Raw genomic sequence first — 60,948 nt, 5'->3', positions numbered from 1 at the left:
AATATATTCAGTTCCTAGGGAAAAGGCTTCTCTCCCTTCCCACTAGCCCCTGGCAACATAGAGCTAGACCAATGAGCTGGAACCCCTCCCAAAGGCTTTCCAGTCTCTGCCTTGGGGAGAGGACAGGATAATTAGACTCGCAGGTACTAAAGTGACGTAAAGTGAATGGTAGATGGTGACTATGTAACTGACCACCCAACCCTCCAATGCATACTCTGTTTTAGGTACCCTGCTGTGACTTGGGTGTTCTCCCTTATGACAGCCTCAAAGCATTCATTAGCTCTCAGCAACCACTCATGAAAATTGCCCTCTGTCATTGTCTGTTAAAACCACCTGTAACTCTGGTCTATGGTGACTCAGCCATTAAAACCACCTGTAACTCTGGTCTATGGTGACTCAGCAAAAGGCTTTTGAATTTCTTCCCCACTCCATGAGCTGGGCCTGAATATGACTTACTTTAAACTTTGTTCTATATATTTCCCAAGGATACCCTGGGTCTCATATGTCCTGGTTTGCTCAATGTGCTATTGCAGCCTGGGGGCACTGTGAGCAGTCAATACTGTTGTTCAAGTGTGAATTTGAGGTTCCTTTCAACTCTGAGGTTTTCTGATTCTGTGAATTCCTTTGCACTCTGCCCAAGGCTAGATATCCAGAGGATACTGTAAATGCAATCTACCAGCCTGGTAATTGCGACCTAGAAGTATCTGGCAACACCTTCCCTGTATACAGTCATCTCATAGTACCCTGACTCACACGACTAATGTTCCATCCAAACTAGATTATTCACCATCTCCTGTATAGGATCTGCACTTTCCCATGTTCATGCTTCTTCACAACTTTCCCTATCCCTAGAAAGCATTTTCCCTATAGAGTCCATGGTCATTTAAATCATACCCATGTGGTGAGGCCCAGCTCAAATATTTCGTGTCATATAATGTTCTTTCCAACCATACCTATGTATTATTTGGTTTCTATAATGAAGCATGTAGCATGTGTTATTTTGGATTATCATTGGTTTTGTATGTGTCACAGAGCCTAACAGAGCACATATACTATAGCAGATAGAGAGCTAACCTTGAAGACCATAAGACTTAGCTGTAGGTCTGCATCTGATATGTACAACCTTCATGGCCTTGGGCCAGTCTTTTAATCTCCTAGTTTTCTATACAATTGTATAAGACTCTCTAAACTCAGAAAACATGCTGGTGTGTAATAGCAAAGGTAATTTCATCCCTCAGATATTCTATCAATAAAATCATAGGTACAGTACTTATCTGTTAAAACCACATTGATTTACATGCAATCACTGCCTAATAAATGTTAAATTCAGTTCAACCAAGATTTCTTAATCGCCTACTGTGTTCAAAGCAGTGTCACGTGTTGGGCATACACAGGTGAAAGATGCCACTTTCCTTGAATCCAAGGGTTTCCAATCAACTATGTGGATTATGACGTGCCCACAAATAAGTAGGATACAAGGACAAGGGATAATATAATAGGGACAGAAGAAGAGACAAGTGATTTAAGGAATTTAACCTGTTGACACTGCCCTACACAATTGAAAAATGACTGAACGACAACCACTGTACTGCAACACACAAACTGAAAATAGGCTGCAGAAACCATGACAGGTACCTAAGAGCCAGACCTTCTTAAGGGTATTATTAGTCTGCCCTAATTTTTCTCATTCTTAAAGCTGAAATGTCCATGAAAACCAACAATGAAAGGAGGGGTCAATGATCAGGACAATAAGAGTTGGGGTGAGTATTGGGGAAGCACATTCTAATCTCAGAGGAGAGCACTGAGACCTTGGCCTTATTTCACTAATTTCTGGACCCACTGACTATGTTCCGTGACTCTATCAATTTCTTTAACCAGTTCTGCAAAGGTTCTCACCCTCTTCTAGGGCATCTACTTCTCCTTTATTTTCCTAAGTATCCATAGATTGATCTTCCTTGTGTTACTGCCAGCTATAAACCAATATTACCACTGATCCATCTCTGAACTCTGCTCATTGTCTAGGGCACCTGGGATATGTTAATAAAGCCCTCGAAGGTCCCTTAAGGGTTTGGATTCAGATAAGATTTTATATTTCAAGGATCCGAATGGGAAGAGTAATAGAAACAATCATTTACAGACAATGCCTCTTCCCTGAATCTTCCCCCCATGTTCCCCACTATGAGGTTAAGTGTACACAGATTCATATGATGGCTATTCTCTCTCCCTCCAGGGGAAAAATGTTAGAATCCCTTCTCAAGGCCAATGGACAATACAGACCAACTATCCTGAAATGTTTTGGAAAGATACACCTATATGATGAAACCAGAGTGGAGAGATCTCAGTTTCTTCATCTGTAAAATGAGGGTGGTGGACATGATGGCTCCAAATTTCATTCCAGTTCTAGATCTATGAGCCTATGGGCCCATGGAATGGGGTAAGGAGGATCCTGGAGACAGAGAACAAAAGGCCAGTCTTATAGAACAGATGGCCAATGAGAGAGTGTTTTAAGCAGAATGGGAGCATCAAGATTCCCAGCGGCCTTGATGGTGGGGTGGAGATAGATTAGGGGAGCAGGGAGTATTCAGAAAAGGGCAGGAGTATCTAGCCTATGGGCATATCTCTGGCTGTGGCTTTTAGGCAGGTCTGAGCAGAAGAGACTGCTTGAATATTTATGTATCTGTATCTTTGTAAGCCTATTTGATTTGAACTCTCATCTCAATTACCTTCTATATATGTTTAATAGTCATTGAACCACTGTGAGCTACAATTTTTTATCTCAAAGTTGGAATAAACAATTCTTCTATCTCTCAATGGCTTATTGCAAAGCTACAGCTGGCAAAGATCTTTCTTTCTTGCATACTCTCATAGCACTTAACCTGCTCCTCTCTCATACACTCCTGTCATTCCATTTAGTAATGCCAATATTTGTGTTTGTAGCAGTTAAACTTATTTTTTTTAGTTAACAAAAATTTGTTCTCTCTCACTCCCACCTCCCCCAAATGAAAAACAAAACAAACCATTCTAACAAATAAGCACAATAAAGCAACACAAGTTCCCATATTGACCATATCAAAAAATGTGTTTCTTTTTGCCATGGAGCCTATCACCTCTCTATAAGGAAGTGAGTAGCTTTCTTCATTGTCAATCCTATATAATCACGGTAATGTCTTCTAAGGTTTTATTTTCAATGCTTCTTCACCAATGGGATGAGAGAAGGGACAGGATTAGTCCCTGAATTCTCAAATGTTATGGTAGTTTAGAATTTGTTATGCCTGAGTGGCCCAACCTTGAAAGTCTTCAACTATGGATCCAGAGACATATGATGAATCTATTATTTGAAGAACATTCAAGACAGATTTTAAAAGTTTCATTTTACCAGGAGTTTGACTGCTAGACGATTAATATTCTCTGTCCCGGCATCTTTTTGATATTGAATATTGAAGTAGATAGGAACAATTACAGGGAGCACACACACTGTTTTAGAATTGTGGAACATTTAAATGTATTCACCTAATCCTTAGCCCAACCCCCAATCACATTAGACTTCAAGGTCCTTTAGGTCAGATGCTGAGATCTATTTACAACTGTATGATAGTCAGCAGGGACCACAGAGCCTAGAACACAATAGATTTTTTATAAATATTTATTCTCATAATGAAATAATAGTGTACAATTTATTTCTAGAGTTTTTCCAATGATGGCCACCAAAGTTAATATGAATTTACACTCCATCACAAAAGGCATATTTTCTAGGAAAGGGGACATGATAGTTGTGCTGTATCCTAACTTGGCCAGATCAGATCTGCAAACTGTGTTTAGTTCTGAACACTGCACTTTAGGAAGGCTATTAATGAGATGGAAGACATATAGAACACGACAAAGAACCTTAAGTTGACATCCTCTAAGGATTGCTTGAAAGAATTGAGAATATTTAACCTGGAGATTTGGATACTAGAGGTGTCTGTAAGTATCTAAAGGACTTGCATGTGTTCTGCTTGGCCCCATGAGGAATAATAAAGAGCAATGGATGTAATCTGAAGGGACTTCTCACTTCTCTGACATATCACATCCACCAAGATAATCTTAGAAATAGAGAATTTGACAGACTCCTTATATTCTAGTATAGTCATCTATTCTCCTTACAAGTTTGTAGGCTCACAAAGTTCAAAATATGAATATATTCATTTGCATATTTATTTACAAGTGAAGGAAAACAAAACCACTCAAATTAGAGTCCAAAGAAATTATCGTTACCCACTAATGAAAAACCATCTCTTAGAATACTAGTTTCAGTCACTTCCCAGAGGCACCTGGTTTCCTACTTATTGGTCCTCCCTTTGCTGTTTGCTCTGGCTCTCTTACTTTCAGTCCATCTCAGAAGTAACTGATAGCTTCTCCTTGTCATGGATGCCTTTTGCCGTGCATTAGTCTATTTGTATTACATAATCCTCTCTTAGTAGATGGCACCATCTTGCCTTGGTCTTCCTATATTCCATACTTTCAGCAGTTCCCCTCAGCTGCAAATATGCAGCTTCCAATTATAGGTTCCATTAGTGGTCCTGAATTGTCCTGCTTACATCTCATGCTTCTTGCCATTGCCTTTCCTAATTTCTCAGCCGCCAACAGAGGACACTCTCCTTCCCAGGGCACTTCCCAGTCTTCTCTAGGATCTTTGAAATTCTAGACAACAAGCCAAGGATCACAGAATCACAGAATTTCAGAAAAGAATTCAGAGGGCATTTAGTCTAACCTATATATGGAAAAGATTTCCCTCTACAATATACCTGACAGGTAGTCATCCAGCATTTTTTCTGAAGATCTCAAAGAGGTAGAGCATGAAAGAAGGATGGGGCTTTTTCCATCCGTCCCCAAATTGCGAAAGTAGGAGGAAAATGGAAGTGCAGAGAAATCCATTTTTTTTTGGAATGATGTGAGAAGAGAGATCTTAAGAATCAGAGCTTTTGATTGTATGAAACAGGCTCTCTCGGGATCTGATATACCAATTTGATGCCCTTTCCCACCACAGGAACAATAGGTCTTTAAACAGACATGGATAGATTGGTTTGATGAGGTATTTAGAGCAGATTCAGCTCAAGTATTTATTGTAATAAGTGACTTCTATGGTTTCATTCAAATCTGCAATTCTGAGATACTATAAAGTTCAACGTACTCATATAGTGTATGGACATATGGGTTGCATGCAGATGGATAAATATGAATGGCTGTTACTCTGTTAGAAGTAAATCCTTCCTTCACTCCAGCCTAAGTCCTGACCTATTCATTGAACGTCCTATTAGAAGTGTCCAGAAATAGCATGATTTCAGATATCACAGTAAGAACAAATGATGTTATGCTCTTTGCATGGAGATTAGAGCTAACTACTTGAAGGAAATGGACAGAAATAGGAGGCAGTCACTACTTTCAGGCCACTTTGGGGAAGGTGTGGTCTTATCTTCTGGAATCCTGAATTTTAAACGTGTGCACATGCATGGTCTCCACTCTTAAGCACACTTGGTCAAGTGAAGAACAAGGCCATCATATTCACACAATTCATGAATAGTCAGGGAGGTAAGATTTTTTCCTCGAGAATATCTCAGTCTAGTGAAGGATAACAAGTGTCCTCGGGAATATCCTGGACTTCGGTGGAGACATAGTCCTTCTCTCTAATATTAAATCGTTGTTGTGATTTCAAATCAATTCCAACTTAAACTTGAGTTATTTAATCTCACATTTTAGAACTTAATGTAGACTGTAGCTCTGTAATGTATTATGAATTCAATGAATCCTAGAAGAAGTCACCAAGCATTTCTTAGTGGCTAAATGTCTTTATTGCTTCTAAGAGCACAATGACCTTCTATTAGCAGAAAAAAATATTGATTTCAGTTGGGAGATACCAAAGAGGACTGATTAGGCCTTATATTTGCATAGAGAGAGCATACGAAGAATGCCACACTGAATCTGCTTGGTTTTGATGCTATAGATGATGGGGTTCATTAATGGAGGGAAGAGGAAGTGGACATAGCTCATTGCAATGAGAACTACACCTGGCACATGCTTTCCAAAACGGTGAATGAGAGACAAGCCAATCACTGTGACATAAAAGATCAGAACACAGTAAATGTGAGAGACACAGGTGTTAAGGGCTTTGGTCCTCTCCTCTCCTGAGGCAATACTCATGACTGTCTTTAGGATTAGTATATAAGACAAAAGGATGATCAGGGAATCTAGGAATATAGTAAATGAAATCAGAACTACTGGGTAGATGCGATTGAAGGTGATGTCTGCACAGGCTAGTTTGATGACATCCTGGTGGAGGCAGAAGGCATGGGAGAGAACATGAGAATGGCAGTAAGGGAACCAATGGAGGGGCACTATTGGGGGAACTATAACCACACAGCCTCTTAGTAGTACCCCCACCCCAATCTTGACCACTTTGGTGTTGGTGAGGATAGATGAGTATCTCAGGGGATTACAAATGGCAATGAATCGATCATAAGCCATGGCAAGCAAGACACCTGATTCCACTATGGCAAGTGAATGGATAAAGTAGGCTTGGGAGAAGCAGAGGCCATGGCCAATCTCCCTGTGATCTAACCACAGGACCCCCAGTACAGTGGGCAGTGTGGTCATAGTCACCCCAAGGTCAGTGGCTGCCAGCATGGCTAGGAAATAGTACATGGGCTCATGGAGACTGTGGTCATCCCTGATGAGGAAGAGGAGGATGCCATTGCCCAGAATCACAAAGGTGTACACAGCAAAGAAAGGGATGGAGATCCAGTGGTGGGCTTCCTCCAGGCCTGGAAATCCAGTCAGAAGGAAGGGGGCAGAGCTGATATTGAGCCACATAGTAGGAATCTTGCAGATCAAGAATAGGACTCCCTTACTGCTGTGGCCACAAGAATGCAGGTCTCTTCTTTGACTAATCTGCTTTTTTTCACCAATTTGTCATGTCAGCAACACACTTGGTCCTGTTTTTTTTTCACTGAAGGAAAATAACCATATTAGTATAGAACTTAAGGATAAGCAATGTGCTCCCTATTAGACAGACCCTGTCTTTAAGGTACTGGCAATATTTTTGCTTCTTATTTGTCTCATTCAGTTCCTACACACTTCTATTGCAAAGGTAAACAATCACAACTCAAAGGGGGTAGTAGTTAGGGATATAACTAACTCTGCAACAGCAGCCTGGGCTTCTTTTACCAGACTGCATTTGCCAGCCTTGTTCATAATCACAGTAACAGTAGGTGGAGTAAACATGCCAACTCAATGTCTATAAATCAATTTACATACATTGTGTCCTTTGTTATTTATACCTAGGTGTTATATATTAAAGTTTATATTTATTTATATAAAATCATCTTTAATTTTGTTGTTCCTCCAGAATTTAACAGTATCACTGTAGGGAACCAATGACACAAATTCATTAACTGCTCATCTTCTTATGTGATAGTGAACAAATGATGTAAATTATATTTTTATATAGCTGAAATGGACCATGTATAGATACTTTGCCCTAAATTTGGACCCTCAAAAGATTGTTTTTTTCTCCTTCTTAGTGGAGCAGTCTTTGTAATAATTCACCAAATCCAGGGGTCTCCCATATCTCATCCTCTGGGTCTTTGACATGACCTGCATAAGGGTGAGTGGCCAAATGAACAAGAAAGAGAGATAGGACTTCTCATGTGCCCAGTCATTACATGACTTAAACAAAATATTTTATCTTGTTAAATCAGTGTCAATGATGATAACATTATTATCTGAATTTCATATAGCAAATTAATATTTTCAATGAGACTTCTTTACACCTGTAAGATGGAGTAGCTAATAAGGTATCTGGAATAGTGGTAAGGCCTGTGATTTCATTGGTCTAGGGAACACCCAGGTGAGGAGACTCCATCTACTAATGTAGACCAGCATCCTCTCTCAAAATTATTGTCTTAGAGTAAAAAAAAATGCCTGTAGCATAGAGATGTTTAAGTACAAGGACCAGGGTCATATAGGCAGTCATATGTCAGAGCCCAGGTCTTCTTGCTGACTCTCTAGTCACTGTTCCACATAACATTTTCATAATTTAAGGAAATTGAGACTCTTTTGGGTTAAATGGTTTATTGATCATCCCATAGATACCAGATGTGGATCTGGAGTTCTTTATTTTAAAGCTAGTGTTTTTTCTTCCACATTCTAATGCTTTTCAAATAATTTTTCTTTGAGCCTACACTCTATATCTTCATGGACCTATAACTGCAGTTGAACCCTTGTTGTAGCCTATGAAATTGACAATTGTCTTTGACTTTTGTCTCTTTGCTGCACAGAAGGAAAAACCTTCCCTTAATTCCTTCTCTTTCTTAAGACACTGGATATTTTTTGATTCTTTTGATTTATGGACCCCTGTCTAGACTCTCATTCTTGCCTCAGTTACTCTGGCATTATTAATAAGCTCCCACTTATCTCTTCAAAGAACTTACCATAGAGTATTTTCCATTTCCATTTTCTGGGTTTAGACAAGAAAAAAAACAACAAAATTAGCCTGCAATGAAGTCTTTTTTTCTTGTACTTAGCCTTCATCTTTTGTTACTTACTTGTATTTCTTTCCTTCTCATAACTTTCTTTCTAGCCCTTTCCTCTTTTTCCTTCTTTTTTTGTTCACCTGATGTTTTGAAATTTGAATAGGCAGGTCACATTTCCATAGACAAATGATCATTTCAATGAATGCTTCTCTTAATGAAGGGGATATGTTATTCTCTTTTCGGTGTGGACCCTGCTGTTTATTCAAATTATGATAATGGACTATCTCATTGTATTAACAAGGCAATATTCACAATATAGATGACAATTTTCAAAATGCCCATGTGGTTCTGTATCACAAAATATAAGAGACTCTCCACATAGAGGTAGAAGTAAACAATTTATTCAGAAACCAAAGAAACAGATACCAAAACCAATAAGCCCAATCCTTCACAGCAGCAAAGAATTCAATACCCAATATCACAGCAGAGAACCACTCCATCCCATAACCTTCCGTTCCCGTGCTGGGGCCTTGCCACTGACAATCACCCTCATAGCATAGGCGGCATGTCTGCTCTGTCCCTCAGCTCTAACTTCTCTCTCTCTCTCTCTCAGCATTTCCTGTGACACACTTTCCTTTTCCTCTCAACGAGCTCCTCCAACCCCATGTGGTTTGAGCACCACATTAATGGGTAGAGAAAGATTTTTAAATTTAAATTGTCATTATACCCACCGAATCCACTGGAGATCTTTACTGAACATTCTTAGTAGGCTCAATGAGATGAAACTTCTTACCAGTCTGGGATGTTTCTAAGCCCTAAAAAAGATGATTGATAATAAATCAATCGCAAGGTGAAGAGAGTACTATTCTCTTCCTGAAAAAGACTTAGTAATGGAAAAAGAGATAAAGTCTTCCAGAGACACCAACCAATGGATCTCGAATCAATACATGCCTGTGTGACGTGGATGGACAATCCTATGAGATCCTGAAGGACAGAAATTTCGTCACCATTTTTCAACCCCTCTCATCCCCCACCTCACCCCTTCCACCTCACCAGTGAGAAGGCCCTGTACATAGTAAGGACTCAATAAAAACTAAAAGAACAAAGGACATTGATAATAGAATGAACCTCACTAGACTCTCCTTTTTTAATGCCTCCATTGCTTTTTCCCTGGCCACTTCCCTCATAACACATTATGTTAGAAGAGAATGGATTTGAAGTTAGAAGACATTTCAAATATTTGCCCTGAAGTTTCCTATCTCTAGAAAAGGTCAATTACATTATCTGGGATTTAAATTTCTCATGTGCAAAGTGAGTCAATAGAAGCAGAAGATTTCTCCAGTCCCTTTCAGCTCTGAATCTATATTCGTATTAGCCTACAATCCTTCATTCCCAACTCTTCTTCTTCTGTCCTGCTTCCCATACTAGTTTATTTCTTTACCATATATACTATCCATATAGTATTTGGTATTTTGATAGGATATGTATGTGCTTTGTATATGTTGAAAGACAGTGTGGTATAGTATATAGAGGGACAGTCTTGAAGCCAACAAGAGCCTGCTTCATGGCTTCCCTCTGTGTGACCCTGGATAAAATTCCTTAGCTTCTCAGAGTGCTCCACACAATGCTCTAAGAAGGAAATCTTCAGGGAATGTGATGACTTGCATTAGTAGAGAGAGTTCTCTCATCTGAGAGTTCCCTATACCAATGAAATTACAGGTCCAATCCCTATCCCTTTATACATGTTATTGAGAAGAATGTTCAACTCACCCAACATTTCTTAAGTGCCTCCCTTGTGTATAGGAGGGCGTTCAGTTGCCAAGGATGTGAATGTGAAAAACAATACATTCCATGCACCCAAGTGTCTTGCCATCAATTAGAGGAGAAATTACAGTTTCCTTTGCTGGACATTGATCCACATGAGATTCCTTAATTGTGGCTAACCCTGAGTCTCTCTCAGGCACCATCAGTCTACTAGGCCAACTATGATATATACACAAGGAAGTAGAATACACGAGCTAGTGTGTTAGCCGGGAGGGAAGTAAGGGAATAAGTGTGCATAAAATAGCACTGTGATAAGAACATTATAAATATTATCATCTCATTTGATCCCCACAAGAACCCTGGGAGGTAGGTGCTATTACTGTTCTCCTTTTACAGTTGAAGAAACTGAGGAAAACAGAAATTAAGTGACTTGCCCAGGGTCACACAGTGAATAAATGTCTGAGGTCACATCTGAACTGAGAACTTCCTGACTCTGGGCCCATGGATTCATCTCCTGTGCCAGGTAGCTGTCTGAGCAACTGATTAGCAGAATCACTGACAAATTGTCTAGGGAAATGTTCCTTGAATTTGATGAGACTAATGACACTTTCTGACAGACTGACCAATTGTAAGCTTCTTGACCCACAGGTTGGATAGCCTAACAGCCTTTTCAATGACCTACTGACTCATAAACTGAGAAACTGACTGGGTGATTAAGATTTTAACTAAATTCTAAAATGGTGATAACCTGAGGGAATGACTCAGTTTGTGGGGATTTCTCTGATGACCTTTTCTGCATTTCTCACATCCACAACAAAGGTGAGTGATCTTATGAGTACTTGTGTTGATCAGCATACCTGGAGGGAAAATCAGGAGATAGAAAATAGAAAAAAAATTATCTGTGTGCCTTGGGAAAGTCACTTAAACTCTGTGTCTATTTCCTCATTTGCAAAATTAGGGCAATGGCCAATGATCTTCAAATTCTCTTCCAGCTCTAAATCTCTTGTCCTATGCTCCTCTTAGGATATCTTATCTTAGGCTCCACTTAGGATACCTTTTCCCCATTGTATTTTGGGCTTTCAAAGTCATTTTCAAGAATGCCTTCTACTTGGGTCCTAGCGACCTCGAAGGTCATAGTCAATCTCTTCTTTCCTAACTGAAAAGTGGATCCACTTAGCCATTTATTCCTTCAACGAACATTTTTGATGAACCCTGTATGTCTTTGTGCTAGATGGTGTAGGAGCAGAGACCATATTGGATGGGAATTGGGAATATGGACCTGAGGAGCATAAAGGGAAAGATAATGGGATGGATAAGGAGGGAATTGATAGGCATTGAAATTCTCTTTGGGAGACTTACAACCTATTCCCTCTTTTAAATGTGTCATGACTGTGCCCCTCTGTTCTGCTTCCAGATCTAGGTACTTCCTTGACTCTATCCCCTAAGAAGGAAGAGGCAATCTTGCTCTAAGAAGACAGTTCCAGCCCCTGAGAAGTATTAGAAGTGAGTGAGAACCCCTAAGTCCATCCCAATGTAGCTAAATAACATGTCCCTGCTTTACCCCTTACCAGTCTTCACTGCTCAGAGCCCTGCCCCTCAGTCCCATGAGCTGTCCATACACTAAGTTCAGGCATCAGTTAAAATGAAATCATCAAGCAGACAGTTTTTAACATGCCACCTCAGTTATCTCCTTCTCTCCCCTAAGGGAGATTCCAGGGAATATCTAGTCCTCAGCCACTACCCTTTTCCCTTCATTTCATTGGCATTTCCATATGCTTTCCTCACCCAAGTCATAGTCCAGAGGTGCCTCTTCCATGAACCAAGTTTCCAGCTAAATACTTAATCTTCCGAGCCTGCAAAGAATCCTTGCCCTCGACACGTTATTTGTGGAGGACTGTAGTTCCCTAGAGACTCTTCATCTTTCAGTGTATTCAGTTCCTAGGAAAAAGGCTTCTCTCCTCCCCTGCCCTTGGCAAGCTAGAGCTAGACCAATGAGCTGGAACCACTCCCAAAGGTTTCCAGTGTCTGCCTTGGGAAAAGGGCAGGATAATTAGACTCTCAGGTGCTAAAGTGGTTTAAAGTGAGTAGTGCATGGAGACTGTGTAACTGACCACCCAACCCTCCAATGCATACTCTGTTTTAGGTACCCTGCTGTGACTTGGGTGTCCTCCCTTATGACAGCCTCAAAGCATTCGTTGGCTCTCAGCAGCAACTCATGAAAAGTGCCCTCAGTTGTCTGGCATTGTCTGTTAAAACCACCTATATCTCTGATCTGTTGTGACTCTTAACATAAGGCTTCTGAATTTCTTCCACACTCCATGAGCTAGGCCTGAATATCTTCAGCTTTGTTCCATATATTTCCCAAGTATGCCCTGGGTCTGATATGTGCTGGTTTGTTCAATGTATTATTGCAGCCTGGGGGCACTATGAACGGTCATCTGATCCTATCCCAGACCTATTAAAGACCAAATGTTATCAATTCCACATTTATCTGCAGTTGTTTCACATGTTTGGGGACACCAGAGCAGGACCTAGAAGAACCACCAGGCCCTCTCTGACTTTTAAAGATTGGCTGTCCTTCTCCCCTTAGTTCTGCTTTTTTAATGGGTGATGAGGCCTATCTCAGTTTGAGTTTGGTGTGGATTTCTCCAATAAGATTCTTGAATCACTATATTCTTACCTTCTTAGGGCAATTATTTCCTCACAAAATCCGGTCTAGATGCCTGAGGAGGTAGTGTAGTACAATGGTAAGAGGGCTGAACTTGAAGTCGTGGGACCTCCATTCTAATTCCAGCTCTGAACTCACTGTCTGTGTGGCCTTGAGAAAGCTACCTAACCTCCCTGGTCCGTGGCTGCCCCATCTGAAAAATGTGAGGGTTGCAGTAGATGACCTCTAGCCCCCTCTGGCTCTAAATCTTCATTGATATGTAACTTCTTAAGAAATATTTGTTGACTCAACTGTTAGTCCACAGAACCTAAATTGTCAATTCAAACCTCCAGCTTCTACTCCTGGGAGCTGGAGTCCCTGGGCTAGGTGAGGCACTGGGAGTTTGAGCTGAACCCTACCTCTAACACATCTACACAAACGTGCCTATTCTGTTCTATTTGGCAGCTAAAAATCATCCTGCAGTGAAATAGTCTCCTACTTCTTACTGGGTCTTTTATATATTTATTAGTGTCCTGACCAGGTTTATGTCCAAAGTGTGTGAGGCCTTGAATTTATAATAGTATCAAAGGAAAGGAACTGGGGGAAGCGAAAGAACGGGAAAGGCTAATTCCATGCTGAGGGTCATATTTTTCTTTCCTCTATTTACCTTCACAAAAATTCTCTCTCTTCCCCATTCTGCATCCTACAACATGACCCACAGGCATCTTTCCATTCAAGTGAGCATTTTATGGGTTCTCTCCTAGTCCATGTGGGCTATAGAGTCCTTGTCTTTATAAAATCATACAAACACAAACACGTGTGCACATATGAACAAAAAAGACTGGGGGCATCAAGGTGGCACAGTGAGTAGAGCACCAGCCCTGGAGTCAAGAGGACCTGAGTTCAAATCCGGCCTCAGATGCTTCACAGACCCACTTACTAGCTGTGTGACCTCGGGCAAGTCACTTAACCCCAATTGCCCTGCCTTCCTCCTGCCAAAAAAAAAGACCCACACAAAATGATGTTTTTTTCCCATGGAGACATCCCTTTATTTTCCAATTTTAAAAGGTAGGAATGCAAAGGATTATACATTATGAACAATTAGAGACCTCAAAGATCATTTAGTAGGAGCCCTTCATTTTAGAGAGAAGAAAAGTGAGGCTAAGGAAAGGGAAGTGACTAAGGGTCACACAGTCAGGCAAAGGCAGCCAGCATTGGACTAGACCTCTCAAGACCAGGGGAGGGGTCGATCAAGGGTTATAGTTAAGTCTTCTCTTGGCCTTGGGATGGGGCCTGGCTGAGTGCTTAGGATAGATGGCCAATGATCTTTGGTTTGGGGGCTATCCAATCATCTGACTGAGAGTGATGTAGTCCCCTGGATCTGTGTGGATACCATATCAGGCAGGAGCTGAACACTGGAGCAGCCAGAACTCTCTTCAGTTTCTGTACTGAGTTCTGCCTCCAAGGGCTGTGAGCATTACATGCTGTGAAGCTGGGCTGGCCCAGGGGGGCTTTGGAAGAGCTTGGTTCCAGAAGGATGCTCCCAACTGCAAGTGAGAGTCTGATTTCCTCTTCTCAGAGTTTGTATTATCTGGGCATAATCTATATCTTTCTGAACTGGGAAGTGCCAGCTGGAGTTCCTTGGGGAAATTTGGTACTTTTCTTGCTTGCGTAGATCAAGGGGCATTTCACCTGGGAGATACAAGGAGGAGAGAAGGTTATACTGTTTCACCACATGGTGGTAGATAGGGTCAAGCTCTGTCTGCATCTTACTTTCACAGGTTATAATCAGATCCTTTACTTCCATTTTGGCTGCTGGAAGGGTGGAAGCTCCTCTGTGTTGGTGGTGGCAGTAGTGGTGGTGCTAGCAGAGGGTGTCAGGCTCCTTCTCCACAAGGGCCGTTGCTCTCAGTGTCGGTAGCAAGGGCCTCCAGCTTGTTCAGAATCAAGGTATGCTAATGTCAATTACACATGAAAGTCACCTAGGTTAGGATTCCATTCCTCATTACCATATTCCTCCAGGAGGGCAGGGGTTGTTTCTTTGTTTGTTTTTTGATCTTTACTCTCTTTTGCCCCTGATTCCCCACCCAATTAAGTTGCTTTAAGCAGTAGGGGCTTAATCAATGTTTGCTAAAGGAGTGAGCATGTGGAATGGTCTGCCAGTGCTCCCTTAATTGGGATTGTCTAAGCTAAAGCTTGAAGACCTTCAGTGGGGGCTACGAGGATGCTTGTTCGGCTATGGGATGGCTTCTGCTGTCCTTTCCAGCTCCAGAGTCTTGGAACCCTGAGAATAAATGAATGGATGAAGGAAGGAAGATGATGGCAGTGATTGACAGAAGCACCCGAGAACTTCACAGGGTTCTTCGACAAAGGGGGGGGGGTGGGAGGAGGGAGAGGGAGAGAGAAAGGAGGGGAAAAGGGGAAGGGAAGAAAGAAGGATAGGGAGACATAGGGAGAGAGAGAGTGTGAGAGAGGGATAGAAAGCAAGAGGAAAACGGGGGGGGAGGAGTAAAATGATGTCTTTCTTGTACAGTTAATAAGCTGAATTAGATAGAAAAAAGAGGGTGATTGTTGGATTCATATGATTTATCCATGACCTGGGTCAAGTGAAATTCCTTTGGACCAAAGATATCTGAGAAATCTGATGATCCAGATTAAGAATTGATCTTTCCTTCCTTGGACTTAGTGCAATTTGTTTAGTAGCCCTTGGTAGCACTTTGAATTTCAATTTCTTTTAGTCATTAATTTAGATGTTCTGAGGCAAATTAGACTTTAAGTTCCATGGGTCAATACCTAAGCCTTAGCTAAACTTTGTGTATCTTCCAATCCTCAACACATGGCTCTTTACAAAAGTAGCATCTTAATAAATGTATTCAAATGAATTAAAGTGAATTTCATTAAGTAAATTTATGTAAGTTGAATTGATTTGGGCTAAGTAAATCCTTCTGCTGCTACCATTTTCTTTTTGGACAGAGTAAAGGATAAATCTCATACCCATTGTGTGAGGAGCTAGAGTCAGGTGAGTTACAGAAGGCATGTAGATAGGATGACTTCATTTTCTAGGGTGAGAGGAAATCCCCAGTAATCCAGACATTGGTTTTTTCACCATTGAAACCCAAAGATACAGCACCATCAAGTAACAGGAAAAATCAATAGGTACCTAGGCTTTGGGTACTGGTTGGTCCCTTCCTGCTTGTCCTCCATCAACAACTTAGAAACATCCCTGGCAATCTTCTCCACATCTACATAGCCCCCCCAAAATGATTCTGTTGATGCTGTTAACCACTAGGTGTAGAACACTGGGCCTGGAGTCAGATCTGAGTTCAAAAGCAGCCTCATTACCCCTTCCTCTGCATTCCACAAAAGTCTCCTATATGAATTACACATAATCATTAAATTGAAGGGCTATCTTTTCTTTAAAACTTTCGTAGACTGCTCCTTTCAAGATGTCTCTTCTGAGTACCCAAACAGCTGGCTTGAATTGAAATTAAAATTGTTACCAGAAATCCAGTGTATTACACAAATTATCATAATAATTAAAAATCTCTTTCTTACTTTATTCTTATTGCTACATCCCTTATGCCATGCATCTCCCTCTCTCCTACCCCTTTCTCTCTCCTTGTCCCTTCCCATCTTTGGAAGGAGGAGTCTTTAGTGGAATGCCCAGGGATCTGTACTGAGGTCTCTAACTGTTGATCATTCTTATCAATGACTATTTAAACAATTAAAGCAGCTAATCAGTGCAATAAAATTGAAGGGGATGGTGAAATTCAATGCATACAGAGTGTAAAAAGAAGCCCAGGGCAGAGCTTGAGGAGGATGAAGCCCTGATGCCATTAGAAAAGTGGAATTAAACAAAGACATTAAAATATCTATCCCTTTTGACCCAGAGACGCCACTAGCAGACTTGTACCCCAAGGAGACAATTAATAAGATATAAGCCAAAATATTTATAGCACTACTTTTTGTGATACAAAGAATCGAAACAAAATATTTGCTCATTGATTGGGAAATGGCTAAACAAATTGTAGTTTACAAGTATAGTGGAATGTTACTGTGCTCTAGGAAATGATGAATATAATGAATACTGAGAAGTATAGAAAGCCTGGTTGTTAAATATTTACCTATTTACCAGCATGCCCATGTACTACTCTAGAAATGTTTCTTGGGCTCAGCAGGAGTATGGTAGAAGGCTCTGGAAATGAAGTCATGACCAGATTAGAGGCCTAGTTCCTGTAAGCCAATGATAACAACTGACATTTATGTGACACTTGAAGGTTTTCAAAATACATTATATGCATTCTCATTCAAGCCTCATAAAACCCTTTCACTTAACCCACTAGTGTTTTCTTAGAACTGTGTTATAATTTACCAAATCAAATTAAATAGCTAATTAAATTAAAAATTCCCAATGGGATAGATATGTAGATCTCTGAAGTTGGAGTGATTATCTGTTAAATAGTGTATCAATGTATTCTTAATAGTAAGAGTCTGGGCCCACTTTAAGTAATTTCTCACTTTTCAGGCCTATCATCCTCACATAACTAATCTTAGAATTTCAGTCTTTGATGCACATGCCATCCATTCCCCTCAACTCATTGCAGCCCAGGATGTATTTGCCAATTCTCTGTACAAACATATAGATTCAACAAATTTTAGAGGATGAATAGGTTTATTTATAGAACAAAAGAAGCAAACAAATTCCCATCAGAGCCCATTGAGAGTTCCATTATTAACTGTTAAGCATAAATGTGTATGTGTTCTGTATCTATTAGTGAGTCTCAATCACTTTCTGAAATGCTCTTAGATAGGCTCTGGGAGGAGGTAAGGGTTTGGGGTGATAGTCGATGCTCCTTCGCGTTACTGCTCCTCTTGCAGGTTCCCCTGGTTCCACGTACGGGGTTGACATTTTTCCTCCAACTTTCACTTCTCTCCACTCAATCCTAGATATATGCCTGGTAGCTTCTCCCCGTGGCTGTCTTTGGCCATCCTGCAGGCCACATTTCTGGTAGCTCTCCTCCCTCTCAGAATCTGGTAGCCTTTGGGGGGTTTCTTTTGTCATGATACATTTTTTTGCACCTGCGGCCTATGCTTCCTGAGGTTCACCTCAGGTATTGGAAGAGGACTCATACTCCCCTGCTTCCCAATGTGGCTTCCTTTGGCACATCCTGTTCTATCTGCAGCTCATTTTCCCTATGGCTCCCATTCCTGCAGTTTTCATCAGTGTCCAGAAGGTGGCAGTCATTCCCCATTCCCCGGGGACCACTTTAACTCCTGTCTCATTGCCAGAGTGCATCACAGTTCAAACATATCACTGCCTTTGATGTCACTGCCTGTCCCGTAGCTCCAGGTCTCACCCACACAAAGTCTCCCAAGAGGATAAAGGAATGCCTAGGGGGGTGCAGCCAAGATGGTGGAGTAAAAGCAGGGACTTGCCTCAGCTCTCTCCCAAATCCTCCAAATACCTGTCTCAACAAATTATAGAGCATCAGAACCCCCAAAATAACAGAGGGAAACTAATTTCCAGCCCAAGACAACTTGGAAGGACAACAACAAAAGTCTGTTGCATCAGTGTGAGAGAAGTGTGCAGTCCAACATGGGCCACGTGGGCACAGAGTGGGTGGAGCAAGCCTCAGGGCACTGAATCACTGACAGTTGTAGTGGTTTCCAGACTTTTCAACCCACAAACACTAAAGACAACTTAGAAGATCAATGGAAAGATCTGTCGGACATGGGTGAGAAAGGAGCAAGATCTGGCCCCAGCCCCAGGGCTCAGCAGCCACAGCAGCTGCTTCTGGAGTACTAGGCCCACCGATGGTGGGAGAAATTGAGCGGCTTATCAGAGTGGGATTGCAAGGATCTCTTTACAGCACTGAGACAGGATTCTCTTGCTTTGCCCTCCTTGGATCTGGGTCGCAGTCCTGGGTGGTGGTCCTGGAGTGGGGAGGAGCGCTGGTATGGCAGAGCTTGTGGTGGCAGTTCCAAAGCAGAAAAGAGTGTTTGTGGTCACTCACAGAAAAAAGCACAGGCCAGGAGAGAAGTAAACACTTCTCGTTCGATCATACCACCTTAGAAGAACTGAAAATTTACAGGTCCCTAGAAGTATCTCTGAAAACAGTTGTACATAACCCCTGAAGCTTGGGACAGTACACCTGACACACTGGAAGCAGAGACCTACCTTTACAAAGAGCTCAATAGTCAAGTAATTGCCTGAAAAAATGAGCAAACAGCATAAAAACTCAGACTATAGAATCTTACTTTGGTGACAAAGAAGATCAAAATATCCAGCCAAAAGAAGACAACAAAGTCAAAGCTCCTACATACAAAGCCTTCAAGAAAAATATGAATTGGTTGCAGGCCAAGCAAGAGCTCAAAAAAGATTTTTAAAATCAAGGAACTCCTTAACTAAATCCCATAGACTAATATCTATTCTTTCTCCTATCCCCCTCCCCACTCAGGCTTGCAGTAAACTTCTTGCCCAAGTATGTACCTCTAACAATATTCATTGTTTCTCACTCTGCTGTGATTTCACTTGAATTAGATAGGTCAGGTTATACAAATTACTGCTTGGGACCTCCTTGGGGGTTCACAGGGATTGCTTTTTGCCTTCTAGTACTTAGCACAGTATCTGGCATGTAGTAGGTGCTTAATAAATGCTTGTTGACTGACTGTAGATCTCCAGAGTATCTTGGATAGATTTTGGGGACTCTGTGTTCTCACTGAAAATAAGGATGAATTTTTTTTACCCAATTTAGCATTTCCTTGAAAAAATAACAACATTATTCTGAAAAGAGATCCTTAGGTTTCATCAAACTACTAAAGGGGTCCTGACATTAAAAAAAAAGTTAAGAACTCCTGATCTTTGGAAAGGTGGGGGTGAGGGTATACACTTCTCTGTCTCTTCTGAATGCCAGCTATGCAAGTAAGGATACCTGGTCCTCCAAAACTTGTTTTAGTCTTAAAAATACTTTGGAATTTAATATCTCCCCCCACATATACACATTTTTCACATTACATTAATTAGCAAATCCAGGAAATGAGCCCCCTCAGATACAGAAAGAAACAGAGTGTCCAGAACTAGGAAAGAGAATTAACTGTTCATTGCTCTGGTCAGAGCCCATCTACAGGATTGTCCATTTTTAAGTATCACATTTCTAAATGGACATTTACAAGGTAGAGGATGTCTAGAAGGATGGTGAGAAGCCTGAAAAATCAGAGGATCACAAAGACACAGGATGTTAAAATTGGAAAAGATCTAAAGGAATGTTTAGTCCAACCTTTACATGAGCTATCACATTAACGAAGGGTTAAACCTGTCCTGTCTGGTCTTCAGAAGTAGACTTGGAGAAGAGGGCAAAGCCAGAATTTGGCATAATATATACTCCAAAAATCAAAGCTATCTGAAGGTGGAGTAGGCTGATTTCTTGTCCGCTTTCCCCCACTATCCTTGGAGATCTTCATATGGAGGCATTTTGACCAATAGGAAATTTTGAACAGAGTGATTCAGCTCAGTGACAAAATAAACTAGATGATTTCTGAAGTCTACTATGCACCTAGAATTCTATAGTTCTATAATTCCAGAGACATGGTGTGGATGTATGTGGGGGTGAGGGGAGAGTAGGGAAGGCCTCTGGGTAAATGGCTGTGAACTCTTAGAATTAAGGCCACTTCAGCTATCCACCTATTCTCCCCCAGATGTCCTATCATGCCTTTAGGGGTGTCTGCTAAGAATTGGAAACATTTTAACATAAGCTTTAAATCAACCAATAAAATCTCAATTCCCAAGAATCTATTAATGACTAAGGGCTCTGTGTGAGAAAGATGGAATGGTGATGGGAGTTTTCAAGAACTTTTATGTCAATCAGTTTCTAGATTTGCCTGAAAAGAACATTCGAAGAATGCCCTGCTGGATCTGCTTTGTTTTGATGCTGTAGATGATGGGGTTCATTAATGGGGGGGAAGAGAAAGTAGATATAGCTCATGGCAATGTGCACTACATGAGGTACATGCTTTCCAAAACGATGAATGAGGGACAGGCCAATTGCTGTAGCAAAGAATACTACGAAACAAGAGACATGGGAGACACAAGTATTGAGTGCTTTGGTTCATTCCTCTCCAGAGGCTATGCCTATGACAGTCTTTAGAATCAGTACGTAGGAGAAGAGGATAATCAGAGAGTCAAGGAATACCAAGAAAACCAAAATGACAGGGTAGATAACGATTAAATGTGATGTCTGCACAGGCCAGTTTGATAACATCCTGGTGGAGGCAGAAGGCATGGGAAAGGACATGAGAACGGCAATAAGGGAACCAATGAAGAGGAACTATTGGGGGAATGATGGACACACATCCCCTTAGCAATACCCCCACCCCAATTTGTACCACTCGAGAATTTGTAAGAATAGTGGTATATCTCAAAGGATTGCGAATAGCAATGAATCGGTCATAGGCCTTGGCAAGCAAGACACCTGACTCCACAATGGAGAGCGTGTGGATGATGTAGGCCTGTAAAAAGCAAACACCATGGTGAATTTCTCTATAGTCTAACCACAAACCCCCAGTACTGTAGGCATAGTGGTCAAAGTTACCCCAAGATCTGTGATTGACAACATAGCCAGGAAGTAGTACATGGGCTCATGGAGGCTTTGGTCATATCTGATGAGGAAAAGGAGGGTGCCATTACCAAGAATTACAGAAAAATACACAGCAAAGAAAGGGATGGAAATCCAATGCTGAGCTTCCTCCAGTCCTGGAAAGCCAGTCAGCAGGAAAGGGGCTGCACTGACATTGGGCCACATGTCGGGTATTCCAGAAGATGGAGGAGAGGACCCCCTTGTTGCTATGAATACATGAAGAGAGATCTCTTTTTCTTGTCCTTTTTCAAAGTGAGTTGTCATGTCAGCAATACTCTCTGGTCTGCTTTCTTGAAAAAATTACAACATTAAAATAGCCTAAATATGTTATCTGTCTTTTTGTTTGCTTGTTTTTCATCACTCTCAAATCCTATACAGTTGTAGGCACATAATAGATACTTATATCTTAGGACATGGGTAATTGGGAGGATGCCTCTCCTTGCTCTCTATAAACATGCTCAGAACTTTCTTATCTTTGCAACACCTTCACTTGATGCTGCTAGCCCTTTAAAATATCAAGCTCTAACTTTTTTTTGCTATTCCAGGGGAGTCACTTCTCTCCCAGTTTCCAGTCTTGCATTTCCAACTGCTTTTCAGACATCTTGAACTAGGTATATCATAAACCTCTGAAGTTCAACACATCCAAAACTGAATTCCTAATCTTCCTCCCCTAAACCCTTCCAATTATTGCAAAGAATACCACCATCCAACCAATCACCCAGGCCCAAAACCAAGGTGTCCTCTTTATTCCTCACTCTCTCCCACACTTCATGTCCAATCAGTTGACAAACCCTGTCTTTTTTACCTTCATAGTATCTTTCCCATATGTCCCCTTTCTTTCTTCTAACACTGCCATCACCCTGGTATAAGCCCTCATCATCTCTCACCTAGACTATTATAATCACCTGCTGATAGGTCTCCCTTGGAAGCACCTACATGGTGTAGTAGTGGATAGAGCATTGGGCTTGGAATCAGGAAAACCTGGCTTCAGAGCTGGCCTCAGACATTTACTAGCTATGTGACCCTGGGCAAGTCACTTAAACCCTATTTGCCTCAGTTTCTCATCTGGAAAATGAGAATATACATGAGAAGAAAACCACAAAACACTCCAGTATCTTTGCCACAAAAATCCCATGGTCTTAGTCCATGGAGTCACAAAGTCATACACAACTGAGTGACTGAGCAACAGAGCAACAAAAACAGAGGACCCTCTCACTCAAGTCTCTCCCCATTTAGCAAGTTCACCCATTCTTGACTCAGCAGCATCTGGTAATCCAGTACATTGAGTGCTGGACCTGGAGTCAGAAATATATGAATTCAAAGCCAGTCTTTGATACTAACCATTTGACCCTGGGCAAGTCACTTAACCTCTATTTGCCTCAGTTTCTTCAAATGAAAGAAATAGAAATAAAAATAGTAACTGCCTTTCAGGATTGATGTGAGGGTCAAATGATATAATATTTTTAAAAGTGCGTAGCACATTGCCTGGTACGTAAGAGGCATTATAAAAATGCTCATCTCCTTCCTTCCCTTTCAACTAGGATGTCAAATTGATCTTCCTAAAATGCAGGCCTGACCATGTCACTCCCTTCCCCCCAATTCAATAAACTCCAGGATCAAATATAAAATCCTGTTTGGCTTGCAAAACCCTCCATAGCTTATGCCCTTTCTATTTTTCTAGTCCTTATAACATTATATCATCACTCGCTCTTCACCCACAACATAGTCTATGATCCAGTGACACTAGCCTCCTTGTTCATCCTCACCTGAGACTCTCCAACTCCCAACTCCCTGCCTTTTCACTGACAGATCCAAAGGCCAAGACCTCTCTAGGCCTCCTCTTTCCATCTTCCTTCAAGTATCAGCTAAATTCCCACCTTTTGGAAGAAGCCTTTCTGAATCATCCTTAATGCTACTGCCTTCCCTCTTAGATTGCCCCTAATTTACCCTGTGTATATCTTATTTTTATAGGGTTGTCTGCATATTTTCCCACTCACTAGCTGGAGCCCCTTCAGAGTAGGGATTGGTTTTTACCTTTCTCTATCTCCCCAGCATTAGTAATAGTGATAGCACATAGCAGTTACTTGCTATTTGAATGATTAACTTCCTTAGCTCTCACTTCTCATCTCCTTAAATTTGGCTTGTGATCCCTGCGTTCAAAAACAACGTCAACCAACAATCATAGTCATAACCACTATAGCATCGACAACAGTAGTAATTCCTAGCAGTTATATAGTACTTCAAAGTTTGCAAAGCACTTTATCATTATTATTTCATTTAATCCTCACAATAATCCTGGAAGGTTGGTGCTATAATTATCTTCATTGAACAGATGAGGAAACTGAGGCAGGCCAAGCTTAAGTGAATTGCCCAGGGTCACAATAGTAAGTGTATGAGTTTGGATTTGAACTTCCTGACTTTAGGCCCAGTACTCTATACACTTTATCATCTAACTACCTAGCACCTAACTGACTATCAGGGAAGCAACTGACGAGTATCAAGGGAAGTCTTCTTTGAATTTGATGGGACCATTGACACTGTCTGACAAACTGACCAAGTGCAATCTTCTTGACCCATTTATATTTACTGTGTTCTTGTTGTAGAATGTAGAATGTAAGTTCCTTTAGAGCAGAGACTCCAGTTTTTGTTTTTGTATGCCCATCACTTTGCACAGTGCTACCTGGTAATACTAGACACTGGATAAATGTGTATTGAATTCAATTCTATAGCCAGCCAGTAATGTTTTAATCATACTATATTTACAAGCTGGCATTCATCTATAGAATTTAAATATCTCAAATATGCCTGGATATTCCATATTATGAATTCAACAGTCTTGTCACAGGTAGTCAATCAATCAAGATTACTAGACGGCTGTGTGGGCCAGTGATGTTTTCAATAGCCACTCACCTTGTGTGACTGTTTACAAAAGATGCAAATTGAAGCTGATTTGTGTTTGAGCTTGGACCAACCAGAAAAAAAGAAATTACTTAAATATAGGTCCTTTACCTAATACAGATAACAGAGTCAAGCTTGGGAAGTCATTCATTGGTGGTTCCCCACCCCCCTTCAATTTCAGTTTTTCTTCTGATTTTCAAAGTCTGAATTTTCTCATCCCTTATGCTTTCAGGCTATCTCCTCCCCTCCCCCAACACACACACACATGCACACACACACACACACACACACACACACACACACACACACATACACCTTGGCTATATAACCTGAATTTTGAACAGAATGAGGAATGGGGAGGTGAAGTTAAGCCTATGGTACCTGGCTGTGCCTGAATCAAACAAAATGTTTGATATTTGCCTACTGAGCTCAACAACAATAATATGAATGTTTAAGGCTCGCATTTATGTAGCAATTTAAAGTCTGAAGAGCACATTCAACTGTCTTGCAAGATGTGTGGTATAGCATTTATTATCTCCATTATGCACATCAAGAAACTGGAGCTTGGAGAATTTAGGCAATTGACCAGTGCTCACAGAGTTACAGAAACACAGAGCCTGAGTTTGGAAAAGGATCTCAGGGACCAACTAGTACTTGAACAACAATCCCTTCAATGACACACTCAACATATAATTACCACTCTTACTTTAAGACCTCCATTCATGGGAAATGACCACCTCCCAAGGCAGCCCATTCCACTGTGGAATACTTCCACTTGGCAAGAAGTGTTTTCTTGATTCAAGCCTAAAGTTACCTCTTTGCAACTTCAACCAACTTTTCAGAGTCCTTCCCTATGGAGAAAAGCAGTACAATTCCAATCCCCGTCATGACAGTTCTTTATATATATGAAAACAATGACCAGGTTTCCCCCTAATTCTTCTCTTCACTAGGCTAAATAACATGCAAAAGAGACCCTCCACTGCCTTAGATGCTCTCTGGATACTCTCCAATTTATCCATGTCTAGTTAAAATATGGTGCTCAAAACTGAACGTAACCCCCCCCCATATTTGGTCTGATCATGAAAGAACACAGCGATACCCTGATATTTCTAGTCATAGAGTCTATGCCTCTTTTGAAATACAGCCTAAGGACAAAATAGATCTTTTGGCTGACATCTTAGCAATAGTTGGAGTTGAAATTAGAATCCAGTTACCCTGAATCACTTTGAATACCATTTATTTTTCTGTTCCATTGAGTACTTGCCTAAGCTTGTACTTTTATCCTATATTCTGCATACATTCTTCCTCATTTTCTTGGACCTAGAAAGCTCACTTAGCCTAAGCTATTTCTAAACATTATCTTTGGTCTCAGCTATACAAAAAGAGCCTTCATTGCTCCAATATCTCTTAAGAGAGTGAGCTCTGCATGGTTTTGACTTGTGACTCCCAGTACAGATAAGAGTTGGGGCTGACTCAGGCAGAGAATGATGGGTGCTTCACAATGGGTGGAAGAGAACATCAATTATCATGGAAATCTTTCCTCTTTCTAGTTTTTTGCCTCTTTTGTTTCTTACTTGGATGTCTCCCTTTTTCTCATTCCCTTTTTGCTGATGATCTCATTCTTCCTCTGGATACCTGGTCTGACTTCCTTAGGCTGTGCAGGTTGCATTTTTCTGGACAGAAAGCTTTCTAGGATGAACATTTCCCTTTGTGCAAGACAAAAGCTATTTCCTTTTAATTTTGATCTTTCTAACTTGCCCAAGTCTCCTGGAAATATGGGTCATACTAGCAATAACAATTAATAATAATTTGGATGTTTATATAGAGCTTTAAAGATTGTAAAGTGAGTGCTTTACAAATATCTTATTTTGTCCTTACACCAACCCTAGGAGGTAGATGCCATTATTATCCCCATTTCATAAATGAAGAAATAATGTTTTACTAATGTATCCCACTATAAGAAAATTTACCTTCCCCTCAGCCCATAGAGGTCAGACATTAAAGTCATAAATTGCATAATTGTTCAGGTCCCCAGAGAAGAAGGACCCTCAGAACTGTCCAAGTGTTCTCTATACCCGTAATATTTCATTGGCAGAAAAATGAAGGGTTTGGTTTGCTCCAAGGTAAATATTTTTGCCATTCCTTAGGACAGAAGAAGGGGAAAAGCGAAAGAGTGATTCAGAGCCTCTATTCAAAGACCTCTGGATCAGGGGATGTCGACATGAATCAACAAAACTATGAGTTGAGAGGAAGGACTATCCTATATTTCTATTTGTAGTTCCAACCCCACAAAAGACAGGTGTCTATATATGGTACAGAAAGTACTCAATGACTATTGAAGGTGTTATAGATTTTTATATGAATAACTCAGAATCTTTCTCCACCATGCTTTCTCCTCACTCTGCTTTCTGGCCCAGTAGATTCACCTTTGTTCCCTTTCCAATCTCTTTCCTCTTTCGTTCTTTACCTCTTCTTTTCCAATTATATTTCAAATTCTCTGCCTTACACCTTTCCATTTTCCATTTCTTCTTTAGTATTCTGATTCTTTTTGTTCCCTCTTTCCAAATAAGGCAGCAGGAAGAATCAGAATACTGGAAAAAAAAACCCTCTTTCAAAGGTTGGTTACACTGTGGGTGTTTATCCATTTACTACACAAACTTGGGAATATCATGTGCTACTCAGGGCAATCTACCAGTCTGACATCATTTAATGCCCTCTACTAGCAGCACTACCATTCCTTTCCACTATTCTCATGCTATTCCATTTCACACATTCTATTCTCTATCCAAATTGGATTATTCGCCACCACCCTTACGTAGATCCTTTTTTTTTCTGCTTTCATGCTTTTATTCACAACTTCCTCTATGTCTACACAGTCCTTACATTACTAATATCCTACCCATCTTTTAAAGCACAGCAAAAAGCCAACTTCTCCAAGAAATCTTCCATGATCTGTCTATCTCATTCCCTTCCACTACACCTCCAATAGCTTATTTGTGGGTATATGTATGTATGTGTATATGTACATATATAATATACATATATACATATATAATTCTTATCATGAAGTCAGGAAGAGTTTAATTTAAATCCCACATCAGTTCTTATTAGTTATGTGATCCAATGATAGTCACTTAACCTTTATCAGCCTCAATTTTCCTCATCTGTAAAATCGGTATTATAATAATATGAGTTATTTTGATGACCAAATGATATAATATAAGGTGACCCAAAAGTCTTAATGTAGTTTTAAGTATGTTAGCTTTTAATATTATTAGCTTCAAATTGCACTAAAGCTTTTGGGATACCCAGTATATCTATATCTATGTATCTATACATATACATATATATGCACATATATACACACATACACATATACACAAATACATGTACATGTGTATATATACACATGTGGATGAATCAAAACACACAGAAAAAGAATGTGTTCGAATATTCTAGATAATGTAATATAATCTAGAATATATAATATATATCAGTACATATAATACATGTATATACAATGTACTAATATATGGATATTATTTATATTATTATAAATGTGAACATTGTTCTCTGTACATAGCAGCTACTTAATAAATGTTATGATGTTAAGTTCAAGGTAACCAATGTTTGTTAAGCATATAACATGAGCACAAACATACTGGTTGCTGGAGATAACAAGGTGAAAAACGTGTCCTGAACTCTAGGGATTTGCAATCTATTGGGCAGAATATGACATGTACACAGATAAAGATGATACAAAGGATGGGGCAGTGGGGCAAAAGAGCAAACAAAGAAATCTGGAAAAATATTCTTTGAATATGACTTGCCACCTAACCCTGCCTGACATGCCGAACAACTGCCTTCACCCACTGACTTAGTAGCCTAATGGTACACACATTAAGCTGTTGGCCTATTTATGAACTAAAAGACCAATTGAGTGATTTCTTAAGGCTTTGACCCACACTGTCTTCCTGAAACATTGACAGATCATCACCAAGGGAATGAGTCAGCTGTACCTACAGGCTTATCTGGTGTTCCCAGCTGCAACCCTGAGCACTGTCAGACCAACCAGGGATGAGACACGCTGAGAGGACTGGCCTGAAGAGGTAAGAGGAGGGATATGAGAGGAGGGCAATTAAATACTCATATCATCATTGGAAAGTCACTTACCCTGCCTGGGTCTCAGTTTCCTCTTCTGAATAAAGAGATTGGAGTAGACAATCTTTTCAGCTCTGAAATCCTACATGTCTATCCTGCATTCTAATGATCCCTCAAATGTTACTTTACCTTCATTCCTAGGGATCCCTAAGGTCACAGCCACACACCACTGCCTCATTAGATCCACCTGACAATCCATTCATTGAACTACCATTTATTGAAAACCTACCGTGTTCAAGGACCTAATGTCTCAATTGACATGAGATAATCTAAATTTCTAGGAGATGCAATGCAGTCAGCTGCTTGAGAAGAATAAAGAAAGTATATAAATGGGGTAAAGAACTGTAGTTGGCACTTCAGAGGATATGATTAAATAGAACACGTAGTCAAGAGAAGCAAAGGTAGAGAAGTCTGTATGTTTAAAATTGCCAAGACAGTAAAAGAAGGAAAGTGGGACCAAAACAGGGGTGAAGAATTGAGAGTATGGAATGTGTGGAAGAATTGAACCCTAAAAATAAAAACGGAAATTTTGAGAAAAATAAGTCACAGTGAGAGAGACTGGGAGGATTAGAGAGAATTTCAAAGATCAAAATTATTGTGGTAGCCAGTTGTAGCTAATGATGAGATCTGAGATATGACCCTCACTATAGTGGAATGAGTTCTGTGTCATAAGATCATAAAAGTCCTCTTGACTCCAAATCTTTCACTCTTATAACTACATCACACTATCTCTTTTCTGTCCTCCATTTAAAAACAAACAAACAAATCCTAAACAACTAGGAGTAGGATAAGAATAGTAGTAGTAGTAGTAAGAATAAGAATAAATAATAAGATTAACCCACCTGCTGTTTTCTCCACCTTCCTCAAAAACTAGTAGGGAGGTGCCTGGCAAGCTCTAAATCCTAAACAACCCTCCCCTTCTCTCAAGTATTTACAGTCACATTTTCCTAGTTCACTAGAGCTTGATTTAAGGTTAGAAAGTAACTGAAATCTGACCAATAGAGCTCCTAAAATGCTTAAACCTAGGAGTCCACAGAGTACATTCTTGCCAGAGTGTTTATGGAATCAACTGACTCCCTAGAGAGAGCCCTTTCTTCCTCTCTCATACATTTAGTTCCTGGGTAAACAGCCTTCTCTCTCCCTCCCAACCTAGGGGAACTTGAGCCAATGAGCCTGAGTCCCTCCCAAGAGTTTTCTAAGTCCAGGGCTTCCAAACCCCAGTCTGGAGAATAGAGAAGGCTGTGTCTGACCACCAGAGACCGCTAGTGGTCTCTAGACCACTCTGACTACTAGAGACCACTACCCTGCTGTGGAAGGGCATTTGTGTACTACCTTAGGTCAGTCTCCAAGGTTTCAGATGCTCTTGAAATCCACCCACAAGCTTTTGGTCCTTATATATTAGGCCCCATATCTTAATTGGTTTTCATTTCTGGATTATATTTTCTCCTGGAAAAATAAGTCCCATTAATTTATTATCTACTATGTGAACTTGCAATTACTTGCCATATAACTTGCCCTAAACCTTCCCTGATCCAATTTAAAGGATCCCTGGGATTGATATTTGGGGACTGAAGTATATCTAAACACCGGACGCAGATGGTTCTGGAGGAGAAAGTGAGGCTGGTGACCTTGCACAGCCCTCCCTCACTCAAATCAAAGGCAACTGCAAGTCATGTCATCATCTCCCTGATGTCATGGTCCTCTTCAAGAATGAAGGACAAACCACGCAATAAGAATTTGGATTGCTATGCTATTTGGTACATCTATATTTAGTATTGATGTTACTCCATAGTCTATGGCACCTTTTAGCAAAATGTAGTTTCTCTGCTTATTTCTTTTAATTAGATCTGGTTTTGCTTTTGCTTTGTCTGCAGTCATGATTGCTACTCGTGCTTTTTTTTAACTTCAGCTGAAGCATAATAGATTGTCCTGCAGCACTTTTCCTTTACTCTGTGTATCTCTCTGCTTCAGTTGTCTTTCTTAAAAACAATGTATTATAGGATTCAGTTGTTTTTTTTTCTGAAGAGATATTTCACATTTTCTTTTATTTTTGTTCTTTTTTTTTTTACTGTTTCTTAATGTCTCATGGAGCCATTAGCTTCCACTTCTGCAATTCCAATTTTTAAGGAATGATTTTCTTCAGTGAGCTTTTGCACCCCCTTTTACATTTGGCCAATTCTACTTTTTAAGGAGTTCTTCTTTTAATAATATTTTATTTTTCCATAATTATATGTAAAGACAACTTTTAACATTAATTTTAAAATTTTTTGAGGTCCAAATTTCCTCCCTCCCTCTCTCTCTTCCTCCTTCTCTGAGATGGTAAGCAATTTGATATAGGTCGTTCATGCTTAGTCATGCAAAATACATTACAATATTAGTCATGTTGTGAAAGAAGGCAGAAACCCAAAGGGAAAACACACACACACACACACACACACACACACACAAAATAGAGAAAGTGAAAATGTTATGTTTTAATCTGTATTCAGACTCCATCATTTTTTTCTCTGGAAGTGGATAACATTTTTCATCAGGAGTCTTTTGGACTTTCTTGCATCATGTTGCCGAGGATAACTAAGTTATTCACAGTTCATCATCATTATACAATACTGCTGTTACTCTGTATAATGTTCTCCGGTTTTTTCACTTTGCATTAGTTTATATGTCTTTCCATGTTTTTCTTCTGAAATCAGCCTGCTCATCATTTCTTATAGCACCATAGTATTCCATGACAATCATGCGCCACAATTTGTTCAACCATACCCCAATTGATAGGCATCCCCTCAGTTTTGGAGTTCTTATCTTCAATGAATTTTTGTACTTCATTTTTTCCATTTGGCCAATTCTGCTTTTTAAGGAATTCTTCTTCAGTAGATTTCTGTGCTTCTTTTAACATTTGGCCTATGCTGGTTTTTCTGATATTATTTTCTTCAGTATTTTGGGGGCCTCTTTTTACCAAGCTGTTGACTCTTTCTTGCATCATTTTTGCTTTTTTCCCATTTTTCTTCTGCTTCTATTATTTGATTTTTAAAATCCCTTTTGAGCACTTCCAGGGCCTGAAACCAATTCATATTTTCTCTGAGGCTTTGTATGTAGCTGCTTTAATCTCATTGTTTTCTGAGTTTGTATTTTGACCTTCCCTGTCATTATAGTAACTTTTTTATGGTCGGGTTTTTTGTTAATGTTTGCTCATTTTTCTAGCCTTTTTCTTGAATTTTAACTTTATGTTAGAGTTGAGCTCAGCTCCTGGTGTGGAGGGAGCTCCTTAACAGCTTCCCAGAGTCTTCATCTGGGGAAATCACAGGAACACTCTTCCGATGAGTGAGCCCCAAAGCAAAATGTTAACCTCAGAGTATATGTACACTTCTTCAGAATGAGAATGCATTACAGCCCTCAATGACCCACGCTCATGTGACTCAAACCCATATGACTTAAGCTTCCATGTGACTTAAGCAGGTCACATGGGCCTATTAATGGATGGGAAAAATCTTCCCATTAAGCAAAAATATATTAACAATACAGTTCTCCATAAAATAATCTTTTGGGGGGGCAGTTAGGTGAAGCAGTGAGTAGAGCATCGGCTCAGGAGTCAGGAGGCTCTGAGTTCAAATGCGGCCTCGGACACTTGACACACTTACTAGGTGTGTGACCTTGGGCAAGTCACTTAACCCCAATTGCCCTGCCTTACCCCCTCCAAAAAAAAGAAACTGATAAAAATTAATTTGGGGGGCAGCTAGGTGGCACAGTGAGTAGAGCACCAGCCCTGGAGTCAGGAGGACCTGATTTCAAATTCGGCCTCAGACACTTGACACACTTACTAGCCATGTGACTTGGGCAAGTCACTTAACCCCAATTGCCCTGCCTTCCCCCCCCCCCCCCGCAAAAATAAATAAATAAATGGATACATAAATAAATAAATTAATAGATTATTGAATGAATAAATAAATGAATGAATGAATAAATGGATGAATGAATAAATAAAATAGTCTTTTTGGCAAGCCTACATTCTCCGTTCGAACAATGTAGCCAGCCCATTGAAGTTGTACTCTCTGAAGCAGAGTTTGAATGCTTGGCAGTCTAGTTCAAATAAAGACCTCTGTGTTTGGTACCTTACTCTGCCAGGTGAGCTTCAGAATCTTCTAAGACAATTCAAATGGAAGCGATTCAGTTTCCTGGCATGGCACTGGTAGACTGTCCAGGTTTCACAGTCTTACAACAATGAGGTCAGCACCACAGGTCTGTAGATCTTCAGTTTGGTGATCAGTCTAATACTTCTTCTTTCCCATACCTTCCTTCAGAGCCTCCCAAACACTGAGCTAGCTCTGGCAATGCATATGTCAACCTCATCATCGATGTGTACATCCCTGGAAAGTACTACTGAGGTAAGTGAACTTATCCACAGCATTTAAAAAGCAGCTAAATGGCTCAGTGGATAGAGTGCTGAGCCAGGAGTCAAAGAAGACCTGAATTCTAATGTGGTCTCAGACACTTACTAGCAGTGTGATCTTGGGCAGAATAGTTACTGTTACTGTTTCTTTAACAAACAATAGAATCTTGAGGTCAAGAAAACTTAAATACCAGTCTAGAGAGGCTATGAACTGTGATGACTTGTTGTATTTGTCCTTCGTTTGCGAAGAGGATCATGGCATCAGGGAGATGGTGACATGACTTGCAGTTGACTGATTTGAGTGAGGGAGGACTGTGCAAGGTCACCAGCCTCACTTTCTCCTCCAGAGCCATCTGGGTCCAGTGGCCTGACATTCATCAGGATGACTAGAGATGGGCCAGGATGCAATGGGAGACCCTGGCCCTTTTAGCCTAAGGCCTAAATCATGTAATCAGAGTGAGGTAAAGCCCATTCAATGAATAGGCCTCTTTAAGAAGTGAATCAAGGGGGCGGAGCCAAGATGGCAGCTGGTAAGCACGGACTAGAGTGAGCTCCGTACCTGAGTCCCTCCAAAAACCTATAAAAATGGCTCTGAACCAATTCTAGAACGGCAGAACCCACAGAACAGCAGAGGGAAGCAGGGCTCCAGCCCAGGACAGCCCGGATGGTCTCTGGGTGAGCTCTATTCCACACGGAGCTGGGAGCTGGGAGCTGGGAGCTGGGAACGAAGTGGAGCAGAGCCCAGCCTGAGCGGCCTGGACGATCCAGACCAGAAGCCGGGCGGAGGGGGCCCTAGCGCCCTGAATACGTGAGCAGTTACCAGACCCCTCGACCCACAAACACCAAAGACTGCGGAGAAGGTTAGTGGGAAAAGCTGCGGGAGTGGAAGGAGTTCGCAGTTCGGCTTCCAGCCCCGGGGGCAGCGGAGGTGGGGCAGCTACAGCTGTTGTTACTTCCGGCTCCAGGCCCACCTGGTGGGGGGAATTAAGTGGCGGATCACAGCAGGGGTGCACAGCCTGCCGAAGATCTGAGCCCAGTTTGGACTGGGGGTCCTTGGGGAAGGAGGAGTGCGGCTCTGACAGAGCTGGCACCTCCCCCCCAAACGTAGAACATAGAACTCTGTAATCTACAAGCAGTCATACCCCACTGAAAAACTCAAGGGTCAAGTTAGTTGGTTGGGAATATGGCCAGGACGCGAAAACGCACCCAGATTCAGTCTCAGACTTTGGATTCTTTCTTTGGTGACAAAGAAGACCAAAACATACAGCCTAAAGAAGACAGCAAAGTCATAGAGCCTACAACCAAAGCCTCCAAGAAAAACATGAACTGGCCCCAGACCATAGAAGAACTCAAAAAGGATTTGGAAAAGCAAGTTAGAGAAGTAGAGGAAAAATTGGGAAGAGAAATAAGAAGGATGCGAGAAAACCATGAAAAACAAGTCAATGACTTGCTAAAGGAGACCCAAAAAAATACTGAAAAATACACTGAAGAAAACAACACCTTACAAAATAGACTAACTCAAATGGCAAAAGAGCTCCAAAAAGCCAATGAGGAGAAGAATGCCTTGAAAGGCAGAATTAGCCAAATGGAAAAGGAGGTCCAAAAGACCACTGAAGAAAATACTACTTTAAAAATTAGATTGGAGCAAGTGGAAGCTAGTGACTTTATGAGAAATCAGGATATTATAAAACCGAACCAGAGGAATGAAAAAATGGAAGACAATGTGAAATATCTCCTTGGAAAAACCACTGACCTGGAAAATAGATCCAGGAGAGATAATTTAAAAATTATTGGACTACCTGAAAGCCATGATCAAAAAAAAGCCTAGATACCATCTTTCAGGAAATTATCAAGGAGAACTGCCCTGATATTCTAGAGCCACAGGGCAAAATAGAAATTGAAAGAATCCATCGATCGCCTCCGCAAATAGATCCCAAAAAGAAATCTCCTAGGAATATTGTTGCCAAATTCCAGAGCTCCCAGATCAAGGAGAAAATACTGCAAGCAGCCAGAAAGAAACAATTTGAATATTGTGGAAACCCAATCAGAATAACCCAAGACCTGGCAGCTTCTACATTAAGAGATCGAAGGGCTTGGAATGCGATATTCCGGAGGTCAATGGAGCTAGGATTAAAACCTAGAATCACCTACCCAGCAAAACTGAGTATCATGTTCCAAGGCAAAATATGGACTTTCAATAAAATGGAGGACTTTCAAGCTTTCTCAGTGAAAAGACCAGAACTGAATAGAAAATTTGACTTTCAAACACAAGAATCAAGAGAAGCATGAAAAGGTAATCAAGAAACGGAAATTGCAAGGGACTTACTAAAGTTGAACTGTTTTGTTTACATTCCTACATGGAAAGATGATGAGTATGATTCATGAGACCTCAGTATTAGGGTAGTTGAAGGGAATATGCATATATATATATGCATATATATATGTTTATGTATATATATAAGTGAATGTGTATGTATGCATGTATCTATGTGTATATGTATGTATGTGTATGTATGTGTATATATATATATATGTAAAAGAAAGAGAGCAGACACAGGGTGAGTTGAGGATGAAGGGAAGATAGCTAAAAGAAATAAAATGAAATTAAGGGATGAGAGAGTAACTTACTGAGAGAGGGAGATAGGGAGAGATAGAATGGGGTGGATTATCTCCCATAAAGGTGGCAAGAGGAAGCAGTTCTAGGAGAGGAGGGGAGTGGGCAGGTGAAGGGGGAATGAGTGAACCTTGCTCTCATCAGATTTGGCCTGAGGGGGAATACCATACATACTCAGTTGGGTATCTTACCCCACAGGAAAGAAGAGGGAGGAAGATAAAAAAAAAAATAAAAGGCAGGGGGATGATGGAGTGGAGGGCAGATGGGGGTGGAGGTAATCAAAACAAACACTTTGGAAAGGGGACAGGGTCAAGGAAGAAAATTCAATAAAGCGGGATGGGTGGGGAAGGAGCAAAATGTAGTTAGCCTTTCACAACATGAACATTGTGGAAGAGTTATACATAATAATACATGTGTGGCCTAGGTTGAATTGCTCAACTTCTTAGGGAGGGTGGGTGGGAAGGGAAGAGGGAAGGGAATTTGGAACTCAAAGTTTTAAAATCAGATGTTCAAAAACAAAAAAACTTTTTGTATGCAACTAAAAAATAAGATACACAGGCAATGGGGCGAAGAAATTTATCTTGCCCTACAAGAAAGGAAGGGAAAAGGGGATGAGAGGGGAGGGGGGTGATAGAGGGGAGGGCTGACTGGGGAACAGGGCAACCAGAATATACGCCATCTTGGAGTGGGGGGGGAGGGCAGAAATGGGGAGAAAATTTGTAATTCAAACTGTTGTGAAAATCAATGCTGAAAACCAAATATGTTAAATAAATAAATTGCATTAAAAAAAAAAAAAGAAGTGAATCAAGGGATGGCCCCTTTAATTAGAAAAAAAGAAAAAAAATCAAGCTGGGAGGGAAGACCCTCAGGATTGCTGTTCCAAAAAGAAACAGTTACCATTGACATTTGTTCTAAGCCAGGTGCCCAAAATACAATCATTAAGTGGAGCTTGGGCAGGGACCAATGTATGAGCTGGCTGCCCACTTAACTTGGTTTACTGGCTAGATTTCTTTGTTTTCTTTTTCTTTCTTTCTTTCTCTCTCTTTCTCTTCCTTCTTCTTCTTCTTCTTCTTCTTCTTCTCTCTCTCTCTCTCTCTCTCTCTCTCTCTCTCTCTCTCTCTCTCTCTCTCTCTCTCTCTCTTTCTTTCTCTCTTTCTTCCTTCCTTCCTTTCTTTTTCTCTCTTTCTTTCTATCTTTTTTTGTCTTTCTTTCTGTCTTTCTTTCTTCTTCTTTTACAAAACCTTAAACCCAGTTCACTCTGATGACTTGAGAGTACGAGAAAATAGAGAGAAATATGACGAATACCACTTATTTTCTGGGGGAAACTGTTTTTAGCCCTATCTTTAAAACAGGATAAAAATAATTCTTGAGAAGAGATGCTAATTGTTATCTTATGTCAATTGAATGGTGGGGCTGTTTTTTTCCAGAAGTTGGAAGTTGTCTACAGATATAGAGATGGTTAGAGGTAATTCTGGATATGATCTTTCTTGCAGCTAAAACTCTGTAAAAAATTGTCTCTGTGTTAGTATATATTATATTGTTAACAGATCATATGTTAGTAATTTTGGTGTTTATCTAAGTTTAGGAGATTAGAAATTTTGCCATAGAAAGGTGATCAACTGCTTATGAGAAAAGTGCTTTTTCCACTTTATTAAAAAAAATTCAAATGGGGTCACATTTTCCCCTTCAGGTTGCCCTTGACTTCCTCTTCCATGCAGATACTCTTCAGACAAAAATGGCACTCTAGCCCTGGAATTAATGCTTTGGAAATACCCTCAAAGACTTTAGTCTTTCCCTTTTATTGGATGGTTCTTCCCATAACTTTTAAGGAGGGTGACCATGCCAGACATGTCTCATTCCTCTCCAGGCTATATTTCATACTTTTTCTGTGAGGCCCCCAGCAATGAATGTCTTTCCCCTCTCCCATATTTTACTTTCCTTTTATGTGTCTTCCTACTTCATTAGAAAGTAAGTTCCTTGAGGGAAGGAACTAATTTTTGTTTCTTTCTATTAGTATTTGTATTCCCAGAGTTTAGCACAGTGCCTGGTACATAGTAAACATTTAATAAATGCTTATTAACTGACTTACTAATTAATAAAGAAGAGGTTGTAAATGTAGTAATTAATGAATATGTAAACATATTCCTGAATTAAGAATAATGAGTATAATTTTGGGTTTGGAGATAATGAAAATAAATATAGTAACAAATCATTTAGCATTCTGAGTGGTGATCATTCCATGTAGGATACATGTGAGAATGGCAGGCACCCAAATCCTATTACATATGCATACTAACACTCACACACCAAGTATAGTGAGACTTCTCATTTAAAAGCATGCAGTTCATAATGTTAAGATAAATTTTCTTATTAAAAGAAATAAAATAAAATGGAAATCTTTGTATGAGCAATCTTCAGTAATAAAGCTGTATTAAAACCCCCAGAATCACTTGAAGTCCTCTTCTAGGGGTGCTCTTTCCTGTACTAAAAGTTCCAGTGAGCACAAAGCTTGCCTTCACCTACTGCTTAACACTGGTCAAGGGTGGGGGTGTGGGATATTCTTTTATTTTTGTCTCTCCAATTTGTTCATGGTTTTCCCCAACTTTGTAGTTCAGGTACTTTTTTATTATTTATTATTATAAGGAGGTGATAAGTCTTTAATGTTCTCCAAACATTTGGTATTACATGTACTAGGAAAATCTCCAAACTCTTCTTGTCTCCATGTGCTACTGTGTACTCCTCTTACTTACTATTTTTTTCATGTTCTCTGGAATTCCAGTCACTACTTCAATCCACGACCATGCATGCCTCCAGATAGACTTGATTCATTCTTCATAGTCAGTCACTCAGTTGGGAGAAGGAGGAGGAAATGGCTGATATCAGAATTTGTTACACACACAAAAAGAACATTTGGCAACCCAACTCTTCTGATCTATTGAATGATTACCAGGAGCAGGGTGCTATAGTGACCATGGTCACCTGTTAGAAGAGAAAAGTGGTGAAGTGGGGATAAAATTAAATAAGATAAATTTGTGTGTGTGTGTGTGTGTGTGTGTGTGTATTTTTCTTCTTTTCCATCATCCCTATATCCAGATCATGACTTCTTTCTCTGTAAGACTATCATGTGAGATTAGAGCCTCAAATTTATGCCTAACATGTTTGACCCTATATTATTATCATTAAACTGAAAATATCACAATGTGTTATAAAAAAGAAAGACATGTGTTCCTGAACTTCTTTGTGGATTTCATGATCCTCCATCCTAGAAAACCCATCCTCCCTCCTTTTATGACAGACCCCACTAAGGAAAGTTCAAGCTACAGGTTTATGCAGACAGAAAATGCGAAGAATGCCATTCCTTATCTGCTTGGTCTTGACACTATAGATAATAGGGTTCATTAATGGAGGGAAGAGGAAATACACATAGCTCATGGTGATGTGAACCACATGTGGTACACGCTTCCCAAAACGATGGATGAGTGTCAGACCAATCACTGTTACATAGAACACCAGGACACAACAGACATGAGAAACACAGGTGTTGAGGGCCTTGGCTCGCTCCTCTCCAGAGGCAATGTTCATGACTGTCTTTAGAATTAGTATGTAAGAGAAGAGGATGATAACAGAGTCTAGGAAGCCTGTCAATGAAACCAAAACAACAGGGTAGATGCGATTGAACGTGATGTCAGCACAGGCCAATTTGATAACATCTTGGTGGAGACAGAAAGTATGGGAGAGGATGTGGGAATGGCAATAAGGAAACCACTGTAGTCGCAGAATTAGGGGTATAATGGAGAGAAAGGCTCTTATGAAGACCACAATTCCAATCTTTACCACTCGGGAATCAGTAAGGATAGAAGTGTATCTCAGTGGGTTACAAATAGCAACAAAACGGTCATACGCCATAGCAAGTAATACCCCAGATTCCATGACTGAGAGTGTGTGGATAAAATAGGCCTGGGAGAAGCATGATTCATGACTGATCTCTCTGTGGTTCAACCATAGGACCCCCATCACCGTGGGCATTGTAGTCAAGGTCACTCCAAGGTCAGTGGCTGCCAGCATAGCTAGAAAGTAGTACATGGGCTCATGGAGGCTACGGTCATCCCTGATGAGAAAGAGGAGGCTGCCATTGCCGAGAATAACAAAGGCATACACAATAAAGAAAGGAATGGAGATCCAGCAGTGAGCTCCCTCCAGGCCTGGGAAGCCAGTCAACAGGAATGGGGCTGTGCTGCTGTTGAGCCACATGCTGGCACTCCTACAAGTGGAAAAGAGATATTTCTTATAATTATGGCCTAAGGCAAATATGTCTTCCCTTTCTTTTTTCCCATTTCCATAGTGGGTTATCAAGCCAACAACATACTTTCAGACCTGCTTGCTAGTTAATTGCAGAAGAGAGTAGCCAGGGAAAAATTGATCCCCAAGAAATAAAAGACTAACCTTTTGAGGGAGGAGGGAGAGGGAATGGGGATGATGGGGGAGAATGTAACTAGATTGTAAGTAAGGAGAATTCTATAGATATTACCTGGATTTGGCAAGGGATCTGATAAATTGTATTATATTCTTGTGAACAAGATGGTTAGCTGGTTGAGTAACTGAACCCAAAAAGTCTTAACAAATGGATCAATGCCAGGCTTGTAATGTCTAACTCTAAGTCTATGGTCCCATATAATCATTTTGATTTAAAAGGGGAATAATCATAATCTCCCATATCTCCCTTAATCCATACTTTAAAATACTTCAGCATTAGCATTTCTGAATCAGGGATTCATTGAAATTGTTTATAAAGGTACACTTTCAATATTTCTTTGTAATCCTATTTATTTTATTTTATTCATTTAAAATTATTATTCTGAGAAGGAGTTTATAGGCTTCACCTGACTTCCAAAGCAGTCCATCACACACACACACACACACACACACACACACATATTAAGAGTTTTTGCTTCACATAGTAACCCATACATACTCTCCTTCTTTATTTCAATCTCTGAAAAAGTGGCCCTTCTTCTTGCCAAGGTTAACTCTTCTTTTTGTGTTCTTTACTCCATTCCCTCCCATTTCCTCAAGGGAACTTGTCCCAGTGAGCATTCTTCATTTTTCTCTAAAGACACAAAGGGAAAAGTCACCTGAAAGGACTTATGAGGATGCACAGGGAACTCCACAAGAAACTTAGGTTTTTTTTTAAGATATGTATGGAAAATGGAAGCAAGAACAAGTAGCAGAGGATGAAAACAAAGGCAGAATACAATGTTGTAAAATAGTGTTGGGAGTGCTAGTGATCAAAATGAGATGAAGCTGATGAGAAAAACTGAGGACAATTAAAACAAAATTTTAAAAGCTACATGAGGAAAAGAGGAGAAACAACAAAGGCGTAAGATCATTGCTTAGGATGGGTGGGAAGATAATATCTTACATCAGAGAGAGGTATTCTGGTCATAAATCCAAAACTTCTTTAATCTCAACAGTGCCAACAGACAGACCTCACCTTGCCATGCATGCATCCATCCATTCAACAACCAGTTATCGAGTACATACTCTTTGAAAGACTTTACAAGGAACTTTGGATCCAGAGGCCCAAAAATTGTCCTGGGATCTCTGGGCAGGAGTTTCCTGGTATATACGGGGAAATGGCAGAAGAGAACCTGAGGTAGATAAAAGAAAACACAATTTACTTTATAAAAACGACCTCTTTCATTCACAAAATCTTCCTGGCTCATAGTAAATACTATCTCATTCTCTCCCAAAGCCTTTTTGTCCTTCTCTTTTCTATAAAACTCTTCTTTTGCCTCTGAAGGGAGAGGAAGATGAGACCTAAACCAAGTTTGATCTAGCAAAGAAGATTCTACACCAAGACAGGTCTTGGATGTCAAGGTCCACTTTTGTTTAGTGTGTGGTAAGATGGTATATTTGAGGGATCTCCTACACAGTCATGACTACTCAAGGAACTATCCTTCTAAGCAATTACTTCACCACAGAGAATCCTCAGTTCCCTGGAATGTCTCTTTGCTCCTGTACACACCATCTGCCAAAATGCCTGGGAGAACAATTGCCCCCGAATCCCTCTCACTGCTTCTCTAATTTTCTGTTACCTGAGACCACCAGAACCATGACCCAGGAATGGTGGTTGATAGGTTCATAGAAACATATTTGGAGTATTTAGCTGTAATAGAACTTAGAGAATACTTTGTCCAATATATTTATTTTACAGAACAACAAACTAAGGCCCAGAAAGGAATTGATTTTCCAAAAGTCACATCAGTATCACAAAATATTTTTAAAAGCCGTTTGTAACCTAGTCCCTTCTTTCTTTTCTAGTCTTCTTATACCTTACTTCCCTCTACATTCTCTATGATCCCATGACACTGGCTTGCTTACAGGTCTGCATTCAAAACACTCCATTTCTTGATTATCTGCATTTTTACTAGGTGTTTTCTATGCCTGAAATTCTTTCTCTCCTCATCTCTGCTTCCTGGCTTCCTTTAAATCCCAGCTAAAATTCTACCTTCTGTAAGAAAATTTTCATTCCCCATTAATTCTAGGGCCTTCCCTCTGAAATTATCTGCAATGTATCATGTATATATCTTTATATATATATATATATATATATATGTATATATATATACATATATATATATATTTATATGCTGTCTACACTATTAGATTATGAACTCCCTGAAAGAAGGGACTGTTTTGGCCTTTCTTTGTATATCCAGAATTTAATACAATGTCTGGCATATAATAATTGGTGCTTAATGCTTGCTAACTTGACAAAATCATAAATCTTAAGTAGGAATGGACCTAAGTTCTATTTCAGGCTGTACCTGAATAGGAACCCACTTTATAAGGTTCTCATAATTTTGCTCCATCCCCTATAGTTGCTTGAAAAGCTCCAGTGAAGGAAAACAAATTATCTCTTAGCACATCCCATCCATCTTTTGGAAATCTCTAATTTTTAGGGCTTTTGCTGCCATGAAACATCTGTGCTTTTCTTCTAGTTCTGTCTCATAGGGACAAATATAGCAAGTATAATTTCTCTCATATGTAAGAAACCATTCAGATAGTTAGAAACAGTGACCAAAACCCTGGTAGGTCTTTCAGCTGATACTCTCATCTCATGGTACCCAATGCTTTCACCATGTTGTTTGTCCTCTTCTGGATCCTACCCAAAGCAGTGCCCCAATTTTAAGTCAGTTCTTGTTTTGCTCTAAATCACCCTCTTTCCACTAAACTCTGCTGCCTTCTCATTGTAGTATTTCCTAAGCTGGTGGTCCACAAAATATATTGCTCTATCTATGATAAATTGGCACCTATTTTCAAAATTTTACTGTAAAATTTCCCTACTTTCCAAAATGACGAACTTAAAAATCTTCCTTTCCCACTTTTTCCTTGTACCCTTCTCCTCACAGCTGGCTGAATCCTCTCTAGTTTCATTCTCCCCCCAGCACGAGTTCTCTCCCCTCCCCCCCCAAGCTAACAACAAGAACAGCAACAATAATCATAACTAGCATGTTTGCAATGCATTAAGTTTTGTAAAACACTTCACAAACATTATCTCATTTGAGCTTCACAGCAACCTCATGAGGCAGGTCCTATAGTCATCATTATCTTCATTTTATAGATGAGGAAACAGGAGTAGAGAAGTTAAGGAATGTAGCTATGGTCATCCAACTAGTGTCAGAGGCAGGATTCACTACACAGTGGCTAAGGAGACTAGAAAAATTATTGGGAGTGAATTAAATATTTTACCATTTATGTTGTAGTATGGCAAGGGAAACCACAGAACTATCTTCCTTCTTGTAAAATTGTAGGTCTCATAGTTGGTAAGGCCATCTGATAATTCTTCAGAATCTTTACTGAACTCTCGCCGACACATACATGTATTTGTAAGAGGCTGGCTCCCTCACTGTATCCTCCTTATCCTCCAAGGAAAGACCTAGGTCAATAATTCTGCACCTAATCCTTAGTGTTTTTCAGTTTCTGCCCTGGGGAGAGAGTGAATCTATTTAATGTCTTGGGCACCAGAGGGGATTATCACAGAACTTGCTAGTTGGAAGAAAATTCATCAGTGATTCCGTCCAACCTAGTGTCAAAAAGAATCCCTATTTTATCATATAGGACAAATGGCGGCTGCCTAGAGACTTCCAAGAAAGGAGAACTCACAACTTCTCAAGGAAGCCCATTCCCCTTTTAAATAATATTCTTGGGAAGTTTCTGGATTAAGCTTAATTTGGCCTCTTTTCAATTTCCCCTCATTATTCCTGCTTCTGCTCTCTGAGACCTAACGGAACAAGTCTAATCTTTCCTCCATATGAATGTCCTTCTGATACTTAAAGGCAGTTTTCTTGTCTCTCCCCTCAGTTTTCTTATTCCTCCCCCTTCCTGAATCTTGTCTTCTCCAGGCTGTCTTCTTTAAACGATTCTTATATGACGCAAACTCAAGGCCCTTCACCATTCTGGGCACTCTCTTTCAGATATTCTCTACTTTGTTTAGAGAATTTCTATAGATTAGAAGGGGAGCTAAAGACAAAGGAAGGTCCCAGTTCTCTGCTATGGAAGGACTTGGGCGTGGTTCCTTAGGTCAAATGCCAGATTCCAGATGTTCTCCATAGCCACTTCTATATATCTGGCCCCATCCTCTGAATACAACTGATTTGGACTTGTGCAACTTCTTGGGAAAACTTATTACCCACTATGTGAGCTAGCAGTACCTTGCTAGTTCAAAATTACTCTGCTCTAATTTCTAGAGGGATCTTGTTCTGCTACAGGTGTGGGAAACCTGCAGCCTCAAGGCCACATGTGGCCTTCAAGGTCCTGGGGTGTGGCCTTTTGACTGAGTCCAGGTTTTACAGAACAAATCCTTTTATTAAGTTGCCTTGCCTTCCCCCCTCAAAAAAATATAAATCGAAATTTGTGGCCTTTTACTAAACTTTCACCATTTTTTTCAATATTATATGTACATAGTTTAATTTCAAATGGACAAAGATAAAAATTCACTGATCTATGATCTTGTAAGCTCTAAATTGAATGCCACTAGATAGAAATGTGTATCATTATGGGATAATTTTCAGTTCAGTATGCATGGAGAATCAAGGAGTGATTGTGGCTATAAATAGCTTTCACACATTGGAACACGTTGTGATCCCTATGAAAGTGATTAATGTGATCTGTGACATCTAGAAAAAAGGACCACTTATATCAGCAAGTACAACTAAGCAATTTGAATTTTTTTTGGAGAGTGTGCCATCAATAGTAGCAAGTTTTGTAGTTTTAAACTACTTTTTTAAGAGTAGAAAACTTCCAAATTTAATGAAAACACAAAATTGTTGTTGTTGTTCAGTCATATCCCGTTCTTCGTAACCCCATGGACCATAGCACAACAAGCCCTTCTGTCTTCCACTATTTCCTGAAGTCTTTCTAAGTTAATGTTTGTTGCTTCCATGACACTATCTATCCATCTCATCCTCTGCCACCTTCTTCTCCTTGTGCTTTCAATCTTTCCCAATATCAGGGTCTTTTCCAATGAGTCCTGTTTTCTCATTATGTGGCCAAAGTATTTATGCTTCAGTTTCAGTATTTGCCCTTCTAATAAGTAGCCTGAATTAGTCTCTTTAAGTATTGAACTATTTGATCTCCTTAATGTCCAAGGGATTCCAAGTCTTCTCCTGCATCACAATTAGAAGGCATTAATTTTGCAATGCTCAACTTTCCGTATAGTCCAATTCTCATAGTCATACATCACTGCTGGAAAAAACATAGCTTTAACTATACAGACCTTTGTCAGCAAGGTGATATTTCTGCTTTTTAGTATGCTGTACAGATTTGCTACAGCCTTCCTTCCAAGGAAGATATTTTAATTTCATGGCTACAGTCACTATCTACAGTGATCTTGAATCAAAGAAAATAAAATATGACACTGTTTCCATTTTTTTCTCCCTCTGTTTGCCAGGAAATGATGGGGACAGTTGCCATGAACTTAGAGGATTTTTGTTTGTTTAGTTGTTGTTCTTCTGTTGGTTTATTTGTTTAATGTTAGGCTTCAAGCCTGCTTTTATACTATCGTTTTTCGCCCTCAGAAAGAGGCTTCTTAATTCTTCTTCATTTTCTGCCATCGGAGTTGCATCATCTGTATATCTAAGATTGTTGATATTTCTTTTGGCAATCTTAATTTTAACTTTTAATTCATCCTGCTGGCATGACATTTTTCCCCAAAGATTACAGAAATTCCTGCCCCTTTCCTCTTTCTTTTTTTTAAAAAAAGTGTTACTGATGTGTTTTGTTTTAATATTACAAACATTTACAGATTATTCTTATTTCATTATAGGTCTCTTGTAACAGAGTAAAACAGTTAAGTAATAGCAACTCCCTTTCATCTCTCTGTTTAAAAAAAAATTAACAAATCTTTTTTCTCTCCTTCCCACCCTTTGCCCCACCAGGAAAAAACAAAGACAAAAACCCAACTTTCTTGTAAGAAATATTCATAGTCAAACAAAATGGCTGTGCAAATATAATATATATATATATATATATATATGTCTTATTCTCCACCCTAAATTCATCATCTCTCTGTAATGAATAGCATATTTCATCATCTGCCCTCAGGAATTATGAATGGTCATTGGATGGATCGTAGTTCTTACTACTTTTAGAGTTTTTACAGTACTGTTGTCAGTATATATATTGTTTTCTCAGTTCAGCTCATTTTGTTCATCATTGATTTATAAAAGTCCTCAAATTTTTTTTGTTTTTATAATATTGACATTATATTATAAGTTGCTTTTCTGGTCTATTTACATCATTTTGCATCCGTTCATATAAGTCTTTTCATGTTTTTCACCCATGTTTGGCATTCCTATCTATCACTTATTTTTATTCTCTATCTTTCTATTGGCTCATTTCTTAATGCCTACCAACATGCCTATTTCTTCCCCAGCTTGAAAAACCCTTACTTGATTCCCCCATCCCCACTATCATACTCTATCTCTTTGGCCCTTCGTGACAAAATTCAAAAAGGTGCCTCCACTTTGTTCCCTCTCACTCTCTTCTTAGCCCCTGACAATCTGACTTCTGTCCCTATCATTCTATTAAACTTTCTCTCTGAACCTAATAGCAATATCTTTGTGGCCAAATCTAATGGTTCTCTCTCAATCCTCATTCTTGTTGACCATTCCCCTGTAGCTTTTAGCACTTTTGGTGGCTCTTTATTCTTTGATACTCTCTTCTCTGTAGGTTTTTGGGACACCACTCTTTCCTTGTTCTTCTCCTACTTTCCTGACAGCTCTTCCTCTTCCTCCTTTGCTTCCTCCTTTTGCTCTTCTATACCATACCCTTTAACCATAAATATCAATCAGGGTTCTATCCTGGGCCCTCTTCTCTTCTCCCTCTATGATACTTTACTTGGTGATCTCATCAGCTCCCATGAATTTAATTACTATCTCTATACCAATCATCACAAATCTATCCTGCCCCAAACTTTCTGCCCACTTGAAATCTCACATCTTCAATTGCCTTTCTGATATCTATAATTGGAGATCCAGTAGAAACTTCAAACTCAACATGTCTAATACAGAAATTATCTTTCCCCTTAAATTCTCCTCCCCCTTCCATGCACACCTTCCCTATTACTATGGAGTCCAACATAATCCTCGCACTCCCTCAGGCTCACAACCTTGAAGTCATCCTGGACTCCTTGCTATCTCTCAATCCTCCCCCTCCAATCTGTCACCAAGGTCTATTGATTTTACCTTTCTCACATCTCTTAAACATGTCACCTTCTCTCCTCTGACACTGCCACCATTGTAGTGTGTGTCCTCATGCCTAAATTGTTGCAATAGCCTGCTGGTGGGTTTGCCTGCCTCAAGTGTCTCCCCATGCAATCTGTGGTCTCCTGCATTAGATTGTAAGCTCTTTCAGGTAGAAACTGTCTTTTTCCTCTTTGTGTGTTCCCAGAACTTGACACAGTGTCTGCCACATAGTAGGTACTTAGTTAATGTTTGTTAATTGCTTGTTTCATTGATTTTGAAAGCATCTATATTCCTTCATTTCTTACAACATAATAGAACTCCCTAACATTCATATGTTACAGCTTATTCAGCCATTCCTCAATTGACAGTCATCCCCTTGGTTTCTTTCCTTTTTAGCCACCACAAAAAGAACATATTCTTATATGTAAGGACCTTTTCCTCTTTCTTTTATCTTTTTGGGTATAAGCTAGAGCAGTGGTATAACTGAGTCAAAGGACATGTACTATTGGTAGCTTTTTTCTGTATAATTCCAAGTTGCTTTACTGAGTGACTGTGCCCATTCACAGGTCTACCAATAATATATCAATGTGACTATTTTTCCATGGTTTCTCCAATATTTACTATTTCTTTTTTTTGGTCATTTTTGTTACTCTGATGGCTATGAGGTAAAACCTCAGAATTCCTTCGATTTTCATTTCTCTAATTAGTAGTGATTTTGAGAATTTTTTATGGCTATAGCCTGTGTTTCTTCTCTGGAGAACTTTATTTTCATATCCTCAGATCACTTATCAATTCTTATATTTTCTTATAAATTAGAATGATTTTCTTATATAACTTAGAAATGAGACCTTTATCAGAAACTTGCTGCAAAGTTGCCCCCCACTGCCCCAGATAATTATTTCCCTCTTAATCTCAGCTTTATTAGATTTGTTTCTGCAATATATTTTTCATTTTATGTAATCAAAATAATTCATTTTATCTTCTGTTATTTTCTCTGTCTTTTGTTTGGTCATGAACTTTTCTTCTGTCCACTCATCTCATAGGAGAATTTTTCCATGTTTCTCTAATTTGGTTGTGATGTCATCTTTTATAGCTCAGTCACATACCCATTTGTAACTTTTCTATAGAGGGAGTGAGAGGATGGTTTAAATCTAATTTATTATATCTTCTTATCCAACTTTCCTAGCAGTTTTTGTCAGATGATGATTCTTTATCCCAGTAGCTGAGACATTTGTATTTACAGGATAGTAGATTTGAAACATTTGTTTCTGTATGTTATGTATCTAATCTGTTCCGCTGATTTATCTATTTTTTAACCAGTACCAAATTATTTTAATAATTCCTGTTTTGGAGCATAATTTAGGATCTGGCAGTATTAGATCTCTTTTATTCCTATTTATGTTTTTCATTATTTCTCTTGAGGTTCTTTACTTTTTCTTGTCCACATGAATTCAGTTATTATTATTTTCCAGTTCTATAAAGAAATCCTGTAGTAGTTTGATATTGAATAAGTGAATTACTTTAGGTAGTGTTGTTATATTATTATCGTGTATCATCCTACCCATGAGAAATTAATATATTTCTGACTATATGGGTTTCTCATTATATCTGTAAAGAGTGATTTGTAGCTGTAATTATGTAAATATTGTGTATATCTTGGAAGGTAAACTCCCTAGTACTTACAGATTCTTTAGTGATTTTAAATGGAATCACTTTCTTTTCTTCCCAGCTGGGTTGTCAGGTATTATATAGTAGTACTGATGATTTGTGTGGATTTACTTTATATCTTGAAAGTTTAATGGCTATTAATTGTTTCAATTAATTTTAATTGACTCTTTAGGATTCTCTAAGTACATAATCACATCATCTGTAAAAAAAATGTGTGTTTCTTCTAAATCGTTATGTCAAATGGAAGTGGTAACAATTGACATCCTTGTTTCAGGACTCTAGTTTGCATTACAAATAATTCTACTGAAGATGGTAGAGTAAAGTAAGGGACTTGCTTGAGCTCTCCCAAATTCCCCTCTAAATAACTCTAAAATAATGCTTGAAAATGAATTCTGGAGTTGAAAGGTACAAAGTATGTAGGCATATTGTGTGCAAGGAATAGTGAAGAGGTCACTGCAACTGTATCATAGAATTCACAGAAAGGAATAGAATGTAAGAGGAAAGATCCAAAGGGGGCAGGTTATAAAGACCTTTAAATTCAATTATATAGTTGATTTTGGAGACAATAGGGAGTCACTGCAGTTTATTGAGTAAGGAAATGACATGATCAGGCTTGCCTTTTAGGAAAATCACTTTGGCAGCTAATGGGGTGATGGATTAGAGTGAGGAATGGGAAACAATAAGTAGGCTATTATAATAGTCCAAGAAAGATATAATGAGGACCTAAACTTAGATGTTGGCTATGTTAATGGAGAGGGAAAAAAAGATAAGGGAGAGATGTCACAAAAATAGAACTGACAAGCAATTGGCTATGAAGGATGATAGGTAAATAAGTATTTGAGTATGATGCCAAAATTGTGAGCCTGGGTAACTGGGTGGTGGGGATAGTTGTGTTCTTGACAGTAATTGGAAAGTTGGGAATATGGAAGGGATTGGGAAGAAACATAGTGAGTTTTGAGTGCCTACAGGACATGAAGTTTAATATGTCTAAACAGCTATGGGTGGTATGAAATGAGTTCAGGATAAATATTATGGTTGGGTATATAGACCTAATCATCAGCTTAGAAATGTCAATTGAATTCATGGAAGCTGATGTGATCATTTAGAGAGATAGGGATGAGAGGAGAGGGTTCAATACAGGGTTTGAAGGACATCCAAGGCAAGTAGATGTGACCTAGATGAAGATCCAGCAAAGAAGACTGAGAAGGAAAAGTCATACAGATAGGAGGATCATGAAACACTCAATCACCTGACTTAATTAATTTTCTTTTATTTTTTTTATTTTTAGTTCTAGCTCTCTTCCTCCTCCCTTTCCTTCACCTACATTCCGTATATTTTCACTGACTGTCTCCCATACGATTCCCTCCTCATCTCTGCCTCCTGAATTCCCTAGCTTCCTTCAAGTTCCAGCAAAAATCCCACCTTCTACAAGAAGCCTTTCCCAATCTCCTCTTAATACTAGTCTTTCCCTCTGAGACTGCCCCCCCAAAAATTACCCTGTATATATCTTATTAGTACTTAGTTGTTTGCATACTGCCTCCTCCATTAGATTGTGAGTTCCTTGATAGCAGAACCTGAGTTTTGCCTTTCTTTGTATCTTCAATTCCTAGTACAGTGACTGCTGCATAGTAGTCACTTAATAAATGCTTGTTGACTGATTGAATAGAACCAGTAGAAATTAGCTTTAGAAAAAAAAAAACTAGAGATGAGATAATATCCAAGAGAAAAGGGTAATCACATCAGTAGGAATATGCCAAAACCCTTCTTCAGTTGAGTTCCTTACCTCCACTAATAAAACATGATATTTACCTAATGGTGTTGAAAGGATTTTTGCTTTATTTGTTTGTCTGCAGAGATGGAGGGTGGCTGATTCTCTGTGGCAAAGGGAGGAATGAAACAGCACCTAAAGGTGGAAGAAAACTATTGTTTCTCTGAAGTATCTAGCATAATAGTTCATTCTCTACTGTTTATAGATATTTAATTAATTTAAAATTTTTAATATGCCATGTTATCTTCATCCATACAAAGAAACAGAATACATCCAGGAAAAAGATAGGCCTACATAAAATTCAAAGCTCCTAAGATGAGAAGAAAATAGTAGGGTATGACCCCAAAAATTCTGATTCCTAAGAAATGTTCAGGAATGAGTCCAGTCTATATCGGTTTAGAACTTCAGCATCACCCTATGGGCAGCCCTATGTGTTATCAAGACAAAAAGTATAGAAATTTATATGTATATATGTAGAATTACTTAAAAAAGGGACTGAAGATTTTTTCTTTGTTTTGTTGTAAGATATATAATTTAATATGGCATTGTTTTCCATATTTATTTATGAAAAATAATTCTATTTTTACTGGGAGCAGAGTGGGATTTTGGGAGATTTGATCCATATATACATATACAAACAGAATCTCTCTCTCTCTCTCTCTCTCTCTCTCTCTCTCTCTCTCTCTCTCCCTCTCTCTCTCTCTTTCCCTCCCCTCCCTCGCTCTCTCACCTCTCTATCTCTCCGTCTCTCTAACTACACATTTTCTCTTATATGTAAATGTAAATGTATATATACACATGTCTATATGTATGTTTATATATGTAAATAAATACACATTTTATTCATATATACACATCTATATTTTAATATTTTTTCAGCTTGAAATTGGTTGTAAATGTGACATGTAAAGTAATAATAAGAAAAAATAGAAATCCTTGGCTAAACCCTCTCTGATTGCCCCTATTTTTATCTCTTCAGTAATTTTACCCTCTTATACTCCTATCATTAATTCGCCTTCCCCTGGAAGAGGAGACGGTGGATTCCCTGTCGTATCTGCTTGGTCTTCATGGTATAGATAATAGGATTCATCACAGGGGGTGACAGCAAGTAGACATTGGCCATAACCACATGGACCAGAGGAGGGGCATGTCTGGCAAAGCGGTGAGCCATGGATATTCCCACCATAGGGACATAAAGGACAAGTACAGCCAAGATATGAGAAAGGCAGTTGTTGAGAGCCCTCAATCGTTCAGCCCGGGATGCAGTGCCAAGGACACTGTGCAGGATCAACCCATAGGAGACCAGAATAAGGAGCGGGTCAAACACAATGATGAGCAATACTAATCCAAACCCATACCAGCTGTTGACACGAGTGTCTGCACATACCAAGCGGATCATGTCTTGGTGGAGACAGTAGGAATGGGAGAGGAGGTGGGAGCGACAAAAGGGCAGGCGTTTAAGCAGGAAAAGTGAGGGCAGCACTGCCAAAACACATCGAATGATGATGGCTATCCCAATTCTGCCAATAACACTCTCTGTGAGAACAGAGGCATAGTGGAGAGGACGACAGATGGCCACAAAGCGGTCATAAGCCATGGCCAACAGCACTGAAGACTCCATGAAAGAAAAAGTGTGAATGAAGAAGACTTGGGCAAAGCAGGCCTCAAAGCTGATCTCCCGGATATTGAACCAAAGTAGCTGCATTACTGTGGGTAAAGTGGTGAGGGTGAGGCCCAGGTCAGTTAGCGCCAGCATGGAGAGGAATAGGTACATGGGTTGGTGGAGCAAGGGCTCTGTCCAAATGACAGCCAGAATGGTGGTATTGCCCATAATGGAGACTGTATATAAGCAGCAGAAGGGGATGGAGATCCAAATGTGCATGGTTTCAAAACCTGGGATGCCCATAAGAATGAAGTAGAATGGTAATTCAGTGGTGTTAGTGGCTTCTGACATGACTGGCAAATACACCTGTAATAAAATGACTTTCAACTTACTTTTGTCAGAAATTATGCTTTTTATAATGTTCATTTTTATAAAATAAGAAACTTTTGGCAAGGGTTTTTATAAGAGTTCAATAGCCATCCAACATAAGAATATTTGAGTGATATGTCATCAAAAAGAAATCATGGAGTGGGTAAAGCTGATGCCTTGATATAGGAATCAGAAGAGCATATTCCATGCTATAGGTCTTTATTAATCATATGTAATCTGAAATTAACTGAGAACATCCTGTCACAATCATACTGATAGATGCACCAATCCCACATCCAGACACTACTCGGAAAATTTATCCTAAAGGAAAAGACATGATGGAAAGAAACCTCATGGTGGCACATACCAAAAGAGCACAAACCATTCCAAATTCTATTGCAAACTTATTTATAATAATTCCGAAAGAGCTACATAAGTAGAACATGCCACAATAATCCAACTCCTGTTCTACTGATCACCCTGTGTCAACCATCTGGTTTTAACAACCTTAAGTAAAAAAAATGACATGGCAACACTACTCCTTTATCCCTAATCTAATCAGTCCACTCTAGTGAAGTTCGCCTATCTCTTGGCCCACTCTGCTGTGCTCTTTGGAATACTGCCTCTCTTATCAACAAACTCCTATAACATTGATGCTTATGACCAACACTTCTTCCACCTCCCTATTTTAAAAGAACTCTCTTCCCTAAAAACTCCCCTTGTTGCTAGGATAGAGGTAGGGAGTTACCTTTTATTTGTCACTACTGTTTTCAGATGATTCTCCTTCCACCACATCTCAGTGGACTTTCCTCTTTTGAGATCAAGCACTCCATTTATACCACCTTCTCCATATACTTACTATTGTCATCTACTAGCCATTCAGTTTCCTCAGAGACTTCAGTATCTGGTTCAGTTTTCTTCTCCACACTACACCTATCCCTATAATCCTCAAGAACCTTATTATTTAGATTGACAATACCTCTACCTTCCTAACCACACAGTTCTTCAACCTCTCTTACTCTTTGTCCGTGCCATTTTGATGACACACCGGCATGGTCACAACTTAGATCCCACCATGTCCTGAAAATGTATCCTTCTCATGATACAGAAATTATGACAATCCTTTCTCTATGAAAAACTTTCCATTTTCTGCTTCTTCCATTCATCAAAATAACAAAAATAGCTGACATACAAGGTTATGTCAACAACTCCAGTATCTTCACCAAGAAAACCCCCAAAAGGGGTCACAAAGAGTCAGACAGAACTGAAAAATGACTAAGCCACAACCTTAGAATCACTAGTCCCTGACAATTCCTAGTGTGAAAATCCTCTTCATTGAGTGACTTCTGCTATCTGGTTCATCCACTACAGTTCTCATATTTCTGAATGTCACTACATAAAGAACGAAACTGAGATGATGTCAATCAACACAAATTGAGTATATTGAATTCAACCGAGCCATTTTTGCTTATGGGAAATCTTCCTATTCTATCCTTCTTCCTGTATTGTTTCCAAAAGCAAATGTTTCAAATCTCTTCTTCATTCCCTTAACCCCAACTATGTTGTACACTTACAGCAGAAGGTCCAGCTTCCCTTTCCAAGAGAAAATTGATTCCATGTCACAAGAATTCTCCAACCTTCCCTCTTCCGAGACTGAACATCTTCACTCCCTTCTACTATTCCTTGTGAAACATAATGTCAAGATCTGTCAGCATCCTTGTTAAATTCTTATGTTCACTCTCCAGATTAGCAATATCTTTTTAAAAAAAAATATGGTTCCTAGAATATAGTGCAATATTCTAAATATGAACTAACCAGGGCAGTGTATGGCAGAACTCTCACTTCTTTCTATCTGAATACTTGCCTCTCTTCATCATGAAGCCTAAAATCTAATTAATCCTTGGAGCTTATATATCATACTTTTTACATCTCATATTGAAGCTTTAATCTTGTGAAGTGCCATGTAAAGTCTAATTATGTTTCCCTCATACTGTATTTGTGAAATTGATGCTTCAAGTGTTAATATGTGATAAAGAAATACATATGTGCATATTATATTTCTTTTCATTAAATTCTCCCCACCATCCTAGCTTGGTGAAATATTTTTGGATCCTGATTCTGTCATCCAATGTGTGATCAAACTTCTGTTGCCTCAATTTCCTCAACTATAAAATGAAGATAAAACAGTACCTATTGTGAGAATAAAATGAGATTATATTTGTGAAATGCTCAGCACAGTGTCTAGACTATAGTAGGAGTTAACATAAATGCTCACTTCCTCCCTTCCCCTTCCTACTGCCTTCTTTCTATCATCTATAGTCTCCTAATACATATATAATTTTAAGAACATCCTTCTAATACACTCTATTCTACATAAAATTATTCCACTCTAGCACATACACTGTACTTTTCCTTCTCTACATCTTTGCTCAGACTGTGCCATATAGGATAATCTTTCATCCACATTCTACTCCTACGGCTATTGACATATCCTTCAAAGCTCAGTTCAAACAAAATCTCTTATAGAAAGTCTTCCTTGATTCGCCTTGTACTTGTCGAGTATGTGAAAATGGGAATTCTTTCCATGGTTGGGTAAGAAACTATCTAGACATGGAAGGTGACAAATTCTGTGATTGTTTTTAAAATTTGTGACCATGTCAGTAATGGACTCTGATCTCAACTATTTCATTTTACATCTCTTTAACATATTTGCTGTGGAATTCTAAACTCTAAGTTCTCTGAGAGGATGATAGTCATTTGTATCTCCCATAGTGTCCAGTATATTTCTTTTCAATAGCTTCTGTTTGATAAATTTTGTCTAACTAAATTTATTGAATTTAATCTCCTAGGTCTTGCTATCAAAAAAATATATGTTCACATAGTTTTCCTTGTGCCTCTTGCCACCTACTCTTTTTTTTTCCTGACAGGCACTTTACTGTCCTCTTCCCTATTCCCTAAGAATTCAATTTCTTTCTTTACTACTTTGGGACAGGTCTCCTCATTCTCTAAAGAGAAAGCAACTTTATTGAATGTTTTTTCTTAGTGATAAAGGAGAGAGATAAACATTATACAGGATCTAAGGCTGAAAGTCACCCTAGAGATCACCTGGTTCATCTCCTTTATTTTATAGATGAAAAACCTGAGGCCCAAAGTATTTATGTGCTTATAGTCATATAGATAATAAGTAGCAGAATTAGAATTGAAAACCAAGTTTTCTGACTCCAAATCCAGCACTCCTTTGATTATAACTCACTGAATTCAACTGGTATCTCTGCGTTGATGATTCCCAAATCTACTTATCTGCTTATCTACATATCAACATCTCGAACTGAATGTTCCATAGCCATCTTAAACCAAACATGTCCAAAACTGAACTCGTTATTTTTCCATCTAAATCTACCCCTCTTCCTAATTTCTTAATTACTGTCAAGGATACCATAATCCCAGTCACCAGACTCTACCTAGGTGTCATCCTCAACTCCTCAGTCTCTTACATTACACATTCAGTCGGTCACCAAGGCCTGTCCATTTTACCTTTATAACATCTTGAGTCTGTTGCTCCTCTACTCTGACACTGCCACCACCCTGGTGCAGGCCCTTCCCATATTTCATACCTGAAATATTGAAATAGCCTGCTGATTTGTGTGCCTTCTTCAAGTCTCCCCTGGCTCTAATACATCCTCCACTCATCTGTTAAAGTGATTTTCTTCAAGCACAGGTCTGTCTGTGTTATCCTTCTACTCAACGCGCTCCAATGGCTCCCCATCATCTCTAGGAAGAAATATAAAATCCTACTTGGCATTTATATCTCTTCATAACTTATCCCCTCCCTACCTCACCAATTTTCTTATGCTTTGCATTCCTCACCACTACCACTATGCTACCTGAAATCCAGTGACACAGGTTTCCTTACTGTTCCTTGAACAAGACAAACCATCCGTCTCCAGACTCGACATTTTCACTGGCTGTTCTCCTGCCTGGAAGGTTTTCCCTCCTCATCTCTGCCTCCTGGCTTCCCTGGCTTCCAGAAAGTCCCAACTAAATTTTCATTTCCTATAGGAAGCCTTTCCAATTTCCTCTAATTCTATTACCTTCCCTCTGTTTATTATCTACAATTTATCCTGTATAAAACTTGTTTGCACATAGTTGTTTGCATGTTGTCTCTCCCATCAAACTATGAGTTCCTTGAAAGCAGGGCTGTCTTTTGCCTTTCTTTGTATCCCTAGTGCTTGGCACATAATAGACACTTAATAAATTTTTATTAACTGACACATGCTATCCATACTGTGCAATACATCAGATTAATTTTCTTAGAGCAAATGTATGACCATATCGCTATTTGTTCAAATATTGTCACTAAAAATATTATTTCCTACAGGATAAAGTCCAATGACTTTTCTCTGGCATTCTGGGATCTTCACAATCAGAATCCAACCTGCCTTTCAACTTTATCAACCATTATCCCACCTCGAATACCATACACTCTAGACAACCTATATTCTTTACTATTCCTTGGACGCGCTCTCTCCCAATTAATCATTATCTTCCAAAGCTTTTTACTTCTCCTTTTGCTGGAAATGTGTTCCCTCTCCTCAAGAGGCCTAAGTCCATTCCCTTCATAATTTAACACCAATACAGATCTTTGGAGGTGTGAATACTGGCCCATTAACACAGGTCATTGAATGATATCTTAAAAGTTTCACCCTTTTTTCCATGACTCCTTGGAGTACATCTTCCCCAGACTATGTTGCTCCAAGATGCAAGGGTGTCAGCTCCTTGGAAACCTCCTCTCTGCTCATCTAATATCCTCTGAAAGATATGGGAAAGCAGTAATTTCTGAAATGCCCTAAGGTTCCCTATTCATTCTTATTATCTATACTCACAGTCCAAAGCTGAAATTAAAATGTTTGGGGTCTCTAACTTTTGGTTAGTACTTTCCCAAGTACCTGATCTAGATTTGCACTTCTCACCAACAGGTATAACAATTAACACCTTTCTACCCATGGCAAAATGTTATTAGTCCCCTTCATTTTTACTATCAATAGTCCTCAATTCTTCAATATCTGATGACCTTTTTATCTCCTTTTCCCTGTGACCCACATATTTCATTCACCTTCCTGTTGCACAGTTCCAGTCCTCATCCTCTAACAGATACCAAACTGAGATTACAAATGATCAACAGTTATGGGAGAGAATTTAGGTATTTTACCATCTCTAGGATTGCTTGGTTTGGGAAATAGTGGTCTAGAGGCTGTCTTCTAAGAGTTTGAGCAGAGTCCTTGCCTACACCTAGCTATTAATGCAGGATGGTGGTCCCTAGGCCTCTTCCCCTAGGGTGGAGCTGAGCAACTTGCACCTGAGGGAATAGGATAACTGGAGATTCAGGAATTAAACATGAATAAGAAGAGGGCTAGAGCCAATGAATGAGACCACAAGAAGTCCCAAAGGAAGTGCAACCATCAAGGTTCAAATATTCTCAGCCATTTATGACTTTGTTTTTTATTCAGGGGACACCACCCTCTAAAACCATTTGTTTATGCCACCCTGGATATTTTCCTTGAGTTTCTTACTCTTCATGTAAACTGGGATTGCCATTGAGTTGCTATAAATTTACCTTGTTTTATTTTGCAAGATTTACTGGGTCTGTTTTTTTTAATGAAACTGTCTAGTTTTCCCTGATCAAAGTTTGTAGATTCTGGCTGTGACACAAGTGCTGGGTAAGCCTTACAATGAAATATAAAAATGATCATTGGCATCAACATTAAATTAATACTCTCTGCCTCTATTATTCCCTCATTCCTTCAGTTTCCCTGACTGTGAATGAGTTTTGACTGTTTTTATATGTTGAAATATTTTATTTGAGGTATTCTTGGTAGACCTTTCTCTCCCCCACCCCACCCCACTCACAAGATTGCTAAAGTAGAGATTTTATGGAATTAATGTACTCAAGCCAAAGACAGTGCCTGTTCTGCTACTCATTCCCATTCCCTTCCCTTCTCCCTCAGAAACGTCTACTTTGAAAGGACTGCTGTTTGTGAGGCACGAGATTTTTTTTAAATAATGCAACAGAAAAGCATTCATGTAATCAATGTTTAACTTGTATAGATGAGTTGAGTGGAAAGGCACTGTACTGCTTTAATTGTGTTGGGGTGATCAGAAACATTGTCTTCCCACAGATTACCTCCTTCTGAAGTAATTTCCTAGTGGAGACTGCCAGGGAAACACTAGTCTATCCTTATCCCTTCACCAGTCCCTTGATTGAGCTTGCCCCACCTGAAACTTCCAACCCTTCTCTAGATTTATAGCCACACATAGTTGCCTAATATTCTGAGAAGATTTCACATTGAGGCCAAGCCATTAATAGAGTCATCCTACCATATCCTTGCAGTGATTCTGAACCCTTGGTTTCCATTATTCAAACCCCATTCTCTGTTGCTGCACTGCCTGTTCCCTTATTCCTAGCCCTCCCCAATGTAATCCTCCTCACTTGTCCAGTTCCACTAAAGCTACCCACTTCTTTCACTGTGTTTCCAGGGATGCCTGATGTATAGATAGTAAACTTGCTTTCATAATAAATTTTTTTTTCCTTTCCCACTCCTTCCCTCTTCTAGTATTGAGACTTCCTGATGACTTAGCTTCCCTGGTCACTTTTTCCAGCACTAATTAAACTTTCAGTCATACTCCAGAATCACTGATTCAGGCAGGAGAATCTGGAATGCTTTTTGCTCCCCACTGCCACTTCCAGGCTCTTCCACTCATTCCATTATTCAGTCACCTCTATTCCTTTGAGGTTCACGCAAACTTATTTATCACCAATCATGTTATCTATGAATCTCCACAATATTTTCCTTCTTTTCTCAATGAGTTTAATGTCTGGCTTACATTCTTTCTTTATTCCCCATCTCTTGCCCTCATACTAAGAGAAAGCAACATACCTTTGATACTTTCCCACGCATCTTAAACTTCCATTTCATCAACTTACTCATTTTGCATAACCTACACTTCCACCTAACTCAGTTACACAAAGATGGACATAGCCTTGATCTTGACACCACCCGCAAACTTTGATGTTGATGAACTCTGAAATTCCCTAATCTCATGTCAATCTGTTGTCATTCTACTGTTCCCTCTGCCTTGAAATGTCAAATCCTGTTCTTCATCCTCACGATGACATTTAAACCCTCATGCCCTTTGATTTTCCCTAGGACATCACACTGTTACACTCTTCACCATTCCATATCCTGACCCCTTGGTGAGCCAGGTTAACTCTATACTACCTTCTTCTCTCAGGTTCTGTACTCCTTCATTCTACCATTGAATGTGTCCTGCCAAATTTCAACCTTGTATTATGATCACCATTTCCTGCCTTCACTCTTTCTTCACTTGCTGCTAAATGAAGCTGGAGAAAATCACAATGTGGTGTTGACTGAATTCACTACAAATTTATGTTGCATAGTCTCAACTAGGTTTTTAGGGGCAAGGAAATCCTTTAACATCTCCCTACTCACAATAGCAGATTTTCCAAACCTTTTCATTCTTCTTCAAACCTCCCACGGCTGCCGTTCCTTCACTTTCTCAGTAGAGAACATTGCCTCATATTTCACTGAAGAAAAAGAGCCCATTCAGCAAGATTTCTTTCTGTTTTTCTCCTCAACATCTGACATCACTAAGATGCCTTGTACCTCTATCTCCTCTCTTACCTATATTACATGAAGGTGGACACCAAATGTAGATGAGCAACCCTGAAAAGGCTCAGCAAACCCTCACACCAGAGGTGCTGGTCCTACTTGAACATGAATAAATGCTTGTTGACTAAATGACTGGCTGACCCAAACCACTCTTAAAGGTTTGGGTAGACATTATTTTATTTATCTATATATTCATTTATTCATTTGGTTTTTTGTTGCCAAATCTCACAAATGTTGCAATACAAACCTTCTTGGGTTAAGAATTAATTTGATTTTTGGGAAAGTACAAATTATTTTGGAAAGTTTTATTGTCTGCAAAAAGCTCTGTGAAAACAGGTTATCCCTCCAGAATTTTAAGCCTTGGTTAAATTATGTCTGATTTTTATTTCTGATATTTTTCAAAGAAAGGAAAAATATCAGCTTCTACAAGAATATTTGAGAACAAGAAGCTTTTATTAATTTTGACCTTAGATCAAAATAATTTAAAATTTTGA

At 39.4% G+C, this 60,948-nt stretch overlaps 3 protein-coding genes and 1 pseudogene across 3 annotated transcripts; all 4 read right to left on the bottom strand.

The window, feature by feature from the left end:
• Window positions 1–5,907: 5,907 nt before the first annotated feature.
• On the bottom strand, window positions 5,908–6,849 carry LOC118839235 (olfactory receptor 51B6-like). Its single transcript, XM_036746693.1, has one exon. The coding sequence runs from the start codon at window positions 6,844–6,846 to the stop codon at window positions 5,908–5,910; it is 939 nt and encodes a 312-aa protein (XP_036602588.1). The 5' UTR covers window positions 6,847–6,849.
• Window positions 6,850–20,779: 13,930 nt separating this feature from the next.
• On the bottom strand, window positions 20,780–21,719 carry LOC118839232 (annotated as a pseudogene).
• A 17,204-nt stretch (window positions 21,720–38,923) lies between these two features.
• LOC118839150 (olfactory receptor 51B6-like) lies at window positions 38,924–39,862 on the bottom strand. The gene has a single exon (XM_036746592.1). The coding sequence runs from the start codon at window positions 39,860–39,862 to the stop codon at window positions 38,924–38,926; it is 939 nt and encodes a 312-aa protein (XP_036602487.1).
• Window positions 39,863–51,800: 11,938 nt separating this feature from the next.
• On the bottom strand, window positions 51,801–52,748 carry LOC118839759 (olfactory receptor 51Q1-like). The gene has a single exon (XM_036747281.1). The coding sequence runs from the start codon at window positions 52,746–52,748 to the stop codon at window positions 51,801–51,803; it is 948 nt and encodes a 315-aa protein (XP_036603176.1).
• Between the last annotated feature and the right edge of the window lie 8,200 nt (window positions 52,749–60,948).

The sequence above is a fragment of the Trichosurus vulpecula genome, chromosome 2 (assembly GCF_011100635.1).
Source record: "Trichosurus vulpecula isolate mTriVul1 chromosome 2, mTriVul1.pri, whole genome shotgun sequence".
Classification (NCBI taxonomy): domain Eukaryota; kingdom Metazoa; phylum Chordata; class Mammalia; order Diprotodontia; family Phalangeridae; genus Trichosurus; species Trichosurus vulpecula.
Note: the sequence above shows the minus strand (reverse complement) of the source record. Positions and strands in the feature narration are given on the sequence as shown.

What these genes read in the sequence shown, in the direction of transcription:
- LOC118839235 (XM_036746693.1), bottom strand. Translation starts at nt 6,846, where the DNA reads ATGTGGCTCAATATCAGCTCTGCCCCCTTCCTTCTGACTGGATTTCCA.
- LOC118839150 (XM_036746592.1), bottom strand. Translation starts at nt 39,862, where the DNA reads ATGTGGCTCAACAGCAGCACAGCCCCATTCCTGTTGACTGGCTTCCCA.
- LOC118839759 (XM_036747281.1), bottom strand. Translation starts at nt 52,748, where the DNA reads ATGTCAGAAGCCACTAACACCACTGAATTACCATTCTACTTCATTCTT.